At 46.7% G+C, this 58,622-nt stretch overlaps 1 long non-coding RNA gene and 2 pseudogenes across 2 annotated transcripts, besides 5 other annotated features; 1 reads left to right on the plus strand and 2 right to left on the minus strand.

The window, feature by feature from the left end:
- Positions 12,114 to 12,634: an enhancer, noted in NCBI's record as "H3K4me1 hESC enhancer chr2:130666529-130667049 (GRCh37/hg19 assembly coordinates)". NCBI's record gives its function as "activates a minimal SCP1, AML or CMV promoter by ChIP-STARR-seq in naive H9 embryonic stem cells {active_cell/tissue: H9 hESC(naive)}" and the evidence as "EXISTENCE:reporter gene assay evidence [ECO:0000049][PMID:30033119]".
- Positions 17,559 to 18,059: an enhancer, noted in NCBI's record as "H3K4me1 hESC enhancer chr2:130671974-130672474 (GRCh37/hg19 assembly coordinates)". NCBI's record gives its function as "activates a minimal SCP1, AML or CMV promoter by ChIP-STARR-seq in naive H9 embryonic stem cells {active_cell/tissue: H9 hESC(naive)}" and the evidence as "EXISTENCE:reporter gene assay evidence [ECO:0000049][PMID:30033119]".
- Positions 18,060 to 18,560: an enhancer, noted in NCBI's record as "H3K4me1 hESC enhancer chr2:130672475-130672975 (GRCh37/hg19 assembly coordinates)". NCBI's record gives its function as "activates a minimal SCP1, AML or CMV promoter by ChIP-STARR-seq in naive H9 embryonic stem cells {active_cell/tissue: H9 hESC(naive)}" and the evidence as "EXISTENCE:reporter gene assay evidence [ECO:0000049][PMID:30033119]".
- Positions 25,642 to 26,457: an enhancer, noted in NCBI's record as "H3K4me1 hESC enhancer chr2:130680057-130680872 (GRCh37/hg19 assembly coordinates)". NCBI's record gives its function as "activates a minimal SCP1, AML or CMV promoter by ChIP-STARR-seq in naive H9 embryonic stem cells {active_cell/tissue: H9 hESC(naive)}" and the evidence as "EXISTENCE:reporter gene assay evidence [ECO:0000049][PMID:30033119]".
- Positions 26,020 to 37,475, minus strand: PLAC9P1 (placenta associated 9 pseudogene 1; annotated as a pseudogene). The gene is made up of 3 exons (NR_026740.1): positions 37,337 to 37,475; positions 26,716 to 26,839; positions 26,020 to 26,157 (listed from the first exon to the last, which is right to left on the minus strand). The product of NR_026740.1 is annotated as a placenta associated 9 pseudogene 1 (transcript).
- Positions 26,335 to 49,861, plus strand: LINC01856 (long intergenic non-protein coding RNA 1856). The gene is made up of 4 exons (NR_110285.1): positions 26,335 to 26,439; positions 33,887 to 34,004; positions 36,547 to 36,669; positions 47,810 to 49,861. It is a non-coding gene; the product is annotated as a long intergenic non-protein coding RNA 1856 (long non-coding RNA).
- Positions 26,458 to 27,271: an enhancer, noted in NCBI's record as "H3K4me1 hESC enhancer chr2:130680873-130681686 (GRCh37/hg19 assembly coordinates)". NCBI's record gives its function as "activates a minimal SCP1, AML or CMV promoter by ChIP-STARR-seq in naive H9 embryonic stem cells {active_cell/tissue: H9 hESC(naive)}" and the evidence as "EXISTENCE:reporter gene assay evidence [ECO:0000049][PMID:30033119]".
- Positions 42,950 to 43,396, minus strand: RPL22P7 (ribosomal protein L22 pseudogene 7; annotated as a pseudogene).
- Positions 49,862 to 58,622: the final 8,761 nt, after the last annotated feature.

Genomic DNA, 58,622 nt, shown 5'->3' on the forward strand with positions numbered 1-58,622 from the left:
AAGACCTGGTTTCTCCCAGCATGACCATGACCATGACCATGACCATGACCATGCATCACCATGAGCATCGAATCCTCCCTGCCCTCCCAAGATGGCCTCTTCTCAGTGCCATAGGGAGGGGAAAGAGCTTGATGAGTTGGTTGGATTTGCAGCAACTCAGAGGCAGGGGAAATTGACATCAAAAGAGAACAGAGCTGTCAACCGCCTAAGAGATTTTCTTCCAATTCCATTAAAAATGTATTTCATAAAAACAGAGGCCACTTAAATAAATCCATGTCAGGGAATGAGAGATTTTGGAGAGACTCACCCGTGTTTCCACAGGAAAGGGCTCCATCCAAAGGCAGGTTCAACTCCCAGGAGAAGCACCTTAATGGCATTCAGGAAACATTGCATTTCAGGAAACGGAATCCCAGAAATGTCTAACTTCATGACTGCAGGAAATTGGAGGAATGAGGTCTATTTAAAAGATCAGCCTGTGAGATGGAACTCAGAGAAAAGGTGTCCTAGAAATGATGATGGAAACATGGTGTTAGAGAAGTTAAATTAAAACGGAATCACCCTCTGGGCTGTTGTCATCACCTGGGAATTCTCAGTGAATCCTCAGGAACCCTAGAATACTGCAGTGCTATAATTATGGTGTGCAATCCACTCGTATCTAGTATGAAGCCTAAATGACAAGTCTATCAAAACAATAATAGCTTAATAGCAACCATTAAGAGATGGGCAATATAAAAATAATTAAATCAAGACAACCAAAAGTAAAAACATGGATAGGAGGGAGTTAAACTGTAGAGGATTTTTTGGTTTTTTTTAATTTCCATTTTTTGTGATCTAAGATAAGTTGTCATCCCTTTAAAATAACTCTTTATATCTATAAAATGTGTTTTGTAAGCCTCATGGTAACCGCAAAGCAAAAACATGTAATAGATTACTGAAAAAAAAATGAATTAAAACATGCTACCAGAGAAAAATTACTTAGTCACAAAAGGAAGACAGGAAGAAAGGAAGAGAGAAATTACAAAACAACCAGACAACAAGCAGCAAAGTGGCAGTAGTAAATCCTTACTTATCAATGATAGCACTGAATGTAAATGGACTCAGTTCTCTAATTAAGACGCAGAGTTCACACTGGAGAGAAGCCTCCAAATATAAAATTTTTTAAAAGACACAAAATGGCTGAACAAATAAAGAAACAAGATCCAGCTATATGCTGTATAGAAGGAACCCCCCTCTGCTATAAAGACACACACAGACTGGAAGTGAAGGGATAGAAAAATGTAATCCATAAAAGTAGAAACCAGAAAAGAGCAGGAGTAGCTACATTTGTATCAGTTAAAATAGAGTACAAGTCAAAGGCTGTAAGAAGAAACAAAGAAGATCACTATATAATGGTAAAGGGGTCAATTCATCGAGATGATATAATAACTATAAATATCTATGCACCTAACACTAAAGCACCCAATTATATAAACCAAATGCTAATAGATCTAAAGGGAGAGACTGCAATACAGTAGCAGTAGGGGACTTCAGCCTCCCACTCTCAGTAATGGACAGATATCCAGACAGAAAATCAACAAAGAAACATCAGAGTTAAACTACACACTAGACCAAATAAGCCTAACTGACATTCATAGAACATTTTACCCAATTGCTGCAGAATACACATTCTTTTCATCACACATAGAACATTTTCCAGAATGGACCATATTTTAGCCCAGAAAACACATCTATACAAATTCAAAAATCTAGAAATCACATCAAGTATCTTTTTTTTTTTTCCTGAGACAGAGTCTTGCTCTATTGCCCAGGCTGGAGTGCAGTGGCATGATCTCAGCTCACTGCAACCTTCACTTCCCAGGTTCAAGCCATTCTCCTGTGTCAGCCTCCTGAGTAGCTGGGATTACAGACGTGTGCCATCACACCCCAGCCATAGCAAGTATCTTTTTCACCACAGTGGAATAAAACTGGAAATCCATGACCAGAGGAACCTCGGAAAAGACACAAACACATAAAAATAAAAAACATGCTCCTGAATGGCCAATGGGTCAGCAAGGAAATCAAGAGGGAAAGTAAAAAATTTCCGAGGGCCAGGTGCGGTGGCTCATGCCTGTAATCCCAGCACTTTGGGAGGCTGAGGAGGGCGGATCACCTGAGGTCCGGAGTTGGACAAGCCTGGCCAACATGGTGAAACCCCGTTTCTACTAAAAATAGAAAAATTAGCTGGGCATGGTGGCAGGCACCTGTAATCCCAGCTACTCAGGAGGCTGAGGCAGGAGAATCACTTGAACATGGGAGGTGGAGGTTGCAGTGAGCTGAGATTGTGCCATTGCACTCCAGCCTGGGGGACAAGAGCGAGACTTCGTCTCAAAAAAAAAAAAAAAAGAAAAATTTCCAAAAAACAAATCACAATGGAAATACACCAAAATCTGTGGGAGACAGCAAAGCTGTACAAAGAGGGAAATGTATAGCAATAAACACCTACATCAAAAATGTAAACAAGCATCAAATAAGCAACCCAATGATGCACCTCAAGAAACTAGAATCACAAAAACAAACCAAACCCAAAATTAGTAGAAGGAAAGAAATAATAAAGATCAGAGCAGAAATAACTGGAAGTGAAACTTTAAAAATTATAAAAGATCAATGTAATAATGTGAAATATCTATGCAAGAAAAACTATAAAACACTGCTTAAAGAAATTGAATAGGACACAAAAAAGTGGAAAGATATTCCATGATCATGGATTGAAAGAATTAATATTGTTAAAACAACAATATTACCCAAAACAATTTACAGATTCAATGCAATGTCTATCAAAATACCAATGGCATTCTTCACAGAAATATAGAAAGCAATCCTATATTGATAATCCTAAAATCTATATGGAACCACAAAAGACCCTGAATAGCCACAGCAATCCTGAGGGGAAAAAAAAAAAAAAAAAAGCTGGAGGCATCACATTACCTGACTTCAAATTATACTACAAAGCTATAGTAACCAAATCAGCATGGTAGTGGCATTAAAACAGACACAGAAATCAATGGAACAGAATAGAGAACCACTATATAAATCCACACATTTACAGCCAATTCATTTTTTGAAAAAGGCCCTAAGAACATACAGTGAGAAAAGAGCAGTCTCTTCAATAAATGGTGCTGGGAAAACTGGATATCCATATGCAGAAGAATGAAACTAGACTCCTATCTCTCACTACATACAAAAATCAAATCAAAATGGATTAAAGGCTTACATCTGAGACCTGAAACTATGAAACTACTAAAAGAAAATTTTGTAGAAATGCTCCAGGACATTGATCTGGAGCTCAAAAACACAGGCAACAAAAGCAAAAATGGACGAATGGGATTATATCAAGTTAAAAAGCCTCTGTACATCAAAAGAAACAATTAACAAAGTGAAGAGACAACCTACAGAATGGGAGAAAATATTTGCAAACTATCCATCTGACAATGGATTAATAACCAGAATATATAAGTTACTCAACAACAGTAAAAAAAAAAAAAAAAGTAAAAATGGGCAAAAGATCTGAAATAGACATTTCTCAAAAAAAGACATTTGTTTAATGGCCACTACACATATGAAAAAAAAATGCTTGATGTCAGTAATCATCAGAGAAATGCAAACCAAAACCACAATGAGACATCATCTCACCCCAGTTAGAATGGCTTATTATCAAAAAGACAAAAAATAGCATGCTGGCAAGGTTGTGGAGAAAGGAGAACCCTCGTATGCTGTTGTGGGAATGTAAATTAGTACAGCCACTGTGGTAAACAGTATGGCTATTTCTCAAAAAATTAAAAATAGAACTACCATATGATCCAGCAATTCCACTACTGTGTATACATCCAAAAGAAAGGAAATCAATATCTGCACTCCCATGTTTGTTGCAGCACAACTCACAATAGCCAAAACATGTAATCAACCTAAATGTCCATCAATAGGTGAATATGTAAAGAAAATGTGATATATAAACACAATGGAATATTATTCAGTCATTAAAAATAATGAAACCCTGTCATTTGCAGCAACATAGATGGAACTGGAGGTCAGTATGTTAAGTGAACTAAGTCAGGCACAGAAAGACAAATATCACATGTTCTCACCCATATGTGGGAGCTAAAAAAAATAAACAGGGAGGGTCTCATGAAGATGAAGTATATTGGTAGTTATCAGAGGCCAGGAATGGTAGAGGGCAGCAGGGATTAAGTGAGGTTGATTAATGGCTGCAAATATATATTTAGATAAATGAAGTGAGACCTGGTGTTCAATAGATCAGTAAGATGACTATACTTAACACTAATCAATTATACATTTCAAAATAACCAGAAGATAATTTGAATGTTCTTAACATTAAAAAAAGATAAATATTTAAGATGATGAATAGCCCAATTACCCTTATCTGGTTATAGAAATGAATCAAACTATCACATGCACCCCAAAAATATGTACATCTGATGTATCAATAAAAATAAAAGACAGTGTCAGGCAGAGAGGGAGAGAATTCTCCCTTACTCCACACTTTCGTTCTATCTGGAACCTCAAATGATTAGACAAGATCCACCCACATAGGGGAGGCCATCTGCTTTATTCAGTCTATGAATTCAAATTAATCTCATCCAGAATCACCCTCCCAGAATAATGTTTGAGCAAATATCTGGGCACCCCATGGCCTAGTCAAGTTGACATATAAAATTAATCACAGAGACTAAACTGTATTTTCCAACTCTAGACCCCAGAATCATGACTTATAGATCCAGAAATTCTCCAGAATGTCTAGCTCCTCATACACAAGTATAATTAGAGGGATCTTAAACTTGGAATTGTATGAAGACCACACAGGGATTTGCTGGACCATCTGAGCCCACATTCTGGAATAAAAACTATGTATCGCATCATGAGTGAAGCAAACTTAAATCAATTCCGCTGTAAAGATACCCAGTGCAGACCTGGGGCTGTCTCGGTGAGGGTAGAGTGACTTCAGCAGAGAGCCACAGCACAGCAAAGTCCAACCTCACCACTAACAGCAAGGGTGAGGGCATTGGTAAGCTCCTATAACCAGGCCTCCATGGCTGGCTGGAGCACAGCCCTCCTCCTACACCTCTTCCTACTCCCACTGTCACCCCTCATGTGCTCTTGGCTGTGCCCACTGCTGAGTGTGGCATTGTCAGGTAGGAGCTGGCCACATCTAGACATGGAAATACCCTGAGGCAGAGAGGCTGCCCTCTTCCTTGAGACCCTTGCTCAGAGCTAAGTTCTCTTGCTCAAAGCCCCAGCAGCCACCCCAGGTCTCCTTGGCCAGAGTTGATTGCAGGCTGGACCCTAACCCAGCCAGATGCAAGAGGCACTGACCAAGCCACCCAGAGTGGGGCTGGGGCTGGGGATGGGGCAAGACCTGCACAGCATGGAGCTAGGTGAGGAAGTGCAGCCCAGCATCGGTGGTACAAACTAATGCCTGAGTTTCTGCTCACACAGTGAGGACAGCAGAGGGGAGGAGAGGCCACAGGACAGGTGCCCAATGCTGCCAGCAAGAATTGGCTCTGACCAGCTAGGATCAGGCTGTGGCTTGGGCTCACAAGTCTTCTCCTTCACCAGGAAGACGAGCATTTGTGGTATCAACTGAGATACTTCAGGGAAACTGCTGGTTCATGGTAAGCATCCGTGGAGCATGGTTTCAAGATCCTTACTTATGCTGCAGTTTTGAAATGACCAAGAAGGCCTCATTCAAAAAGTGTATGCTGTTGCCCTCATCCCTCCATCATTCCCCTACTTGCTGGCTGAGTCCTGGAAACCCTTTACCAAGAGACAAGGTTTTCCCTAATCTAATAAAGCACGAGGCTGGAAATAGAAATCCCTGCAGTGAGAGCCTGCCGTGGCCACACGCACCCAGAGTAAACCAAGCCGATGACAATATGGCCAGAGCCAGCCCTCAAGGGCCCAGCCTTCCCCACTAACAGGCCTGCTCATGTCCCAGACATGGTGACATCAGACCCTGGCCTGGACACGGATTTGTAACTGGGGGTTAGGGTGGGGCCTAACCGGACACAGGCACAGGAGCACTCCCGGAATCCTAAGGAGGAAGGACAATGTCAGGGGGACTGAGGACCCCCCCTGCCCAGCCCTAGGCAGCTGTTTGTGCACTAGGCAACATGGTGGGCCTTGTCCCTGCCCTGAGCCCTCCCTCCCTGAGGCTGAACTTGGTGTGTCCTTGCCCTAGTGCACCAGTGTCTGCTCCTATCTGTCCTCGCCCCTTCCCTCTGGGACCCACCAGACACATGCGATGTGGCTACAGTCGCCCCCTCCTCCCCATCCCCTCATTCTCTCCCCAGAGCCTGCCTATCACCTGCCCCAGCACCAGGGCCTTGTCTCTGGAAAGGTCTCTGCTGGTTCCTGTGGAAGGGCCAGTCCCGGGCCACGGTCCACGCAATGAGCACTGGACACAGGAGTCTGGGACCAAACCCACCTGCTCCCTGGCAACCCGAATCCTGGGCCTCTCACTCCCACCTAAATCCTCTAAGCCTTGGCTTCTGCTTATGTAAAATGGAGAGTCACAGTCTCTTCCCCCAGGCTCTCGCGTGAAGCTTTCTGAAATAGCAATGGCGATGTGCTTTGTTGGTGCTGGGCACTGCACAGCGCTTGCCACACAGCGGCCCTGGGCTGCTCCCTGACTCACTCACATCCTCCCATTGCCATTGCGGCCTCCGCCTGGAGAGCTGGGCTTCCCGGTCAGTCTCTCTGGACCCTGGGCCCTAATTCTTCTGCATCCTGGTGACCTGTGGGACCTGCTTCCAGCAGAAAACCACCCACAAAGCCCAGGTGCCACAAGCTGGGACTCCCATCACAGCAGCTGCAGGCCACAGTCGGGGGGAGGGGTGGGCAGTGCCCTCTGCAGGCCTGTTCCTCAGGAGAAAGCTGGAGTTGTCATCAGCCCGGTGGGGCGAAGCCAACTTTTCCCCAGGGCTTTGCAGCCAGCGCCTCCTCGTGTCCATTCAGCCATGCCAGCCATGTGCTTCCCCCGGCCCCAGGCACTGCCTCCTCGTTGGTTGAACGAATAAACAAGCAAAGATGGTTCTGGCGTTGGCCTGTGGAGTCAAAGCATCAGGGGCACACTCCCTCCACGGCCTTCCCAGGGCAGCGAGGGTGCCTGGATGCCAAGGCAGGGGCTTGGGTGGATCAGAACCCCTCAGGACCTACTCCTCATCCTCCCCCAGAGGCCTAGGGTTGCGGGGTGAGCCCACCCTCTCCTTTCCATGGGAATCAGAGCAGAAACTTGGGACCTTCCAGAGCAAAGAAGTGTAAGGTGCAGGAGGACGCCAGGTGTCTGCAGCTGGGCCTGCCCCACCGATGACTAACTTAGTTCCTCCAGGCTGCCACAGGGCTCCCTAATCAGCCCAACACAAAAATCAATACACACTCACCAGATCCATTACAGAGACGTGAGGGGGGGACGTGCTTTCACGCCTGCTTTTTGTAAATCAGCATATAATCTTCTGTCATTTTTCTGATTATAAATCTGTATTCATTGCAGAAAATTAGCAAATAGAGGAAAGGATGAAAAAGAAAGAAAAGCTCTCCATAATTTTCCTACCCAGAAAACCACGGTGAGCAACTCAGTACATTTCTTTATTTTTTAAGTGAAATTATATGGAATATTCAGTTTTGTAACCTGATTTTTCAGTTAGTCGTTTATAATACCATATTCCTACTTCCTTAAAAATTCTCAAAACCCAGGAAGCTTTCTTCCAGTCGTTCGCTGCTAGATGTGACGTCGTTTCCCAAGTTGCACCATCATAAACAGCAACACAATGGCAATTCCTACCCCACATCTCTAAAGCGGCCACTGCGGTCATCCCTCCCCACGTACTCCTCCTGGGCATGCAGCCAGGCTGTGTCCCAGCCTCCCTGCAGGTGAGAGTGAGTGACTGAGCTTGGACAGGCCCTGGAAGCCTCCCGCACACTCTTCCCCTTGGAAGCCAATGCTCATAGTGCCAGAGCCTTCATCATCATGGGTCCCTGAACGACCCCATGGAAAAGAGCGGCCCTACAGATCAGGTCCGCAGCCCAGGAGAGCCAGGTGACCAAGAAATGAACTTCTGTTTTATTAAGGCACCACCTGTTTGGGTCTACCTATGACTATGCCACTCTCACCAATCCAGGTACATTCCCAGAACATCTTACCAAACTTTGAGTGTGGCCCATGACCCCCAGCCCCTGAGTGTTAAGAGGCCACTGTAACGACCCTCGTAGGAGGTGCACAATGGGAGTCTGCAGGGAGAATGCTAACTCAGGGCAAAGACAGCGTGGGCCAGTGCCACGTGAGCTCACCTTGATGCTGGGAAGCAGTCCTCAAAGAAAGGCACCCTCCTACCTTCCAGCCGCCTTTGGGCTAGGTCATCAGCGCTCTCACCATCTGCAAGAGAAGACAGACGTGGAGCAAGTGCACAAAGGCAGGACTTGGGTTTCAAGAGGGAAGCACCCCGCATGGGAACACCTGGCAGGGGAAAAATCTACCCCCAGGAAGGGCAAAGCTGGAGGGTCTCCCTGAGGAATTGACCTCCACACTGAAATCTGAAGGATGAGATGACAGAATTAACCTGGTAAAGGGGAGAGAGACTCAGAAGAACTTCCCAGGCAAAAGACAGAATGGCTGAAAATTTCCCCCCAAATAATGGTCTTCTTCCACATTCCCCACCTTAGCAAATGGCCCCATCAGGCAACCAGCACCTCCAAACAAAGAGGCAGGAGCAATTCCACACACTCTCCCACCCCTCCGAGGCCAAAGTCCATCTCTGCGGCCCACCCCCTCCCTGGGTGCCTTCACCCATGGCCCCCAGCCCAGACTCCACCCTCAGCGGAGGGTCCTTTCATGACCACTCTGGTCACAGCATCCCAGCTTCAATCCCTGCATCCAGTCCCCACTCTTCTGAGGGCAAGACCAAAGCCACCACCTCCATGCGACCTCCTGCTTTCTCCACTATGGAAGGTGTATCCAACCCTCCTTGCTCCAGGGACCAGGTCCAGCTAGGGGAGCTGAGATGCTGAGGCTGCCTGCTTGTCTAGCAGAAAGACAGGTCTGTGCTATTTGGTGTACAAGTGCTCAAGATAGAAGCAAGCCCAGGGTCCATGACACCCAGAGGAGAGTTACCTCCTGGGCTCAGGCTGGAATCAGGGATGGCTTCCTGGAGGAGGTGGTACCTTTCCCAAGTCTCAAGTAGCAAGTGGGAGTTACCTGGAAAGAGGAGGAGGAGAATCGGGAAGACGTGAATGGTAGTCCTGAGGCCCCGGCTTTTTCAGAGAAGGCTAACAGGCCCCTGAGGGTGGGAGTCAGGGAAACACTCTAGCTTTCAAAACCACAACCCCCTGAGTCCCTCAGAGGACCATCCAGGCCAGATGTTGCTTCAAAGCTGTCAGAAACTTTGGGTCACCTCAGTTTACACCAGGGTCCCCATGTGAGGGCAATGCTTGCACTGTTTGCCGCTCTCCTGTGCTGTTTGCTGCTAGGCTCAGGGGTCGGCCTTGCTGGGTGTCCTGCGCTCTGGCCCCTGCCTGGATACATGGGTCTTCCTCAGTTTCCCAGGGAATTCTCATTTCACATGAACTCAGTCACTTGCAGGCTGCCCATTCCACGGGAGCCTTGCGTTGAGCTGGCCAGGGCGCTGGGCTGCAGAGGAAACAACTCCTCTCCTGCTGTCATTGCCCTGCCAAGTCCTGTTCACCCTTCCTGACAACAGTGATATTTTTACATTTGCATTCCCGGCCACTGGCCCTGTGTTGTCTGTGAGCATGTATTGAATAAATAAATGAGACCCTAGTGTCACACCAGGAGGCCCCAGCCGGCAGGAGAGCCTGGCATTGCAGGGCTTTGCCACGCTGTGCTTCCCTCCCCCGTGCCTGCCCGAGGGGAAGAGCTTGGGCAGGTTCTGCATCTCCCTAAGCATCATCCTCACTCCTGAGACACCAGAGTGGGCCCATAGTTACTGTGGTTACCCAGGCTGGTGAGCGCCCCCGCCTCCACATGCATCTGTCTTCCCAGGGCCATCCCCAGGGTGGAGGTTCCTGCAACGCCTCAGGACCAAAGTCCCACACTGAGATGGGCCGGTCCAGAGCCTCCTGAATCCCCTGGACTCCCTGTCTCTGCCCTTCTCCTGTCTGTGCCTGGCGTAGGTCCGAGGGATGCAACAGTGGGCAGAGCCCGCAGGAGGGGCCCGCAGGCTGGAAAGACAGTTGGTAAACAAGGAAGTATATCATCTCCTGTCTGGTGGTGATAAACGAGCAGGGTGGAGAGAGACGGAGGCATCTGTAGATCGGTGCTCTCTGACAAGGTGACATTGAGCCAAGATCGGAGCAGAGAGTATGAGAGAATGCAGGGGTGGGAAGTGTTGGTGGACACAGAGCAAGGACAAAGGCCTGGGGGACAGCAGGCGTGTGCCCCCGCATGAGTGACTGAGAAGGGACCACAGTGGCTGGAGATGAGAGGGGCACACTGGGGCAGGAGGCAAAGTGGGGAGGCAGATTTTGGGGGAGGCAGATCCAGGGGGCCAGGGCAGACCTGACCCAAGGGCTTACCCCCACAGACTCTTGGGGCAGAGCGGGAGGCAGAGGAGAGGGTGGACCAGGGGATGCTGGGGGGCAGCTGAGCAGCCAGGGTACAAAATCCATTTGGAAGACAACGGCCTTTGCCTCTAGGAAAGGGGGCTCCCTCAAACGGGGTGAGCCAGAGAGAGGAGCCACCATCTGCACGAGGGCATGAGCCACTCCTTGAAGTGGCCAGTGGACACTCAGCTTCTCCCCCGCATGTGAGAGAGCCTCCCACAAAATCATCACTACCCTTGGTTGCTTGACAAACAAGGCCCAGGTTAACACAAACATGTCTGTTCATCACGTGTGTGCTTTTCCCTGAGCACAGGACATGAATCCACCCCGCCTCCCCGGACAGAGATGGACAGCCGCAAGGATGTTAGCAGGTTAATAATGACAGTCACTTTCCTTCCTCCTAATCACCAGAGCTCATTGCCTCCAGGCAAGTGTGAGAGATGGCAGGACCTGGCCTCTTCGAGACCCCAAAAATGAGTCTTTATCCCCCAAAGAGAAGTGCAAAGCACCACGCTGTGCTTATTATGTGCCCTAAAGTGTGTCTTTCATTTCAGACCCAACAAGCCAGATGGTCACTGGTAATGCTACTTTAACACACATGGAATGCAACCTCAATTTATATCAATTTAAAAAGGTCCTAACTCCTACCGTGTGCAAGAGAGGCAGTTATACAATGCGGTATAATGCAACACAACAGCACAGTACAATGTAGTGCAACACAACAGCACAGTACAACGTAGTACAACACAACACAGTGTAACATAATATAATACAGTGCAGTGCAACATAGCACAACACAGCGAGTACAACATGGTCCAGTGCAACACAGTGCAATGTAATAGCATACAGTGCAGTACTGGAAAACACTACGTAAGCAGGAAGCACACTACAGCACGGCACAGGACAATATACAAGTAATGCGATGCAATCATTATACAGCCTGGAGGGAAAAGGGACATGCATTCAAATTCTGTGACTTTGGGCAAGCACCTTCCTCTCTCTCATCCTCAATTTATTCATGTGGAAAATGAGAAAACAGTCCCCTTCACAGGTTTGTGGCAGAAATGGGATGAAATCACTGGTAAAGCTCCAGCCCCCAGCACATTCACCACCATGCCCCACCCCAGGTAAGCATGCACAGAGAGCAGTGTGGGCGCCTGAAGAGGGTCAGGGTCAGAGGAGTCCAAGTCAGACCACGAAGGACACCTGGGAGGCCAGGGAGGAGGCCAGAGGGGCGCAGCAGGACCACCCAGCTGCAGCAGCAGCTGCAGGTGTTCAGGTGAGCGGCTCCTACTCCCTCGGTGTCAAGTGGCTGGAACCGCCTCCTTGAGCTCTCCAGCAACCCTAGAAGGAACACACAGGTGATCAAGCTGCGACAGCTCAGAGCAGTGGCTCAGCGCCTTGGCCTCATGGCCCCAAGTGAAGCCTGAGTGCAGCCCGGTGCCTTGAGGAAACCTGCCGTGCCCAGCAGCAGCCTCCTCTCTGCTCCTCGGGGAGGGCCAGCTGCGGGCAGCACTCACACCCAGAGCCATCTGGCTCTGCTGAACTCCCAGCTGCTCTCACATGGGGTCACCCGGCCTGATACCCAGCCACCTCCAGCCCCTGCCTCACCTCTGTGAGATGAAGATGGTGAAGGCCCGGTGCCCACTGAGGAGTGCCAGAGGTGCCCTGGGGGAGCCTCGCAGCAGCCAGATGAAGCTTGACCACCCATCTCCAGAGCTCAGCCTGGCCCTCCGCAACCCCCACCAGGCTCAGCGAGCCCCTCCCCACGGCTAGCCTTGGCCCCTCGGCCTGCTCACGCTCCACCCTGGCTGTCTGTACTTGTCCAGGGCAGGACCATTTGCCACAGTGGAAAGGATTTTCAGAGGCAAGCCGCCATCCTTCAACAATATTTATGAGGTTGTCACAAGGTGATACAGAAATATTCACAAATATAAAAAGCCCTGCCTCCTGATACCTATATTTTACAGTAAGCTCTGGATGCAGACGGTTTTGGTTACACAGAAAAATGATTCTGATATGATTATTAAACTCATTAAACAACTTTTTCCACATTTTTCCACAGATGGGGCCTCAAAGTTCCTCCAAAGAAGGGTTCTCTACAATGTTCAAATCCCCTCCCCACTGTCCACCCCCACCCCATGAGGGTCCTCCCAAAGCCCACTCCACTGTGGGGTTGCAGGACAGGAAGGGTGAGAGATGGCGGAGAAGCGGGAACTCCAGCCTGGGCCAGCCAGAGCCCGAGATGCTGAGCTTCAGATTCTTGCCCTCAGGGCAACGTGGCCCAGGAGGCACATGGAGTGTGGCCAGGAGAAGGGACACCATGCCAAAAAGCAGGCTACAGCCTTCCCGGGGTCCACAGTGTTCCCAGGTGCTTTTAGCTGTGGACTCCTTTTCCAAATGAAGTCTGAAAAGGAAACACCCCATATCAAACAGGTGAAAGCAGCACGGGCCTGGATGACGTGGGCGTGGAAGGCTCAGAGCCCTGACTGCCCTCCTGCCAGTCTGGGGACCCCTAAGGCACAGCCTGCAAGTTCCGCACAGAGAATCCTTCTCCGGCTCCTGAGACCAGGCCCACAGGCATTGTCTGACGCTCTGTGAATTGTGCAGCAGGGTAAGGCCTTTCCAGGAGTGACAGGCGAGACCCCTGAGGGGTGTTGTAGGTGGCACAGTCCACAGGGCCCCACCAGACCAACTGCTCAGCTCCTCAGCTTTCACTCCTTGGATACCATAGCAGGTCTGGACCCACGGGGCCTTGGGACCCCCCATGGGGGTGACGTCTTTCCAGCTCAGAGGCACCCCAAGCCCACCTGTGCCACTGAGGCCCACCAGCACCACAGGGACAAACTGGGAGTCCTATGCCTTGACCAAAGGGGTATGATCTAAGGATTACAAAGGCAAAAATCCCCTCTCCCATCACCATGTCATAATCTCTGGATCCAGCGTAGCTTCTTTCTGTCTCTAATGCTCATCATCACAACTCATCGCATGGTGGGCAGGGACAGGTGGCCAGGGACAGAGGAGGCAGTGCTGCCGTGGGATGGAGAGGTCTCAGTCTCAGGGGCTCCTGGCCCCAGGTGACACAGGCACTGCTCAGGAAGGGGGCCTCTCCTGCCCCCTGAAGTCCTCCCTCAGGTGTGATCTCAGTCTCAGTTATCACAGCCAAACACATGCAAACAAACCTCATGCAAAGATGAAGAGAAACAAGAAACCTGGGGAGGCAGGAGCCTGTGGCCTTGCCAGGGCCTGTTTAATGTGCCTCAGGCAAGCAATGGGAAGCCATGGCTGTCCCAGGCCTGGCCCTGTGGAGATGCCCACTGGAGACGCCCCGTCCTGATGCCACCGCTGAGGCAGGCCCCCTCAATTGCCCGGGAATCCCAGACCACATATACCCTCCTTCCTTTGGTTGGAAGGAAACTCCAACTCCACAGGGCAGGTCCTGGGCTGTGCATGGCATGTGCGGCCCCACCCCTGCACTGACGCTGGGGTCACCTTATGTTCCCTTTGCCCGCATGTGGTGTCTGTCTGTCCATTGAGTGAGAAGCACCCCCCTACAGGGTGCCTTGGATCCAAGGCATGAGGTCAGTCAGGACCCTGTAGCTGAGCACTGGGAGGAAGTGTGGCATGGGCTGGAGCCCTGGCTGGGGCCCTGTACTCACAGGTCCTGAGAGGACTGGGAAGGAAGCCCCGAAGGCCCCACTTGTTGTGCTGGGCTGGGTTCTGCCCCCAGGAAGATCTGAAGGGCCAGGAAAGAAGGGACTGGGCTTGCTCTGTGGCAGGACCAATCCTAACAAGTAAGGCGGTGGGAGAATCCCTGCAGGAGATGGACCAGTATCCCCAGGAGCAGAGGGAGTCCCACTGGAAGTGTTCAAGCAGAGGGGTCTCCCACAGTGGGATCTGTCTTCCCTCTGCCAGCGAGGCAACTGGAATCCGAACAGGGTGCCCCTTGTCCAACCTTGCAGTAAGTCGTGGCAACTGGAATCAGAACAGGGTGTCACTTGTCCACACCTTGCAGCAAGTTGTGGTCTCTGGCCATCACCCAGCCCTCCCCTGGACAGCACGCGGCATGGCTGGGGTCTGCGGTGGACAGACCTGGCCTCCATGGTACTGCCTGGGCAGTCACCAGCTTCTCATAGCCTCCTGCCCCATCCAGAAAAAGCATAGGGGCCAGTGTGAGGATAACTCGGGGATGTCTGTCATGCCCCATTGCTGTGCCTGGAATACAGGGGAAGCTGAGAAGACCTCAATCTTCTTTTCTGACCCCCACCGCAGCCGGGTCATTGAGGATCACTCCCCTTCCCAGGCCCCAGCCTCCCTGCCGGAGCTCCCACTCTCTGGGCACACCCAGCATTCAGCGTCCCCACAGGAAACAGAATTCATCCTGGTTGGCTCAAGTGAAAGGCTGACACTGAGGCATGAGTGGACCCTGGGGGGCCAGCCACAGTGGGGGCCTCTTACCACCCTCTTACCACGTTACCTTACCACCCGGGGAGGGTCCGGGCAAGTAGCACCAAGAAACGGAGCCCAGCAGGAAGCGGGCAGGGAAGGAATGCCCATCCTCAACCCCTGCCTGTGCCTCCCACCGGCCAGACCTAGCAGGAAGCCAATGGGCAAGGGAGCCCCAGGGCGTGTGCAGAGGGTCTCTCCCTAGGGCAGGGCAGGGCAAGGGAGGAGAGAAGCAGGGCAAAGGGGACAGCCCAGCATCCCACAAAGAGCAGCATGGAGGAGGCAGGGACCTCGGCCCTGCAACCAAGACTGCAGGGCAACCTGAATGAGCTTCAAAGCATATTCATCCCCAGAGCCTGCAGACGCAAACTCAGGCAGCACCCTGATTTCAGCCTGGCGAGACTGAGCAGAGAGCGCAGATGCATTACATCATCATCCCTCTCACCTATGGAGCGGCGCACTGACAGGCCGCACTGTCCCAGCCTCTACGTTTGTGGTCAAAGAGCAGCACCTTCCTGAGGCCTGAGGCCTAGCGGGCACGTGAGGTTCGCCACATCATTGTTTCAGGTCAGTCCCGCTGATGGAGGGTCACTAACTCCTTCTTACAGGAAGTTAAACTGAAGCAGAGTGGGACAACGACCTACCCCGGGCTCAGTCACCCCAGCCAGGCCAGTCCTGTCTGCAGGAAAGGGACAGCACCACAGACAGCAGGGCGCCTTCTCCAAAGGGCACAGTACAGCCCAGGACACATGTAGGGCGGGCCCAGGGTGAGGGCACAGAGGAGGGGCTGAGGGATGCGCAGGCTGTGCTGGTGGGAAGGGGGCACAGCTGGGCAGGATGCAGCAGGAGTCCGGAGAGCTGGGCGGCAAGAGCAGGAGCGGAGGCCCCGACACCGCAGAGGAGACTTGGCGAGGCAGCACCTGGGGTCTCTCCCAAACAAGGCCGAGTCCACTTGTGTGCCCAGAGTTCAGTGGAGTTTTGTTCAGTTGCTCATCAAATAAAGTGTGATCTATTTCCACGGGGAAGGAATCAAGTACCGGATAAAGGTCGTTTCCATGCAGTGCCCCTGTTGCCACACGTCCATGTGGCTGTGTGGGTGTCTGGGTGTGTGCCATGCAGGAAATCTGAGCATGGGTTTGATCATAGGGGTATATGTGTCTCCGTGTGGGCATGTGTGCACATGGATTCATACATGTGTGTTGTCCATTTCTTCGAGCTCTCCAGCTCACTCTGTGGGCATTTACCCCCCTCTGTGCCAAGGGCAGGCTGCAGCAGGGGACGAGCTGGCCCATGGCTCTGTTCCTGCAGCCAGACCTCCGTTCCCCATGGTGCCAAGGCCAGCTGAGGCTACGGCCCCAAACTACCAGAGGCCAGTCACAGGACAGCAGGGCGCATGTGGAGGCTGCACAGGGACACTGGTCATGGGGTGCAAGGCAGAGAGTAAGGTGGGCTCCCTGGTTTTCTTACAGCCATGGTGGGTGGTGCGAGGTGACCCAGGCAGACTAGGGTAGCAGAATCTCAGGCTCCAGCACAAGAGATCAAGTGATGTGAAAACTCTGGAAGCCACAAGCTCTCTGGGAATCACCAAAGACAGTGGAAGTGCAGCAGGCAGGCCCCATACAGAAGCCGCTTGGGGCAGGGGCCTGACACGCCAGGCCTATACCTCTCACTGTGAGAGCCGGAACACGTGGCCTCATGTCTGAGCCCCAGCTGTAAACACAGTCAGGACCAAGGGAGAGGGCACCGGAAGAGCACCCAGCCCAGAGCAGACCCCCGACAGAGGCCACTCCTTCCATTTCCCCTGCCGTCCGGCGAAGGCCTTGACTACCTGTCAGTCCAGACTCCAAGTGGCCTGGAGGCCTCTGGAGGCAGCCCAGGGGTGGGTTCAGGATCTCTCTCCCTTATACTCAACCCAACAAGATTGCATAGTAACTTAGAGGAGTCTGGACAGACGGGAATGGCTGCTTTGGGAGTCAAAACCTGGCGTTACATCTGCCATTGGAAGCCACATAACTTTGAGGAAATTATCCAATGCCCTGTGCCTCGCTTTCCACGGTGTAAAATGTGGTGCAACAAGCAGGATTTTCCTAAACTGACCCTGGGATTCCCTCCAGTTTGCCTGGACAATGAGCCACATGGGACCAGGCACCCCCTGATCCCAGTGGGAGTGGGTTAGCCAAGCTCAGCTTCTTCCCAGACCACACAGTCTCCAGGGGAGGGGCAGCTGAAGCTCCCAGACAGCTCCTACAAACATTGGGCACCCCAAACCAGACCATGCCGGACGTGTCTGCTTGAGCCCACTGAGAAGACTGCTCTCACACTTGCCCTGAAGGAGGGAAGTCAGCAGAGCAGGGCCACACACAGCGACACAGCAGTTCTCTGGCCTCAGAGTGGGAGCAGACATGGCAAGACAGGCACAATGACAGACTGAACAACCAGGCACAGTTACAGACACACAGGGCAACCAGGTACAGTGACAGACAGCAGGGCAACCAGGCACAGTGACAGACAGCAGGGCAACCAGGCACAGTGACAGACAGGGCAACGAGGCACAGTGACAGACACACAGGGCAACCAGGCACAGTGACAGACAGCAGTGAAACCAGGCACAGTGACAGACAGGGCAACCAGGCACAGTGGCAGACACACAGGGCAACTAGGCACAGTGACAGACAGACAGGGCAACCAGGTATAGTGACAGACACACAGGGCAACCAGGCACAGTGACAGACAGACAGGGCAACCAGGTACAGTGACAGACACACAGGGCAACCGGGCACAGTGACAGACACACAGGGCAACCGGGCACAGTGACAGACAGACAGGGCAACCGGGCACAGTGACAGACAGACAGGGCAACCGGGCACAGTGACAGACACACACGGCAACCGGGCACAGTGACAGACACACACGGCAGCTGGGCACAGTGACAGACACACACGGCAGCCGGGCACAGTGACAGACACACAGGGCAACCAGGCACAGTGACAGACACACAGGGCAACCAGGTACAGTGACAGACAGAACAACCAGGCACAGTGACAGACAGGGCAGGCAGACACAGTGGCAGACAGACGGGGCAACCAGGTACAGTGACAGACAGGGCAGGCAGACACAGTGGCAGACAGACAGGACAACCAGACACAGTGACAGACAGACAGGGCAACCAGGCACAGTGACAGACAGGGCAGGCAGACACAGTGGCAGACAGACAGGACAACCAGACACAGTGACAGATACACAGGGCAGCCAGGCACAGTGACAAACAGGGCTACCAGGCACAGTGACAGACACACAGGGCAGCCAGGCACAGTGACAGACACACACGGCAGCCAGGCACAGTGACAGACAGGGCAGCCAGGCACAGTGACAGATACACAGGGCAGCCAGGCACAGTGACAGAACAATCAGGAACAGTGACAGACAGAACAACCAGACACAGTGACAGAGCAACCAGGTACAGTGACAGACAGAACAAGCAGGCACAATGACACACACACAGGGCAGCCAGGCACAGTAACAGATGGCAGGTCTCACCAGCCTGAAACAGAGCTTAGTCATTCTATCAACAAATGCTCATGGAGCATCTACCTGTGGCACATTATTCTAGGGCGGTTGGCAGAGCAGGGTATGAAGCAGACAAAAGCTTGTCCCTCACAGAGCTTACATTCTACTAACAGGAGACAGATAATAGATTAATTAGCAGACTAGCATATTAGAGCATCTTAAGTTTTGGGTGGAAAATGCAGAGGGGACATTGGCACAGGGAGAGGTGCATATGTAAACCCCCATCTACCACCAGGCCTCTCTGTGGACTCACGCACTGAAATAACACCTCTGGGAGCCCTGCTATTACCTGGCCTGCACATCCCACTGTCCAGAGCACAGTCCCCCATCGTTTCAGAACAAGAAAACTGAGAAGGGTAGGACCTCACCAGATTCTACATTCAGACAAGTGCCAAAGAACACTCTTTCTCATAGGACTCCTCTAATTTGGTAGCACATGGAAGCACTCCGATTTCTCAGCCATTCCCCTTCCTATTTATAAATCAGCATCCTAAATGGTGCTGCCTCAGTGAGCTGGTGACAAATGCGCTTGAAATGCATTCTCCTGCACACCCATAAAGTTGATTTAATATTTCAATTAATCTTCCCTCTTCCTCTTCCACAATTTATGTGGCTGCTTTTTAAGCAAGTCTTTCTTGGAGCTTAAATGAGCACAAGCGTAAACATCAGTTAATTTATCTGTTTCACTAGACATAATTTCATATCCCTGAAGCACCTCTCCATCCCCTTTATGGGCTGGCAGAAGGGCTCCCCTGGCCAGCACATGGAGTGACAGTCTCTAATTGCATTGCCAGTGAGGGCATCTATCGTGTTGTGTCTTGCCCACTTTGAGAGGCCATAAATTCAGATGCCCAAGTAAATGAGGAGCAGGTATTCCCCCCACAGAAGAAGACACTGAGCAAGGCAGCCATGGCATGGAGGCTGGAAGAGACCAAGAGAGTCTTCTGGCAGGAGCAGAGGCAGGCAGCCAACAGCTCTCTCTCTGATGCCATCACCACCCAGCCGGTCTAAAAGGTTCATGTCAGCCTTTAGCACTGAACTAAGCTCAGCTCAGAGACTTGTTTTGTGTTCTGCAGGGAAAGCATCCAAAATCCGCACCTTAACCACTTTCTAGTATCCTGGTGGATACCTTGAGGCAAGGTGTTCATGTAGGTTAATGAGGAGAATTGCATTGCTTATTTCTGGCTTGGTAGGGAAGCATAGGAGGGCAATGCTGGCAGGATAGGGACCTCGATCATCCTGACAGGCCCACTATATTAGGCGATATGAGCTCTTATTCAAACTCTGTAACTGAAGTGCTAGTTAGTCTTGGCCAAGCCATTTTCCCGCTATGGCCTAAGTTTCCTCACATGAATAGAATAAACTGATTTCCAGGTCCTATAAGATGGTGGACTTAGCCATGTGCAGTGGCTCATACCTATAATCCCAGCACTTTAGGAGGCCAAGGTGGGAGGAACACTTGAGGTCAGGAGTTCAAGACCAGCCTGGCCAACATAGTAAAATCCCATTTCTACTAAAAACACAAAAAATTAGCCAGGCTTGGTGGCATGTGCCTGTAATCCTAGATACTCAGGAGGATGAGGCAGGAGAATTGCTTGAACCCAGGAGACAGAGGTTGCAGTGAGCCGAGATCACACCACTACACTCCAGCCTGGGCGACAGACTGAGACTCCATCTCAAAAAACAACAACAAAAAAAGATGGTGGACTAAAATGACCCCAAACCTCTTCAAATAGAGACACCAAGAAATACTGGGGTAAGTACAACAAATATTACATGCATAGCTAAGCTCATAAGAAATTTTTTAAAATCTTTGGACAGAAACAAAGAAAAAACTAAATTCTACACTCTGAAGTATATAAGCTGCTGCCATGATGCCAATAGTAGAGTGGGAAGGTATTAGTACCAGTTAATTAGAGGGCTAAGTGTTAACATTTACATAGGACCAGGCAACAAGAATTCAAGAACATAAAGATGGCACAATTTTATAAAAGTACATGCTGTTTTGAAATATATTCAAATATAACTTTCTGAAATTAAAAACATAGTTTTTGGATTAATAATCCAAAAAGATGGGTTTAATAGCAAATTATATATGTTTGAAGAAAGAAACAGTAAACAGGAAGACCTGAAAAACTCAATGAGAATAGAGATCAAGAGATGAAAAATATAAGAGAAAGTTTAAGAAATGTAAGGTAGTGATGTCAATAATATGGTGAAATAGGAGGTCCCAGTCCTCATCCTCCCATACAAGCATCAACTTAACAATGATATACAAAGCAAAGTACCTTTATGACAAGTCCATAATTTGAAAGAGAGAGCAGCCACATTGAAATGGGTGACAAGAGCAATTTTATCTAACTAGCATAGCTCAGGGCCTGCAGAAAGTATCTCAGTCCATGACTTCTCCATCAGTGAGAAACGAAAAGTGAGTGGAGTATATATTTATTGTTCCCAGTATTTTGGGGTGCTGCCCAAGGAATCACTTTCTATCCCACCTCACCCAGAGCTCTGGAAGAACTGGCATAATTTAAACACGTGATTGAAGCTAAAAGCAAATTAATGGAGTGGGTAGCTAATTGCAACTAGCATGGCTTTGTAAGACTGGGAGAAAGTGCACAATCCAGAGACTTCTCTACCAGGAAGGAAGGAGAGGAGTGGAGCATACACATTCTTACACAAGGTTTGAGAAGTTCCTGGAATCTGTAGCCAGGCTGATTGGCAGAGTTCTTTCCCTCTCAAAGCCAGTCCACAAAGATTGGGAAAGGTGTCTGTGTCTTCAAATGCACAAAACCAAGGCAAAACTACAAGGAACATGAAGAATCAGGGAAATATGACACAACCAAAAGGAAAAAATTAATATCCAGTAACCAACCCTGAAGAAATGGAGATCTATGAATTGTCTAACAAAGAATTCAAAATAATCACCATACAGAATGTCAATGAATTAAGCAAAATCAAGAAAATAATACATGCGCAGATAGCCTGTTCTCTGCTGTGCTGCCTGTTGCACCCTTGCAAGTGAAAGAAAGGAAAGAAAGAAAAAAGAGAAAAGAGGAAGGAAGGAAGGAAGGAAGGAAGGCAGGAAGGAAGGAAGGAAAGAAGGAAGGAAAGAAGGGAGGGAGGAAAGGAAAGGAAAGAAAGAAAAGAAAGAAAGAAAGAAGAAAAGAAAAAAAAGAAAAGAGGGAGGGAAGGAGGGAGGGGAGGAAGGAAGGAAGGAAGGAAGGAAGGGAAAACAATGTATGAACAAAATGAAAATTTCCACAAAGAGACAGAGCCATAAAAAAGAACCAAACAGAAATTCTGGAGCTGAAGAATACATTAACTAAACTGAAAATTCAAGAGAATGTTTCAACATCAGACTTGATCACAGACGAATAAAGAGAAAAAGAATGAAAAAGTTAAGAAAGCCTAAGGAAATTAAGGGACACCTTCAAGTGAACTAATGTATACATTACAGAAGTCCCAGAAGTGGAGAGAGAGAGACCCAGAAGTGGAGAGAGAGAAATGGGCAGAAAACTTGTTTAAAGAAATAATGGCTGACAGCCAGGCACAGTGGCTCATGCCTGTAATCCCAGCACTTTGGGAGGCCAAGGCCGGTGGATCACTTAAGGTCAATAATTCAAGACCAGCCTGGCCAACATGGTGAAACTCCATCTGTACTAAAAATACAAAAATTAGCTGGGCATGGTGGCAGGCTCCTGGAATCCCAGCTACTCGGGAGGCTGAGGTAAGAAAATGGCTTGAATGTGGGAGGCGGAGGCTGCAATAAGCCAAGATCACACCACTGCACTCTAGCCTGGGCAACAGAGTGAGACTCCATCAAAAAAAAAAGAAAAGAGAGATGAAAGAAAAGAAAGAAAGAAAGAAAGAAAGAAAGAGAGAGAGAGAGAGAGAGAAAGAAAAAAAGAAAGAAAGAAAGAAAGAAAGAAAGAAAGAAAGAAAGAAAGAAAGGAAGGAAGGAAAGAAAGAAAGAGAGAGAAAGAAAGGAAAGAAAGAGAAAGGTTGAAAACTCCTCAAAAGAGAAATGGACCTCCAGATTCATGAATCCCAAAGGATCCGAAATAGGAAGAACCCAAAGAAATCTGAGATAAATTTATAATCAAATTTTCAAAATTCAAAGACAAAGAGAATTTTGAAAGCAGTAAGGAAAAAGCAACTCATCATATACAAGGGAACCTTTAGGAGACCATCAGTGGGTCTCTCAGCAGAAACCTAGCAGGTCAGAAAGAAGTAAGGTAATATATTTAAAACATTGAAAGAAAAATGGTGCCCACTGAAAATATTATATCCAGAAAACTTATCTTTCAAAAATGAACAGGAGATACTCACTGGCAAACAAAAGCTGAAGGAATCCATCACCACTAGATCTGCCTTACAAGAAATGCTTAAAGAATCTCTTCAAGTTGAAAAAAAAAGAATGCTAAACAGCAACATAAAGCAAATAAATGCATAAAACTCACTGGAAAAAGCAAATACATAGACAAATACAGAATGTTGTAATACTATAAAGGTGGTATAAAAATCACACTTAATTTCAGTACAAAAATTAGACAAAACTATTAGGAATAACTATAACTACAAAAAGTGTGAGTAGAGACAATATAAATGTATAAATTTCGACATCAAAAACAAAGTATGGGGTGGGGAGAAGTAAACATACAGGGTTTTTAATGCAAGCAAAATTGAGTTGTTATCAGCTTAAAATAGACTGTTATAACTATGTTTTATACAAGCCTCATGATAATCATAAAAGAAATACCTATCGAAGATACACAATAGAAAAGAGAAAGGAATCAAAACATATCACTACAAAAAAACCAATGAAACACAAAGGCAACAACAGAGAAAAAAAGAAACAAAAGAACCACACAGACTAAAAAATGTTTAACAAAATGTCAATAGTAAGTCCTTCCCTAGGATAATTATTTTAAATATAAGTGCAGTAAATATAAGTGCATACAAATACTAAATAAAACAGGGTGGGGATGGACATACTTATAGCAGACAAAATACACTCTAAGCCTAAAACTATCACAAGAGACAAAGAAAGACATTTTAAAATGATAAAAGGATAAATTCATCAGGAAGATATAACAATCATAAATATACGCACCCAACATCAGCACATTTAAATATGTAAAGCAAACATTGACAGAAATGAAAAGAAAAATAAACATAAATACAATGATGGTAGAAAAACTTTAATATTCCCCTGTCAATAATGGATAGAAGACATCCAGACAGAAAATCAATAAGTAAACAGTGCACCTGAACAAAGCTATAGACTTAGAGAACCTAACAAACATTTACAGAATATTCCACTCAACAGCTGCAGAGTACATGTTCTTCTCAAGCACACATGGAACATTCTCCAATATTCATAATAGCCAAAAAGTCCAAACGACCCAAATGTCCATCAATTGACGAATAAATGAATAAAATGTGGGCCAGGTGTGGTGGCTCACGCCTGTAATTCCAGCACTTTGGGAGGACGAGGCAGGTGGATCAAGAAGCCAGGAGTTCGAGATCAGCCTGACCAACATGGTGAAACCCTGTCTCTACCAAAAATACAACATTTAGCCAGGCGTGGTGGTGCGCACCTATAATTCTAGCTACTCGGGAGGCTGAGGCAGGATAATCGCCTGAACCCAGGAGGCAGAGGTTGCAATGAGCCAAGATCATGCCACTGCACTCCAGCATGGGTGACAGAGTGAGATTCTGTCTAAAAAAAAAAATAGAATGTGGTATATTCATACTATGAAACATTATTCATCCATAAGAAGGAATGAAGTACTGATACATGCTAGAATACAGATGGCCCTTGAAAACATTATGCTCTGAGGAAAAAGCCAGATACAGCTAGGCTACATATTGTATGATTCTATTTACTGTGGTACCTCCTTACCTTCAGGAGATAGATTTCAACACCACTAGTGGATGCCTGAAACTACAATAGTATCTACTTCTATGATACTATGTTTTTTCCTATGCATGCATACCTATGAAGTTTAATTTATAAATTAGTCACCATAAGAGATTAGTAACAATAGCTAAGAATAAAATAGAAAAACTAGAACAATATGCCAGCTTCTGTGAAGGGAGAGTTACGTGAAAAACAACCACGTATGCCAGCAACACTGCTCTTGAACTTTGGGTCTTGATTAAGTGAATGAAGTGTTGCTGGAACACAAGCACTGTGATACTGTGGCCGTTAACCTGGTAACGGAGAAGGCTCCTAAGTGACTAACAGGCTGGAAGTGTAGACAGCGTGGACCATGCTGGACAAAGGGAGCGTTCATGTCCCGGGTGGGACAAAGTGGGATGGCGAGGGATTTCATCACGCCACTTAGAATGATGTGCAATTGAAAACTCATATATTGTTTATTTCTGGAGTTTAATCTTTTAGGACTGTGGTTGACTTCAGGTAACTGAAACCATGGAAGGTGAAACCACAGATAAAGCAGGACTACTGTATTTAAAATGTCCAGAGGAGGCAAGTTCATGGAGACAGAGATCAGTGGTTTCCAGGGGGGGTGGGGGGCAGCAGGAATGGGATGTGACTGCTTGATAGATACAGAGTTTCTTTCTAGAGTGAGAACAATGTTCTGGAACTGGCGGTGATGACTGCACAACTTCTGAATGTACTGGACGCCACTGCATTTGTACAATTTATTTATTTTATTATCATTATTTTTTTGAGACAAGGTCTCACTCTGTCACCCAGGCTGGAGTGCAGTGGCACAATCATGGCTCACCGCAGCCTTGGTCTCCAGGGCTCAGGTGATCCTCCTACCCCAGCCTCCTGAGTAGCTGGGATTACAGGCATGCACCACCATGCCACCATGCCAGGCTAATTTTTGTATTTTTTGTAGGGATGGGGTTTCACCATGTTGTCCAGGCTGGTCTCAAACTCCTGGGCTCAAGTGATCCTCCTACCTTGGCCTCCCAAAATGCTAGGATTATAGGCGTAAGCCACTGCCCCCAGCCTTACACAATTTAAAATGGTTAGAATGATGAATTTTACATTGAATTCCACTTCATAGGAAATTTTTTTTAAAACAACAACAAACCTCTTTAATGGACACATAAATTCCCTGGGGGTCTGATTGCAATGCAGATTTGGATTAAGGAGTCCGGGTGGGTCCTGAGACCGTGCTCCCCTTGCTTCTCACCTATGGCCACATTTTGAGACGCAAGGCCACTCGAAGGGCCCCCACCTCTGTGAATCAACCCCTGCTCCATCTGCCCCTATAAATAAGGGAATGCTAAAGCACAGATGGCGGGAGTGGGCGTGTCCCCAGGTCTGAGCCTGGAGGGGGTGGCCGGCCTCCCCCAGGCATGGAAGTGGAGGGAGAGGGGGCTGTAAACGGGTTACTCTGTCAGCAGACACAGAGGAGACCAAAAACAGTAGCTTTTATTTCACACGAAGCTGAGGAAGGAAGGCGAGAGGACAGCGCTGGCTATCAGAGGGTGCTGCCTGGCAGGTGCACCACCTCCAGCTGCTGGGCTCCAGCTCCGGGGCTCAGAAGCCATCTGAAAGAAAGCAGCGGCCTCCACTGAGCAAGCTGGGGTGCTGCAGGGTACCCGCCCCCGTGGTGCTCAGCAGTGCCTTCCCTCCCCTCCCCAGCCCCCGGGAACTCCTCCTGCGCCAGGGACACAGGGATCAAGGAGAGAACAGAGTGCAACCCCATCCCTGCCTGATCAGTGGGGGTGCCCGTCTTCCCTGCGACGGTTTTGGGGTGGAACAGGAGTGGCTCCTCAGGGGGAAATGAAAGGAACTGAGGAGCTCCAGTCGTGAGAAGGCCAATGAAGCAGGTAGCTTCTCTGCGCCGGGGTTGTGCTGAGATGTCATCTAGGGCCGGCTCTTCCAGAACCTCATTTGACGCTGGGAGGCAGCGACCGGGTGTGGGGGCGGGGTGGTAGGGGAGGGGAGCAGGGATGATGCGGTCCCGATTCCGTCCCCAGGGGGCGCTGGGACCCTCCCTGCTATCCAGGCTACACCTGTGCGGCGTAGCAGCCGTCCCCGTCTCGCCTGCACAGCGCCAGATGACAGCAGCCCAGAGGCTGTCCTCTGCCACCTGCACTGCTCACCTTTTCCGAGGAGGTCGGGGACGGGGCTGAAGGGTCCCCCGGGCAGGTTCCAGGCCAGGTCCTCTAGCAGGCCCAGCAGGCCTTTCACCTGTGTCCCCAGGTGATCCACGGTCTTCTCTACCATCTAGAGTGAGAAGGTGGGTAACGTCCAGGACAGGAGTGGTGCCACGTTCTGCTTCATTAGCCAGGTCCTAAGAAGCAGCTGGCGGTCCAGTGGGGTGCAGTGGAAAAGGACTGGGAGCTGCGGGACCTGGGTTTTCCTCACTCAGGCTCTGCGCCTACCTGCCTCAATCTCCCCAGATGACAATATCCTATGGGGCTCGCTCTCTAAGGCTCCTTCCTTTTTGGCACTCAGTCACAGGTTTGGATAAAGCGCGTGTAGATTACCTTCTCCCTTTTGGACTTTGCAGCCTGGAGCTCACATTCTTTTTGTTATTCTGCTCCCTGGTGGTGTCTCTGCCAAATGACAGGTCTGGGATTTTGAAATTTACTCAGGGTTCTTAATGGTTTTTCCCTGTGTATGCCATGGACCCCATTGGCAGTGTGGTGAAGCCTACAGACCTCTTCTCAGAATAATGCCTTAAATGCAAAAAATAAAACATATAGAATTACCAAGAGCACCAATTGCTTTAAAATATTATTCAAGTATTAGGCCAGGCGTGATGGCTCACACCTATAATCCCAACACTTTGGGAGGCCGAGGTGGACGGATCACCAGAGGTCAGGAGTTCGAGATCAGCCTGGCCAATGTGGGAAAACTGTCTCTACTAAAAATACAAAAAGAAAACGGGCACGGTGATGCATATCTGTAGTCCCAGCTACTCGGGAGGCCAAAGCAAGAGAATCGCTTGAACCGGGAGATGGAGGTTGCAGTGAGCCGAGATCATGCCGTTGCACTCCAGCCTGGGCGACAGAGAGAGACTCTGCCAAAAAAAAAAAAAAAAAAAAAAAAATTCAAATATTTAAAATTAAACTTTTTGGCCCAGCACGATGGCTCACGTCTGTAATCCCAGCACTTTAGGAGGCCGAAATGGGCAAATCCCTTGAGATCAGGAGTTTGAGACAAGCCTGGCCATATGGTGAAACCCCATCTCTACCAAAAATACAAAAAATTAGCGGGGCATGGTGGTGCATGCCTGTAGTCCCAGCTACTCAGGAGGTTGAGGCATGAGAATCACTGGAACCTGGGAGGTGGAGATGGCAGTGAGCCGAGATTGTACCATGCACTTTAGCCTGGGTGACAGAGCAAGACTCCATCAAAAACAAAATTTAAAAATTTGGATATATGTATTGGCCGGGCACAGTGGCTCATACCTGTAATCCCAGCACTTTGGGAGGCTGAGGTGTGTGGATGGCTTGAGCTTAGGAGTTCGAGACCAGCCTGGGCAATATAGCAAAACCTTGCCTCTACAAAAAAATACAAAAATTAGCCAGGCATGGTGGCACATGTGCCTGTAGTCCCAGCTACTTGGGAGGCTGAGGTGGAAGGATTGCTTGAGCCTGGGAGGTGGAAGTTGCAGTGAACCGAGACTGCACCACTGCACTCCAGCCTTGTCGGCAGACAGAGACCCTGCCTCAAAAAAAAAAAAATGTATTTATTAACTCACTAACTCACATGATCTAACATCAGGCCTAACAACAACTGAAATTTTGACATAATGAATGATATAAATGTTCTTCTATTCATAACTAGAAGAAGATGAAATTATCTGGATTTCTATTGGTGACAAAGTTATAGTACTATTAACACCACGGCTTGCTGTCTGTAATTTATGATGAATGGGAATGCTCAATTTCAGTTAAAGGCTTGTGACAATAAAGATGTAAACTTTTCCCCACACAAGTTAGGAATCGTGGCTATATAACAAAACAGTGACTGGATTTCCACCTTCCCATCCAGTAATGATGCTGAAATGTCCTGGTGGGGGTAAGTAAGGCCTTAGGGGAGGCAGGGTCCATTGGGGGCTCGCCAGCCTGGCAGCCTAGATGGGAGGGTGATGTTGGACAAGGTGGCCCCAGGGCAGGATTGGCCTGATGTCCTGACATTCCAAAGCAAGCTTGCATCTGCCCATAAAAACATCATCCTAGAAGGTGGTCCTGAAACCACATGTCCTTCCAAAGCACCCTGTTACCTCCTCTATGACATCTAGATGGCATTGCATAGCCATGTGTCTGTCACATGCTGTGCTCTGAGCTGAGTCTCCTCAGGGAGCGATGAAGGGTTCTGCAGCTGTGGGAAAACAAGTCTTGTCACTGTGGGACCCTTAGTTTTCCACAATGCCAGAGACTTCTGTAAATACTGGGCTCAAGTGAGGTCAGTCCTCAAAGCAAACTCAAGAGCAAGAAGAGGATGGCCCAGGTGGGGGTCAGTGTGCGACTGTCAGTTATCTCAATCCCACCAATCTCTACAGTGGCAGTCACCTACAGACCCAGATGGACTTCCTCAAGGAGGTGAAGCCCAGGGAGGAAGGGAAGGCGGGCTTCAGCCAGGAAGAATGGCACCTGCAATGATGGAGAGGCCTGAAAGAGCATGGCTCACTGTGCAAACCCTGCAGGGAGCCTGCAGTGGCTGGAGATACAGGGTGGGTGGGAGAGAGACTGGAGAGGGAAGTCCTGGAAATGAAGCCAAGGGGACAGAGCTTTAACCAAGAGGCTTTCATAAACCAGTTCTGATGTTTGTTTTTGTTGTTGTTGTTTTGTTTTGTTTTGTTTTTGATGGAGTCTAGCTCTGTTGCCCAGGCTGGAGTGTGATGGTGCAATCTCAGCTCACTCCAACCTCTGCCTCCCCGGTTCAAGCGATTCTCCTGCCTCAGCCTCCCGAGTAGCTGTAGGAATAGTGAGAAAGAAAATGAGAGGAGGTATTTCAGTAGCAGCATTGACACTGGGAACCCATTAGTAACAGCTGTCATGTGATGAGTGCTTACCATGCACCATGTAGGGTGATCACTTAACCTCTCCAACAGCCTGTTCTTATGCCCAATCTACATGTAGGAAAACTGATGCACAGAAGGGTGAAAGGATGTGTCCAGAGTCACTACTCATAAGCAGAGGATCTGCCATTCAACCCGCTCAACTCCTGATTGAGCACTGTTCTCCTTGAGTTAGCTCTTCCAGGCACCATCAACCTTCACAACAGAAGTCTGAGATCCCTGATTCCAAGCTCGGATTTCAGAGTTGGTAACCCTGAGATGCCTGTGGGGCATCAGGGTTGGCTGGAACCTTGGAGAACACTGACACTCAGGAAGGAGAGTGCTGCCCCAGCAGTCAAGAGAAGCCAAGAGCTTTACGGATTCTACAGGGGATGAAAAGTGTTGGCATAGCCGAAAGCAGCAGGGAGGTCTAGCAAAATAAGGACTGGAAACACAGCATGGGAAAGGCCCTGCTAAATTTCACCCCAGCACTTTTAGGAGTGGAGGAAAAGCAGAGTTTGGATTACCATGACATGAGAAGGGAAGGTGAGGTTGGGAGTGGAAACTTGGATTCTGGAAAATTTCATGAAGCTTGGCTGTGAAGGAAGGGAGATTGGATCGCAAGGTCTAGAGAAGTATTTATGGTTGTCATTTGTTTTTGTTTTTGTTTTAAACACTGGAAAACACAACCATGCTTACAGCCTGAGGGACAGGAGGAAGACAAGAGAACCCAAGGAATGCACTTCCTGAATTGATGGGAGGCCCTGGATCCAGAGCGGGTGGGAACACATCTGGAAGGAAGACAGAGGGAATGAAGCAAAAATGGGCAAAGGTAAACCATCTAACTAGAGGGCCAAAAAGTGGAGTGAGCTCCCACCTGATAGCCTCTATTTACTCGGTGCAGTAAGATGGAGATCACGTAGGGAGGAGAGCTAGATGTTAAAATTTCAAGAATTCTATGAGTAGGTTGCTAAAAACAGACATTAAAATAGTGACCATGGTGTCTGGAAATGGTAGCTCATGCCTGCAATCTTAGGACTTTGGGAGGCCGAGTGGGAGGATCACTTGAGGCCAGGACTTAGAGACCAGGCTGATCAACATAGTTAGACCCCTATCTCTAAAAAGAAAAATTTTTTAAGTAAAAAAAGAAAAAAAAATTGTGGCCATGATGAGAACATTTACATCACAGAAATCAACACCCCCCCCGTCCTTTTTTTTTTTTTTTTTTTTTTTTTTTGAGAGCCAGTCCATCAGTGTACCACTAGGTAAGGGACTTGAATAAAAAGAGGGCTTCAAAAGGGGATGTGCAGAATGAGGGATGCAGTGGAGGAGGACCATGAAGAATGAGCTGGCATCAACAAGGAATCCTGGAAGCACAAGTCCTCCCCCAGCAGTGCTCCACAGTCTGGGTGCAAAGACAGATGGCCGGATGGAGCTGAAACCTAGGAGTCTGCAGGATGGATGTGGTGGAAGCAAGGGGCCAAGGAACTGAGATTTGGCCAGCCAGGGGTTTAGGAGAGGAGCCCTGGAATCCAGCTGGGATAAGGAAAGAAATGAGGCCAAGAAGAGGGCCAATAAATTGGGAGAAATGGGGGCTGAAGAGACTGGAGGTCTTAGGAATCACAGGAGGAACAAGAGGTAAAGAATATTGCAATTTTAGCTTTTAGAGTTAGGGCAGCTTCAGATAGTGACAATATTAAGGCTGTGGCCATGGATGTGGGCATCCAAAGCTCAGCTGGGGGAGAGAGTTATGGAACGGATCTCTGTACATGCAGTGTCTGTAGCTGTAAGGCCTTGGTGTTGGATGGGTTGGCCAAGGGGTCATCTGCAGTTGTCTAGAAGTGGGGCAGGTCTTGAGATAGGATGGAGCTGGTGATGGATGTGTAACTCTGAGAGGCCGAGTGATTTGTCTAAGGTCACACCATCTGCAAATGCCTGGAACTCAGGCACCCTCACCTCCAGGCCTCATCTCAGCAAGATGGGGCCCCCTGCCCTGTGATTTTCTGATTTCAACTCTATCTAGCTCTCAGCTCTTCCACTCAGGGATGAGAACAAGACCAGGAACAAAACGTCCTTCCACTCTGAGCATCTTTTGTGGAGAACAATCTGTTTTTCAAATTCTCCTTTTCATTATTTCCCTCCACTGAACTTAGAAAAGATTCTGCAAAAGATCATGGTGTTATTGCTGAATCTGGGGAGGGAGGAGGACATTATAATGGTGCTTTGGTTATTTTTTTATGGTGAGTCCTTTAAAGACCTATACTGAAATATTTACAGATGAAATGCTATACTGTCTGGGATTTACTTCCAAATAATCCAGGCCTGGGTGGGGATGGGGGAGAGGCATGCGTGGATATTTAGAGCAAAGAGGATGGGCTGACAGTTGCTAATTGCTGAAGCTGGGTGATGAGCACACGGGGGTGCATTCAGCAATTCTCTCTACTTTTGTGTGCATGGTTTGAAATGTTCCATAACAAAAGCTGGCTGTCTGGCGGGGTTGTCAGCAGAAAGCAGCAGCCATGGTGGGCTGCAGGCATCCATGTAAAATATTCAGAGAGAGAGAGGCCACTGGGGGCTATGCTCCATCCTGGCCCCACATTCTGAGAAGGCCCTTGAGAGGCAGGAGCAGGTCTAGAGAAGGCTATGGGAAGGGACTCCTTTTTTTTTTTTTTACAGGGTCTCACTCTGTCACCCAGGCTGAAGTGCAGTGGCACGATCATGGCTCACTGCAACCTCTGCTTCCCAGGTTCAAGTAATTCTCCCACCTCAGCCTCCAGAATAGCTGAAACTATAGGCACACATTACTGAGCCTGGCTAAGTTTTGTATTTTTTGTAGAGATGGGGTTTCACTATGTTGCCCAGGCTAAGCTCGAATTCCTGGGCTCAAGTGATCCGCCCGCCTCAGCCTCCCAAACTGCTGGGATTATAGGCATGAGCCACCGCACCCAGTCTGGGACTCCAAATTTTAACTCAATTGTCTCAGCTGAAACTGGGCTGCTCGGCTTGGAGAGGAAAAGCTCTGAGGAGGCCCGAAGAGCTGTTCTCACCCACAGAGTGGCCGACCTGGGAGAGGGCCTGTCATCATGAGTCTGTGGATACACACACCCCCTGCTGGCTCTGTCCAGAGGCCTTTGGCCAAGCCTTTCCCCGGAGGCTCACCTGCCCTCTCCCAGACCCTAGCCACTCTCCCCTCACACACCTCCCCCAAGCTCAGACCAGGAGGACGCAGTGTGACCCTGCCAGCCAAGTGGGAGTCTGGCTGCTTTGGAAGTCAGGAGCAACCAGAGCCTGCTCCTCTCCACTGGCCTAAAACACCCTGTTCTCTACGTGTCTGTGACAAGGTCTAACTTGGCTCCAAAACCCCTCCAGGGAAAAGGCTGGGCTGAGGTCACTCCCCACATGGCTCAGCACTAATCCTTCACATCTGGACACAATTGTGCTCTGTGCACCCTGGAGCAACTGTCCATGAGGTCATCAAGGCCTCCACGGAGTGCATCTGAGAGAACAAGCTTGGAGCAGGGCCTAACATTGTACTGCCTGCTCCCTCTGCACCAGAGTCCTCACCATGGCGCTGACTTGAACGCATCATGGCAGAAAACATGCTGGAGACCCCTGTTCTCAGCCTGGTTCAGCCACTAATGATTGTGGGATTGTGAGACAGTTCCTTCTCCTCCCTGAGCCTCTGCTGCCTCCTCCATAAAATGGGGGTAGGGTAGGCTTGAGGCCCTGAATCCCCCATGTAGCTCATCCTTAATTCTTCTCTGTCTTTCAGAAGCTGCAGAGAGGCCTCAAAAATTAGCTACAGGGGCTGGGCTCAGTAGTTCACATCTGTAATCCCAGAGCTTTAGGAGGCTGAGGCAGGAGGATCGCTTGAAAAGAAGTTTGAGGACACCCTGGGCAACATAGTGAGACTCTGTTTCTACAAAAAAAAAAAATTAAAAAATTAGCCAGGATTGGTGGCTTATGCTTATAATCTCAGGTATTTGGAAAGCTGAGGTGGGAGAATCGCTTGAGCTCAGGAGTTTGAGACTACAGTCAGCTACGATTGCACCACTGCACTCCAGCCTGGGCAACAGAGAAAAACCCTGTCTTGTATTAAAAAAAAAAAAAAAAAATTAGTAGACACGCACATGCACCCACGGGGCTGTCAGTGGCTCAGACAAGGGGAGTGGAAAGGCTGAAGGATTATGATGATTAACCCTGAGCAGCCAAGGCTGTGGCTCCACAGGGCTCCCTTCCTTCTTTTCTTCCCGCTCTCCCAGGCACCGCCAGTTGGGAAATGGACCTCCTTGGATGCTGCATTGTTTTCTCTGGCCCAGCTCCTGCTTGGGGCCTGATGTACACCCTGGATGGTGGCTACAGGTGGGGCACCCTGTGCTGGTGAGTACAGGCTGCTGTGGAGCCCAGAAGCCCCAGGGGACGGCTGGGCTGGGCTGGCTGCCCCAGTTAAAGAGACGTGGCCCCTGGGTCCCATCCTTTGAGGCAGAAGTACCGCTCCATCTACTTCCAGGCCTTATGGGGAGACCTTTTGTATCTGGACCCAAACAGTAAGAAAGTGCCACAACGCAGATGATTTCTGCGTGCTCGGTGATGAGAAATGTTTTCTCAGTGGCATCTGTGAAAGGTGCTGCTGTATCTTCCGAATTGTCAAAATCACACTCTGCTTTGAAAAACAACCCTGACCACCTGGGGGTTAATTATATTTGACCACATTCAATACAATACAATAATAAATTTACCACATCCAATATTTGTATTAAAATGTATGATTCATTCAAAATGATCCATGGGTTTTGATTATTTTTGAAAGCAGCAGAACACTATTCTTCAAGTGTTTCTATAAAAAACTCCAAAATGCGGGCCGGGTGTGGTGGCTCATGGTCTAAAAAGCCATCAGGGATAAAGGTTTCTCTGAGTGCTGCTAAAAGAAACCAAGACTGGGGCCCAGTGTGGTGGCTCATGCCTGTAATCTCAGCACTTTGGGAGGCCAAGGCAGGCTGATCACTTGATGTCAGGAGTTCAAGACAAGCCTGGCCAACATGGAGAAACCCCCCTGCCCCCGTGTCTACTAAAAAATGCAAAAATTAGCCAGGTGTGGTGGTGCACACCTGTAATCCCAGCACACTGGGAGGCCGAGGCAGGTGGATCACTTGAACCCAGGAGTTCGAGACCAGCCCGGCCAACATGGTGAAACCCTGTCTCTACTAAACACACCAAAATTAGTCAGGTGTGGTGGCATGTGTCTGTAGTCCTAGCTGCTCGGGAGGCTGAGGCAGAAGAATCACTTGAACCCGGGAGGCAGAGTCTGCAGTGAGGCGAGATTGCACCACTGCATTCTAGCATGGGTGACAGAATGAGAGCCTGTCTGAAAAAAAAAAAAAAGAAAACATACAATGCCTGGATTTCCTTTAAAATAATCCAGGGAAGGGAGAAAGGGTGGAGACTATAGATAAGAAAAAACTGCCCATGAACTGATACTTGTTGAAGCAGAGTTAATAGTACATTATATCATTCTTTCATATACTATTATTTTGTATTTTTTGTATCCAAAAGTTTTCATAATAAAGAGTTAAGATATATCATCTAAAATCTGAAAGAATATGCACAAAAATGTAGGAAGTCAATGTGAAATTACACTAACACATGAATACTTTCCTCCTTTTCTTCTTCATTTTTTTTTTTTAGACGGAGTCTTGCTTTGTCACCCAGGCTGGAGTGTGGTGGCTTGATCTCGGCTCACTGCAAGCTCCGCCTCCCAGGTTCAAGTGATTCTCCTGCCTCAGCCTCCCAAGTATCTGGGACTACAGGCTTGTGCCACCAGGTCTGGCTAATTTTTTGTATTTTTAGTAGAGACAGGGTTTCACTGTGTTAGCCAGGCTGATCTCCATCTCCTGACCTTGTGATCTGCCCGCCTCGGCCTCCCAAACTCCTTTTCTTCTTTATCTGTAGCAATGAGCATGCATAATCAGAAAGAAAAATAACGTTTAAAAGTGGGTTTAAAGTCTCTGTACAAGTTGTGGCTAAAAGGGGCACCAAAAGTAGCCACTTGTGGGCAGGCTGCTCCCTCCTCCCTCCGGGAGAAACACAGGTGCTGCTTTGTGCCCTTAGCTCCTGGAGCCTGGGGCTGAGCTGGGAGGGAGTAAAGGGGAGGGGGGTGGCAGGGTGTGTACTGGGGCCTGTATTCTATGCTGAGCAGAGTCCCAGCCACTCCTCGTGCAGCTTGTGAGGAAGCCATTGGTGGTCATCTTTAACAGGTGGGTAAACTGAGGCTCAGAGAGATCAGTGGAGTCATCTGAGAGAATGTATGTTGATGCATGTTCCCTGCTGGGCACTTCCTCTCTTATCTAATCTCTGAGGCCAGCCCTGTGGGGTGGGTATCATTCTCCCCAATTTATAGAGGAAGAAACAGCACCAGAGAGGGGAAGGGACTCACCCAAAGCAGGGGATCCCGAGGGCTGGTCTGGATCCTTTCCCCAAGTGCTTAATCCCACAGTTCACCGGGCCCTGAAAGGCACTAGGGGCTTCTATCTTAGTACAGGACACTTCTGCCAAGGTCGGGGCAACGACTTGTGGGGGCAGGAGGCCTGGATGCTTTGTGAGGGCTCTGCGTTGGCACCATCATGAGATCTGAGCTTTCCCCTCACCTGGGCAACTGGAATGAGCAATAGCCATCCCTGGCTAAGTGGGATTGTGGCTTGTAAACTGTAAAGTCCTGTGCAATGTGCAGGGTGGTGGAATGAGCATCTGTGTACCGCCCCAGACTGCAGTCTAGTAAGTCACTTGACATGAGTCACCCTGTCTGAGCCTCACCTGTGAAGGGGCAACATTAAGCTGAGGGGGGAGGTGGGGGGAAGAAAGGGGACAGCGAAAGGCAAGGAACCCAGCTAATGGAGTACCGAGACAGCCTCTCCCTCCCACACAGCTCTGCATCTCCATCCAGTCCCCCATCTCCACCCAAAACAGCTCAGTTCCCCAGAGAAGCTCCCTGGAAACCGGGAGGCTGACTTCTTCACCAACTGCAGAACCACCTGAGGCCACCTGGCAGGTGAGTCGGTGGCCTTTCTCCTGGGCTCGCCTGCCTGGCTCCTTAAGGCTGTGCTGGGCTGGCCTGGGTCACTCACCCTTTGGAGTCTGGCTTCTTAAGCAATGTCCTATAAAGCCAGGCCTGAGCCTCCGCAGGCCCTCTGAGATGGAGCTGGCCTCCGGGGCTGCCCCACCCAGCAGCTGTGACCTCCCACCCCGGATCCTGGCTCCTTCTCTCTTGCAAGCTCTACTCCGGGCATCGAGCTTCCCTCTCTCTCTCCTTTTTGGTATCTCTCAAATCTTTCTCTTTTCTTATCCTCTCTCCCTCCACCCCTTGCCATTTTAGTCACTCTTTCTCTTTCCTTCTTCTCTTTTGTCTCTCAAACTCTTTTTTATTTCTATCTTGGTTCATATCTGTTCAGGGAAAGCCTCTTTCTGTCTCGGCCTCTCCTTTTTTCCTGTTCACTGTTTATTCTTCCCTCTCTCCTTTATCTCTCCGTTGCTCTACTTCTCTGCCTTTTTCTGAGTCTGTTTCCTCTCACCATCTCTCTCTCCATCCCTCCCTCCCTGTATCTGCCTCTCTCTCCATCTCGCTGCTGTGTCCAGCTCTGTCTCTTGCTCATTCCTTCCTCACCATCTGCGGATCTCCCCGGCTCCGTGTCCCCTGCCATGCCCCGCGCCCCACTCACCGGCCAAAGCGCCCACGGCACAGAGCAGGGCCAGCCCGGCCAGCGCGCAAAGCAGGGGCCGCATGGTGCCAGCCTGGCTGAAAGCAGCGCGGCTTGCGACCGCAGCCGCCCTTCCCGGATCGCGCCCGGCCGGCCCAGAAGGAAATGCTCTCAGTCCGAGCCAAACTTCCTGGGCGACTCCGGGCTTTCTGGCTGGAGAGAACCCGCCCCCTCCAGAGGCTCCTGCGCACCCCATGGGCAGCGCAGAACCCAGAAACCCCCGGGACCTGAGGCACTGACGTGCCACCCGGGAGCCTCCGGAGGAAAGGGGGCCGCCCCCCCCCCCGAGTCCCCGCGCCTCCTGGGGGCACGGGAGGAAGGAGAGGGGTTGGGTGAGGTCATGGGCTCAAGGCGACTGAGCCTGGGATCAGGAGTTTGTTATAAGCCCATTTCACAGGCAGGCAGACTGAGACTAGAGAGAAGTGTCTTCCTCAGCATCACTCTCAGCCATGGCACAAGATCTGAACTCTCGTCTCCTGGGAGTGTGGAAGGTTTTCTCTGTCTACCGAGAACAAGAAATTAATTCTAATCACATGGAACAGTGTCTGCCCCTAAGAGGGAGACCCAGACACTCACTGCTCTGGTAAGGGAGTGATAGCAATGTGAAAAGGTACTTTTCAAAAAAAAAGGTAAAATCATGACTCTTGTAAAGATATGAAATTAGCATATACTAAAGGTTTTATTTAATTCATTATTAATGAGGGGACAAGTAAGATGGTACAAGCAGTCCAAAGTTTAGAACACAGTAGTGGAAACTTCCCCTATGGGACATGCCCATCCAACAAGTGCAACAAGAAATTAAGTTTTAGTGAAAACACCAAGGAAAAAAGCTACAGCTCCAACTTCTCTGCTGCAGAGCCCTGAGTGCCTTGCCTGGCTGTAAGAGGAATACTTTCATCACCAAGCCTAGGAGAATGCCTTTGTCCATTGAGGGTCCCCATTGGGGTTAACTGGAGCCCTTGCAGATCAAGGCTGCCTCTGCCTTCTGTGTTCCTGGCTGTGGCTGTGCAGTTGTCCATAACAGTCACCACCCTAACCAGTGATCCAGTTCTCACTCCCTCCTCCAGAGCAAGATAATAGCCTCAAATGAAGAAATTCAGATTCTGAGCCCGAGAATCTGAGACAGACTCAGATCTAAATCTTTTTAAAGTCTTCAAGGAGTTTATGATGCCCAGTGAGCTGGCTCAGAAGAATTTATTTCAGGAATGCCAAGAATTTCTCATGCTTGTTGGTAGGACATTCCTTGATAATTTAGCCAGGTGGGAAGTTGTCAAAGAACTGCCAAACCCATAAGGATTCTTGTAGCTCACAGCCAGGGGACGACCTTATATTTTGAATTTAAGATTAAGGGAAAAAAAGAAACACAAAAAACATATACAGTACATTCTTGTTGTGGTAGAGCACAAAGTAATTAAGTATACAGAGAAAAACATGAAAGTCTTTTCTGTTACAAATTCCCTCTGTCCAACGATTCAGGTCCAGTTCCCTTGGCTTGGTAGGCTCTGCCTGTTCCACATCTATGCATTCCCCGTCTATCTAATGTGTATTCAGAGACAAATGTATATACATGAGATCAAATCATAAATATTTTGAAGATTTGCTTTCATTCATGTTTACCTCAGTCATAACATTAAATCTTGGCTGGGTGCAGTGGCTCACACCTGTAATCCCAGCACTTTGGTAGGCCAAGGTGGGTGGATCACCTGAGGTCAGGAGTTTGAGACCAGCCTGGCCAACGTGGTGAAACCCTGTCTCTACTAAAAATACAAAAATTAACTGGGTGTGGTTGTGGGTGCCTGTAGTCCCAGGTTCTTGGGAGGCTGAGGCAGGAGAATAGCTTGAAACCAGGAGGCTAAGGTTGCAGTGAGCCAAGATTGCACCACTGCACTCCAGCCTGCGCAACAGAGCAAGACTTCGTATTAAAAAAAAAAAAAAACTTGGAGATCAATCTATGTGAGTACAGATAAATCTAAAATATCTCATGAATAGATGCAAGCAGCATTATTTATCCAAACAGTCCCCTATTGACGGACATCTAGATTGCTTCCTTTTTCTCTCCAATATAAAATAAACTTTAATAAATATACCTTTGCATATATTTTTATGTACATAGTACATATTCATGTATTTCTGAAAGGCTGGAAGAGGAATTATTGGGTCAAAGGGTCTTTTACATTTTGCCAGATAGGCCAAAAACTGTTCCCCAAATTGTCACTAAACCCACAGAAGGGACAGGAGGGACAGGGGTCTTCCAGCGCGGTTCCAAGGTGCACTGGAGTACATGTTTGGTCTACGTAAGAATTGGGCTGCAGGGGGCGCCATTTACATAAAATACTTCGGGATTGGAGCTACCTGAAGTGTAAACCTAGCGGTCACCTACATTCTCCAACATTGGATATTTATCATTTAAAATTTTGACAGCTCGATGATGGAAAATGTTACCTTGTTGTTATTTTTACTTACATGCTATTTATTATGAGTGAGGTTAAGCTTTATTTGCCTCGATTACTTTTTTCTATTTTCCTCCTTTTCCTTTATATACTCTGATTATTAATGCAATGCCTGTTATATATGTTGGCAATGTCTTCTTCCAGCCTTCCATTATCTTTACGTTTCTTGGTGGTGTCTTTCATTATTCAGGAGTTTTAAATATTAGGTAGCCAAATCTAATATTTTCTTTTCTGGCTTATAGTGTTTACAACTTGCTTATGATTCCTTGAATCAAGGCTGTAAAGATATTTTTCTATGTTTTCTTCAAATTGTTTTAAGGTTTTCTCAAGGTCTAATGTCTAATCCATCTAAAATTTTTATGTGGTTGCAAGGAAGGAATCAAACTTAAAATTTTCCCTAAATGGATATCTAAATGTCCTAATTCTCTGTATTGCGTGGTCCAAACTTTGCCACTACTTTGAACATAAAGTAGTTTGCTAGCTACTCATTTCCAAGGGGAGTTCTGGGAAAATCTCTGTACATCACATCTGTCACAAGGTCAAGGAAACAAAAATGCAAAATAAACATAATTTCAATAAATACTGAAACCATATTTGATGAAATTAAACAACCCTCCCTAACTTAAAAACAGTAATAGCAACAAACTTACGATAAAAATAAAAGAAATAATGGGACATTTCCTTAACAAGATAACTACTTTTTAATTTTTACACTTATAATTTTTCAAATTAAAAAAAAATAGAGATGAGGGGCTTGCTGTGTTGCCCAGGCTGGTCTTGAGCACCTGGGCTCAAGTGATCCTCCTGCCTCGGCTTCCCAAAGTGCTGGGATTACAGGAATGAGCCACCGTGCCCGGCCAACTACTTTTATCTTAAATAGTTCACATGTACATACAAGAAAAAGGAGAAATGTATTCTTTATTAAATCAGGAATGAGGTAAAGATGCCATATTGACCAGGCATTGTGGCTCATGCCTGTAATCTCAGCACTTTGAGAGGCCAAGGTGGGAGGATCACTTGAGCCCAGGAGTTCGAAACCAGCCTTGGCAACACAGCATGACCCCATCTCTACTAAAAATTAAAAAAAAATAATAAACATTAGCCGGGCTTTGTGGCATGTGCCTATTACTGGGGAGGCTGAAGCAAGAAGATCGCTTAAGCCTAGGAGTTTGAGGCTGCAGTGAGCTATGATCATACCACTGCACCCCAGCCTGGGTAACAGAGTGAGACACTGTTCTAAAAAATAAATAAATAATTAAAAAATTAAAAATTAAAAAAATTTTAAAAGATGCCACTATCAACAAGTGTTTGGCTGGGTGCAGTGGTTCATGCCTATAATCCCAGCACTTTGGGAGGCAGAGGCGGGTGGATCAGTTGAGGTCAGGAGTTCAAGACCAGCCTGGCCAACATGGGGAAACCCTGTCTCCACTAAAAATACAGAAATTAGCCGGGCGTGGTAGCACACGCCTGTAATCCCAGCTACTAGGGAGGCTGAGGCAGGAGAATCACTTGAACCCAGAGGGCAGAGGTTTCAGTGAGCCAAGATCGGGAAACTCCTGGGCAAAATGATAGTATGGAGCCAGTGGACCCAGTTAACAAACCTCCTCCTTCCAATATTCTCTAAAGTGACCAGTGAAATTAAAGATAGGGGAGACTGGCATCAGTGGCAGGAACTAGAGAAATATGCCAACCATATGCCAAGCCTCAAAGCAAGGGGGTAGCCAGCTGGATCTAATAATACCTCTTATTATTTATTATTCTATTATTTGCTAAACTTCTCTGAACCCGGTATTGTGCTGGGGCTGTATATGCATTATCCTATTTAATCCTTGCGTCAGTAAGCCTATCAAGTAGATATCCTTATCCCCATTTTAAAAAATAAGATCTATTAAATATATTTGATTCAAGGGTGGAGGGTGGCAGATCCCAGTTTGGAAGCTAGGTAGATCTGGTTCCAAAATTCATGGTCCTCAGCATGATCAGGCCCCTTGACTCTCAAGTCCCAAGAAGGGCACTAAATAGAGAATCTGGAAAAGAGTGGAGGTGAGAAAGGGACAAATGGGATATAGGGGGCACAGAGGGGCAAGACCTGTGCAGTTAGGGGAAAACGCTCATAACCACCTGCATGAATGAAGTGTCCTAATGTGCAGACGTTCCTCTTTCACTTAATGCTCCCATGACCCTGGCAGGTAGCCTCATAATCCATGCAGATTGTGACAGTACCTGCCATGGTCATGGGAGCATGTAGAATGTGAGGCTTGGAGAAGTTAGGAGGTGGCCCAGGGCACACAGGTACTATTTAGGAATTTGGGGATTTGCCTCCCAGGCGCCTGTGTTGCCTCCACAGGCAATGCTACAGGATGTGCACAGGTCCTCCCAGCCTGGCTGGGCCGGGGCACAAGTGGTGGGGAATCTGGCAGGGGCTTGCTCTCCCAACTCATACCCAAAGGCAAAGGGCAAAGGAAACAGGAAATAGGGGCTGGTCATCTCTCTGGGGAGAGAAGTACGCTGAGAGGACAGCCCAATTAAAAGAGCCTCAGTGGTTGGGAGGGTCTGAGCTGTACAAAGCCTCCTTGTCTTCTCCCTCTGGCACAAGAGAGGATTTCCAGAGATACCAGGAAGACCCACAATGGGAGAGTTCTCAGTGAGCACTGGGCAAGGCTAGCCCGCTCTCTGCACAGATGGACAGGGGCTACTAACCCAAGGCACAGAAGTTATAGCCGGAGAAAGTGAGCCAGTGAAGTGTGAATGTGGATGTCTCTGTTGAGGGAAGGAAAAGGAGGGGGCGACACGACAGGTTGAGATTTAAGTTTTTTTGAGGTTGGATGCAGTGGCTCACTCCTGTAATCCTAGCACTTTAGGAAGCTGAGGTGGGAAGGTGGCTTGAGTTCAGGAGTTCAAGACCAGCCTGGACAACATAGTAATACCCTCTCTCTACAAAAAAATTTAAAAATTAGCCGGGTGTAGTGGCACACACCTGTAGGCCCAGCTACTCAAGAGGCTGAGGTGGAAGGATGACAAGCTCGAGGCTGCAGCAAACTATGATTACGGCACTGCATGCCAGCCTAGGTGACAGAGTGAGACTCGTCTCAAAAAAAGAAAAAGAAGGTTTTTTGTTTGTTTCTTTGGTTCGCAAGTTTTATTCAAGAACTCATACAAAATATTCCAGATAAATGAAATTTAATCCTCATCTTCCTCCTCTTCCTCATCCTGGTTAATTTGGAAGTAACATAACTCTGCTGTTAGCAGCTACACAAACCAATCACATAGATTATTCTTCTTCAAAATTTTTTGGTGTGATATTTCAAATATCTTTTGGAAAAAGGCACCTCAGATGTCATGGTGATCTTGCTCTTGCTCCTTTCGATGGTCACCACCCCTCCACCAGGTTTCCCAGCTTTTCAGTTCACTTTGATCCTCTCTCGGAAAGGCTGTTCAAAATTGGCAGCGTCCATGATTCCGTCTTCCACGGGGTGGCTGCAATCTAGAGTGAACTTCAGAACCTGCTTCTTTTTTTTCCATTCACCACAAGCTTTTTCCCAGGCGCCATGGCGGCAGTGGAGGCAGAAAGAGAGCTGTTTCTTTTTAAATTGTTATTAATTTTGTAAAGTTTCAGTAGCTTTGGGGGTACAAGTTATATTTGGTTACATGAATGAATTGTAAAACGGTGAATTCTGAGATTTTAGTGCACGCACCACCCAAGTAGTGTTCATTGTACCCAATATGTAGCTTTTTATCCCACACTCCCCGCCCATCCTCCCCCTTCTGAGTTTCCAGGGTCTATTATATCACTCTGTATGTCTCTGTGTCCTCATAGCTCAGCTCTCACTTAAGTAAGAACATATGGTATTTGGTTTTCCATTCCTAAGTTACTTCACTTAGAATAATGGTCTCCAACTCCATCCCAGTTGCTTCAAAAGACATTATTTCGTTCCTTTGTATGGCTGAGTATTAGTCCATGGTGTACATATACCACATTTTATCCACTCATTGGTCAGTGGGCACTTAAGGTGGTTCTGTGCCTCGGGAATTATGAACTGTGCTGCAATAAGCCCCCTTTCTTTTTTTTTTTTTTTCTTTTTTTAGACGGAGTCTCGCTCTGTCACCCAGGCTGGAGTGCAGTGGCGCAATCTCAGCTCGCTGCAAGCTCCACCTCCCGGGTTCATGCCATTCTCCTGCCTCAGCCTCCCAAGTAGCTGGGACTACAGGCGCCCGCCACCACGCCTGGCTAATTTTTTGTATTTTTATTAGAGACGGGGTTTCACCGTGTTAGCTAGGATGTTCTCGATCTCCTGACCTCATGATCCGCCCGCCTCAGCCTCCCAAAGTGCTAGGATTACAGGCGTGAGACACCCCGCCCGGCTCTGCCCCCTTTCTTAAATGTGGCCCTGAATCCTCCCAGGTAGGATAAGCTGTAGGAAGATGGGGAGGTCTGCTTGGTACAGGGAGAAGCCAAGTGTAGCGTGAGGGTAGAGGTTTAATACTAAGAGTTATGGCTGGGCGTGGTGGCTCACACCTGTAATCCTGGCACTTCAGGAGGCCAAGGTGGGCAGATCACCTGAAATCAGGAGTTTGAGACCAGCCTGGCCAACATGGTGAAACCGCATCTCTACTGAAAATAATAATAATAATACAAAAAAATACAAAAATTAGCCATGTGTGGTGGCACACACCTGTAATCCCAGCTACTCAGGAGGCTGAGGCATGAGAATTGCTTAAACCCAGGAAGCGGAGGTTGCAGTGAGCTGAGATTGCACCACTGCACTCCAGCCTGGGTGACAGAGCAAGACTGTCTCAAAATAAATAAATAATAATAATAATATTGGCCGGGCGCCATGGCTCATCTTGTAATCCCAGCACTTTGGGAGGCCAAAGTGGGTGGATCACTTCAGGTCAGGAGTTCAAGACCAGCCTGGCCAACATGGTGAAATGCTGTCTCTACCAAAAATATTTTTTAAAGTTAGCCAGATGTGGTAGCACGCACCTGTAATCCCAGCTACTCAGAAGGCTGAGGCAGGACAATTGCTTGAACCCGGGAGGTGGAGATTGCAGTGAGCCGAGATAGTGCCACTGCACTCCAGTCTGGGTGACAGAGCCAGACTCCATCTCAAAAATAATAATAATAATAATAATATTAACAGTTATAATACCAATAGTTAAAACAGCCAACATTAATGATTTTGACTTCATGTCCAACCTGGTGTGTAGCACTATATAGTCTGTTTTTTTTTAATTTGTAAAAATTATATTATAGATTTATTTTTTCTGATTAAAATGTGTTTAATTTTTAATTTTTATGGGTATATAGTAGATATATCTATTTATGGGGCACAAGCGATGTTTTGATGCGGCATACAATGTGTAATAATTACATCAGGGTAAATGGGGTATCTGTCACCTCAAGCATTTACCATTTCTTTGTGCTACAGATATTCCAGCTGTACTATTTTAGCTACTTTTAAATGTACATAGAAAAGGTACAGTAAAAAGAAAAAGAAAAAAACATAAAATGTGCAATAAATTATTGTTGACTGTAATTACCCTGTTTTGCCATCAAATAATAGATCTTATTCATTTTAACTATATGTATTTCAATAGTTTTTGGAACAGGTGGTTTTTGGTTACATAGATAAGTTCTTTTACATATATATATATATTTCAATAGTTTTTGGAACAGGTGGTTTTTGGTTACATAGATAAGTTCTTTTTTTTAAATTATACTTTAAGTTCTGGGATACATGTGCAGAATGTACTGGTTTGTTACATAGGTATACACGTGCCATGTTGGTTTGCTGCCCCCATCAACCTGTCATCTATATTAGGTATTTCTCCTAATGCTGTCCCTCCCCCAGCACCTCACCCCCTGACAGGCCCCAGTGTGTGATGTTCCCCTCCACGTGTCCCTGTGTTCTCATTATTCAACTCCCATTTATGAGTGAGAATATGCAGTGTTTGGTTGTCTGTTCTTGTGTTAGTTTGCTGAGAATTATGGTTTCCAGCTTCATCCATGTCCCTGCAAAGGATATGAAGTTGTTTTCTTTTCTTTCCTTCTTTTTTTTTTTTTTTTGAGACAGGGTCTCACTCTGTCGCCCAGACTGGAGTGCAGTGGCACAATCTTGGCTCACCACAACCTCCACCTCCCAGGCTCAAGTGATTCTCCTGCTTCAGCCTCCTGAGTAGCTGAGATTACAGGCATGCGCTACTACCCCCCAGCTAACTTTTGTATTTTTTGTAGAGAGAGTTTCACCATGTTGACCAGGCTGGTCTTGAACTCCTGATCTCGAATGATCCACCCACCTTGGCCTCCCAAAGTGCTGGGATTACAGGTGTGAGCCACCGCACCCAGCCAACATGCATGAGCTATTTAGTGGCAATTTCTGAGATTTTGGTGCGCCCGTCACCTGAGCAGTGTACACTGTATTCAGTGTGTTGTATTCTATCCCTCACCCCCTCCCACACTCCCTTTCCCCAGTCCCCAAGTCCATTATATCATTCCTATGCATTACATCCTCATAGCTTAGCCCCCAATTATAAGTGAGAACATACGATCTTCGGTTTTTCATTCCTGGTTACTTCACTTAGAATAATGTTCTCCACCTCCATCCAGGCTGCTGCTAATGCCATTATTTTATTCCTTTTTATGGCTGAGTAGTATTCAATGGCTACATAGTCTATTTTTCAGTTAATCTTGGCTGCTACCCTATGCAATGGGTTCTGTGATTCTCCCAGAGCTTAGCAATAGCAGTTTTCCAACCAGTGTCTTTTGAATTGATAAATCCACATTTAGAAGGGGAGGAAACTGGCCTAAATTGAGGGCCCAGCAAAAGAACTCAGCCACCCGCAGTGCCTGGTGTCCATGTAGTCGGTTTTGAGATGTTTTAGCTGCAGATTCACATTGCTAAGTGTCAATTCAGTTCACTGTGAAATCCGTCGCTATTTCCTGAAAGTGCATCAAGCTATGAATTCCCTGTGGCTTCGGCGGGTAGAAGTGGGTTGGCATTTCCCTCCAGCTCTTTGAGAATTTTCTCTGCAGTGCTCTCTAGGGAGATGATCTTATTTTGGCTCCCTGAGGTGAGAGTCAGAGTAAAATATAAACTGTCTGAAGACATTGCTTGGCTGACTGTTCAGAGCATTTCCGAGTTAGTATCTCTTAGTAAGGGAGGCAAAGGAATTGAGTTCAAATCGTGACTTTGTTCTTGCTAGTGGTGTAGCTTCAGGCAGTTCACCTCCTCTCTCTGAGCCTCACCAACAAAGAGGGAGTAATAATAACACCGATGATCACAGAAGAATGTGAATTCTCTTGCTCCCTGCCTCTAACCTGCTTTCCTGGGCCTGTCACTATGTTTTCTTTGCTGGGTGTACTTGCAGGTTATAAGTCTCCTGAGGGCAGAGAGGGTTGTGAGTAATGCCAGCTAGGCCTGCAGAGGCCCCGGAAGAGGATCAAGGTTTCCAGGAGAGATGACTGTTGACCAAGGAAGAGCTGGCAGCTAACTCTGCTTCCTGAAGGTGTAAAGTAAAGGCCCCCCGAAAGGGTCTTTAAACATGAGTAGGAGTTTCTAAGCAGTGCATCCTTCATGCCATGGAGATTGATGGAGGTGTGTGGGCGGCAGGAGAATGGGCAGTAAATCTGGGGGAAATTTTGGTCAGATTATGGGGGGCCTTGAATGCCACTCTCAAAAGAGTAACCCTTCATGCTGTAGGCAGAGGTGCCAGCAGAGTTTTTGGCTGAAGAATTACACAAACCCATCCAATTCCCTCTTTCTTTTTCTTTTTAAGTATTTTTCCTTGGAAATAATTTTGAGTTTACAAAAAGAGTACAGCAAATTCTTGTACAACCTTCACCAGCCTCCCCAAATATTAACATCTCACATAGCTACAGAATTATCAAAGCCAGGAAATGAACATTAATGCAATCCTGTCTGTGAATCTACAGACTTCATTCAGTGTTGCCAGTAGCCCCACTAACGTGCTTTTTCTCCTCCAGAATGCGATCCAGGACTGCACGTGGCATTCCGCTGCCGTGTCTCAGTGGGATCCTTCCATCCAGAACGGCTCCTCCGTCTTTCTCCTCCTCTCATAATTTTGACAGTTTTAAAGCATCCAGGCTATTTTTGTCTTTCATAACCTTGACACTCTTGAAGAGTACTGGCCAATTATTTTGTAGAATGTCCTCCAACTTGAGTTTGTCTAGTGCTTTCTCACAATGAGAATGAGGTTTTGTGTTTTTGGTGAGAACACCACAGAAGCAGGTTATACCCTTCCCCATGCATTATATCAGGAGGCACATGTGATATTGCTGCATCCCATTACTGGAGACGTTAACTTTGAGAGATGATGTAGCAAAGATTTCTCCATTGTAAAATCCTATTTTTCCTTCTGAACTTAATGAGTATCTTACAAGGAGCTGTCTTGGAGACTATGTAAATATCTTGTTTATCATCATACTTTCACCAACCAATTTTGGCATTCATTGGTGATTCTTGTCTGCAATATTAATTACCACTGTGTTTTCCAACAGATGATTTTTCTACTTTCATAATTCCTTCTCCATTTATTAATTGTAATTCAGTGGTAAGGAAGAGCTGTCCCTTCTCTCCCAATTACTTATGCAATTATTTCAGTATAGACTCATGGATATTTAGTTTATTCTACCAGTGATAATCCATGACCAACATCATTTGTATCATTGTTCCAACTGTCCCAGGTATGGCCAATGTAAGCATCTTCAAGTCACCCCTTGTGTTTGTTTGAAATGCCCTTATTCTATTTTGAGCACTTCCTTTCTGACATAAGATGTTCCAGGATTATTTTATAATTTCACTGACCCCACCCTGTACTTAATCATTTCTCCAAAGAACTCTGCTTCCTTTATTGAGGGAATGTATTTAGAATCTAAGATCTGGGTGCTGGATGTCCTCATTGTTACTGAGGTGTCACTGTGTCTAGGGCCTCTCAGCAGACAGAGCTAGGGAATATGGGTTACCAACTCTGAAACTATTTTATGGGTATTCTGAGATTGAGCAAATAAGTAAATACATTGTATTTAGTGGGAGGGAGGCATCTCACTGTCAAAGAGAGAACTACAAATAAAAAGGGAAGGGCAAAGTGAACCCTATTGTGTTAGATTAGAATCAGAGGCATCAGCATGAGCTCCTGATTTTTAGTGTATGTACAGATTGACAGATATAGAAATAAATATGACCTGGCAATTCCATTCCTAGGCATATACCTAGCAGAAATCCATGGTCATAAAAAAAAACATGGACAAGAATGATCATGCTGGGAGTGGTGGCTCACGCCTGTAATCCCAACACTTTGGGAGGCTGAGGCAAGCAGATTGCTTGAGTCCAGGAGTTTGAGACCAGCCTGGGCAACATGGCGAAACCCTGTCTCCACTAAAAATACAAAAATTAGCTGGGTGTGGTGGTGCATGCCTGTAGTTCCAGCTACTTGAGAGGCTGAGGTAGGAGGATGGCTTGAGCCTGGGAGTCAGAGACTGAAGGGAGCCAAGATTGTACCACTGCACTCCAACCTGGGGAACAGAGTGAGACCCTGAAGAAAGAAAGAGAGAAAGAGAGAAAGAGAAAAGAAAGAAGAAAGAAAGGAAGAAAGAAAGAAAGAAAGAAAGAGAAAGAAAGAAAAAAAGAGAGAAAGAGGAAGAAAAAAAAAGAATGATCATAGGATCATAGCTGCACTATTATCATAGTCCTAAGCTGTAAACCACGCAAATTCCCGTTGACACCAGACTAAAGAATGAATGACCGACCACTACATGCAACATTATGGATGAAAATACAATTGCGGAAAGACATTTTCTCAAAAAATGCTGTGTGATACCATTTATATAAAGCACAAACCAGGCAAATTAATCCATGTCACAAGAACTCAGTATCAATTTTCTGCAAGAGAAACGAGGGGGTTTCTGAGCTGCTGGTAGTGTTCTGTCATTTGGTCTGGGTGCTGGTTGCATTGGTGTGTCTAATTCTTAAAATGTATATACATTATTCATCAGTAAAAAGTTTTTTAAAATATTCATCTCCTGGCTCTAAGCTTCATTTTATCTTCATTTCAACTCAGCTGCTGCAGGGACCCCATAAAATGAATAGAGTAGGACTAACTTCTAAACCTGCTCTGCTTCTATTCCCTTCCAGACTAGGATTGATATTTTCCCTCCAGGATTGAGACTCCTGTTAAATTTTCTTTTATTTCCCCTTCTTTTCTTTCTTTCTTTTCTTTCTTTCTTTCTTTTTTTCTTTTTCTTTTTTTTTTTTTTTTGACGGAGTCTCACTCTGTTGCCCAGGCTGGAGTGTAATGGTGATCTCGGCTCACTGCAGCCTTCATCTCCTGGGTTCAAGCGATTCTCCTGCTTCACCCTCCCAAGTAGTTGGGACCACAGGTGTGTGCCACCATGCTCAGCTAATTTTTGTATTTTTAGTAGAGACGGGGGTTTCACCATGTTGGCCAGGCTGGTCTCGAACTCCTGACCTAAAATGATCTACCCGCCCTGGTCTCCCAAAGTGCTCATGATTAAAGGCATGAGCCACCGTGCCTGGCTTCCCCCTTTTCACAAGTTCGATTTTTTTCTTTTTCCTGTTCTTTTTGTTTTGTTTCGTTTTTCTTTTCTTTTCTTTTTTCTTCTTTCTTTCTTTTTCTTTTTTCCTTCTTTCTTTCTTTCTTTTTTTTTTTTTCAGGCCTAGGACTCTTGATCCAGTCCCACCTGCTGGTGTAGGTCAGGAAGAGATTATTTTAGCCCCACCCAACTAGGAAGCTGCGTAGATGTAGGGGAGGAAAGCAACTTGCCAGGGGCTACCCTAGGTAGGAGATGTGGCTATATTCCAGAGTTGTTGAAGGTTAATACCAGCTAATGTTCTTTCAGTTACTGCCTTCCAGGTATTCACAACAAGGATTAAGGAAGAGAATTAAACTCTAATGCAATAGGCTTCCATCATTTGTAATGAATTAACTTCCATTGTCCTCATTGTTAAAAGATACATTTATTAAAATGGATAAAAATCATCAGCCTGGAGTGGCTGCTCATGACTATAATAGCAGCATTTTGGGAGACTGAGGTGGGAAGATCGCTTAAGGCCAGGGGTTCAAGACCAGCTTGGGCAATATAGTGCAACCCCCCTCTACAAAATAATAATAATAATAATAACAATTAGCCAGGCATGGTGGCTCAAGTGTGTAGTTCTAGCTACTCAGGAGGCTGAGTCAGAGAACCACTTGAGCCCAGGAGGTCAAGGCTGCAGTGAGCCAAGCTTGCATCACTGCACTCAAGCCTGGGTAATAGAGCAAGACCCTGTCTCAAAAAAAATAAATAAATAAAATAAAATCATGACTCTCAAACAGCAGATTATAACTGACTCAAAGGAGAAGTCAAAAAAGCTACATTTGTATGGAGCAAAGGAATGTTGAAACAAACGCACCAACAGAGCTCAAGCCAGCTTCTTCCAGGGTGGCAAAGGGAATTCCACTGAACCTCTACTGGCAGGACTAAATGTACAGGTCTAGAGCCAAGAATTATTTTTCATTTCTATCAGTTATCTACATTTTACAAGCTGTAAAATAACTCCCATGGAGTCAAAAGCAGATAATGTGAAAGGGTGGACTATAGGCAATATTTAATTTTCCATTGAAAGGAAATTTTTCCTACACTTTCCCTCTGTTTTGATAAAAAATAACCTCATCTATTCCCGGGTAATTCAACAATAGTAACATATCAAATATACCTGTTTATTTCTGGCACCTCTCTTTTCATACGGAGAAGTAACAAATCTTTTGCGATTTTCAATGGTATTTCTGGGAAAGCTCAGCTATCATTCCTTTTATTTTATTTTATTTCACATTTAGGAATTTTGGGAATACAAAATCCAAAATGGTCAGGAGATTTGAACACTTAATGTAGGATCATAGGTGTCTGAGAAATAATATTTGCCTACCCATTTGTAAGGGACAATACAACATTTAAAAATAGGCCGGGCAGCCCAGTGCTGTGGCTCACACCTGTAATCCCAGCAGTCTTGGGGGCCGAGGCCGGTAGATCATGAGGTCAGGAGTTCAAGACCATCCTGGCCAATATGGTGGAACCCCGTCTCTACTAAAAGTACAAAAATTAGCCAGGCGTGGCACGCCTATAGTCCCAGCTACTCAGGAGGCTGAGACAGAAGAATTGCTTGAATCCGGGAGGCAGAGGTTGCAGTGAACCGAGATCATGCCACTGCACTCCAGCCTGGGCAACAGAGGGAGACTCCATCTCAAAAAATAAATAAATTAATTAAATTAAATTAAATAGGTGGGGCACAGTGGCTCACTCTTGTAATCCCAGCACTTTGGGAGGCCGAGGCAGGTGGATCACCTGAGGTCAGGAGTTCAAGACCAGCCTGGCCAACATGGTGAAACCCCGCCGTCTCTACTAAAAATACAAAAAATTAGCTGGGCGTGGTGGCGGGCACCTATAATCCCAGCTACTCCGGAGGCTGAGGCAGGAGAATCGCTTGAATCCAGGAGGCTGAGGTTGCAGTGAGCAGAGATCGTGTCACTGCACTCCAGCCTGAGCAACAAGAGTGAAACTCTGTCTCAAAAAAAAAAAAAAAGAAGAAGAAAAAGAAACCAAACTAAATAAAAATAGATAGAAAATAACATGATTGTAAAGAACTTTAGCCCTCTCCTAAATAACAAATGTTGTTTCTTTAAATAGTCAAGGGCATAATAAAATCAACATGAAAATCAAAAAATTATTCTGGTAAAACACTGAATCTTTGCTATCTAGGTAGATTTACATAGAAAAGAAGAATAACCCTTCATAATATAGGTGAAGACGGCAAACAGTAAACCAGGGAAACAAGGCCATGAATATTAAACAAAATTTTTAAAGAATTTTAGTAAATTTAATAGTGTTAAAATGCATATGATGTATTTTATATGCATTATATATTATAAAATATTATATATTATATATGTTTTATATGATAAAGTGTATGTTGTTATAAAAGCAAACTTTTATAAGACCTTAAGCAAATTTCATAGTGTTTAACATATTTCAGACTAAAATATTTTATATATATATAAATACCAGTCTGGCCACCATGGTGAATCCTCATCTCTACTAAAAATACAAAAATTAGCTGGATATGGTGGTGCATGCCGGTAATCCCAGCTACTCAGGGGGCTGAGGCAGGAGAATTGTTTGAACAGGAGAAGTGGAGGTTGCAATGAGCCGAGATCGTGCCACTGCACTCCAGCCTGGGCAAGAGAGCTAGACTCCATCTCAAAAAAAAAAAAAAAAAAAAAAATTCATGTCGGCATGCTCTTTTGCATTCTACAATAAACTCACCCTTGACTTTAGGACCAAGCTCAAGGGGCCCATGAGGTCAGAACTAATTTCACAATGCTGCTGAGGTGTATTTATTGTACTTCATTCATTGTTGCTATTTTTAAATGAACCATTAAATAAGCTTTCTTAAAAGTTATGTTTTATAGCGTCCAGGCGTGGTGGCTCATGCCTGTAATCCCAGCACTTTGGGAGGCCCACATGGGTGGATCACTTGAGGTCAGGAGTTCAAGATCAGCCTGGCCAACATGGTGAAACCCCGTCTCTAATAAAAATACAAAAATTAGGCGGGTGTGGTGGCAGGTGCCTGTAGTCCCAGCTACTTGGGAGGCTGAGGCACGAGAAAAGCTTGGACAGGGGAGATCTCTAGTTCAGTGAGCTGAGATCGCACCACTGGACTCCAGCCTCAGTGACAGAGAGAGATGCCGTCTCAAAAAAAAAAAAATTATGTTTTATAGGTATGTGCTGAGAGGAATGAAAAAATATTTTTTAGAAATTTATGTTTAAATGTTTAACTGTAAATACTAATAGCTATAATACACAAAAAAAAGCTCTTTGGTGTCCTCATTATGTTGGAGGTGTGTAAAGAGGTTTCACCAAACAAACCAACTAAAAACAAACTCCCAAACCCATTGCCCCAAACCTAATCTGAGTACTGCAGCTTTAAGACAAAACCACAGTACTTTATTTTCCTTAGAAAACAGAAGTATACCCAGGGGCAGTGGCTCACGCCTGTATTCCCAACACTTTGGGAGTCCAAGGCGGGTGCATCACCTGAGATCAGAAGTACTGGACCAGCCTGGCCAACATGGTGAAACCCCATCTTTACTAAAAATTAGCCCTGTGTGGTGGTGGGCACCTCTCAGCTACTAGGAAGGCTGAGAGAGGAGAATCGCTTGAACCCACAAGGCAGAGGTTTCAGTGAGCTGAGATGGCGTCACTGCACTCCAGCCTTAGAGACAGAGTGAGACTCTGTCTCAAAAAAACAAAACAAAACAGAAACACATACACAGTTGTATTTCTCTGAAACTATTGCTCCAAAGCATAGTGTCAATCACTCACATTAATGATAACTTTTAAGTAAAGCAAATTCCATTTCACAGAGAACACGGGAAGTTGGACACTTTTAACTGTGACTGTCACTTAACATATAGCAGACAAGCAAAGCTCATGAATGCACATGACACAACTCTCTGCAGCCATATGAATCCCTTATGGTATAACTTCTCCAAGTGGCAAAAAGAAACACGTTCATTAACAGATCCAAAGATGTAAGCTCTTCGTAGCATATAAAAAAAGAAGCAAGGGCCGGGCCGGTGGCTCATGCCTGTAATCCCAGCACTTTGGGAGGCCGAGGCGGGTGGATCACTTGAGGTCAGGAGTTGGAGACCAGCCAGGGCAACATGGCAAAACCCTGTCTCTATTAAAAATACAAAAATTAGCCAGGTGTGATGGCACATGCCTGTAATCCCAGCTACTCGGGAGGCTGAGGCAGGAGAATCGCTTGAACCCAGGAGGTGGAGATTGGAGTGAGCTGAGATTGCTCCACTGCACTCTAGCCTGGGCAACAGAGCAAGACTCTGTCTCAAAAAATAAAAACAGGCCAGGTGCTATGGCTTACGCCTGTAATCCCAGCACCTTTGGAGGCTGAGGCAAGTGGATCATCTAAGGTCAGGAGTTCAAGACGAGCCTGGTCAACATGGCAAAACCCTGTCTCTACTAAAAATACAAAATTAGTCTGGCATGGTGGCAGGCACCTATAATCTCAGCTACTCTAGAGGCTGGGGCAGGAGAATCACTTAAACCCAGGAGGTGGAGGTTGCAGTGAGCCGAGATCCTGCCACTGCACTCCAGCCTGGCCAACCAAGAGTGAAACTCCGTCTCAAAAAATAATAATAATAATAAGGCTGGGCAAGGTGGCTCATGCCTGTAATCCCAGCTCTTAGGGAGGCAGAGGTGGGAGGATAGCTTCAGCCCAGGAGTTCAAGACCTGACTGGACAATATAGCAAGACTCTGATCTCCACAAAAAGGAAAGAAAAAAGTATAAAAAATAAAATAAAAATAATAAAGAAATAAAAATAAGCAAAAGTTTATACACTTAAATTATGCTTCATAATGCATATTTTAGCCTTTCATTTTTCCTAGAAATTATTTATGTAACTAGCAAATATCCATCAATTAAATGAGTAGAAGGTTTTAAGTTACCTAAAGATCTTTGAAATCTAAAGTGGACATACCATGAAAGATAACTTTTTTTTTTTTTGAGATGGAGTTTCGCTCTGTTGCCCAGGCTTGGAGTGCAGTGGCACAATCTCGGCTCACTGCAACCTCTGCCTCCCGGGTTCAAGCGATTATCCTGTCTCAGCCTCCAAAGTAGCTGGGACTACAGGCCCACACCATCACATCCGGCAAATTTTCATGTTTTTAGCAAAGATGGAATTTCATTATATTGGTCATGCTGGTCTCGAACTCCTGACCTCAGGTGACCCACCCACCTCACCCTCCCACAGTGCTGAGATTACAGGTGTGAGCGACCTCGCCCAGCCAAAAGATAACTTTTGAAATAAAATTCATCAGTGCAATATATCAATTTTGTTAAACACAGATTGACATTTACATATTTAAACATTATGTAAAAGCAATGCTAGCTTATTTTATCAGTAAATATGTATAAGTTCAGGAAAAAACATATATAAGCAGAATAAAAATGCATGCTTGCATTATACAATAATATGGGTGTACATTTCCAGAGTTCTCGTATTCATACACTGTATAAGAAGATGACAAACAATTTTGCAATGAAAAATCTTGTCCATACGTTTTTGGCATGCATCAGAATATATCTGTATTCCTGAGTCAAAGGGTTTGTGCATTTGTGATTTTGATTGATAATGCCAAATTGCCTCACAGCAGTGACTTTAATATACACTCTCATCCTCAGTGTATAGAAATGCTTTCTTCCTCACACAGCTCTAACAAGCACGTCATAAAACTTTTTTTTTATTTTTTTATATTTTGAGATGGAGTTTCACTCTTGTTGCCCAGGCTGGAGTGCAATGGTGCAATCTCAGCTCACCTCAACCTCCGCCTCCCGGATTCAAGTGATTCTCCTGTCTCAGTCTCCCAAGTAGCTGGGATTAGAGGCACGTGCCACCACGCCTGGCTAATTTTGTATTTTAAGTAGAAATGGGGTTTCTCCATGTTGGTCAGGCTGGTCTCAAACTCCCAAACTCAGATGATCCACCTGCCTTGGCCTCCCAAAGTGCTGGGATTACAGGTGTGAGCCACCACATCCAGCCATAAAACTCTTAAATATGTTCCTCAACATGATAGGTGGAAAATTGTTCTCTTAGTACAATATTTTTTTTTTTGTTTTTTGTTTGCTCATTAGTTTTTGCTTGTTGTTGTTGTTTTGTTTTGTTTTGTTTTAGACGGAATCTCACTCTGTCACCAGGCGGTAGTGCAGTGGTGCGATCTCGGCTCACTGCAACGTCCAGCTCCAGGTTCAAGCGATTGTCCTGCCTCGGCCTCCCAAGTAACTGAGATTATAGGCACCCGCAACCATGCCCAGCTAATTTTTGTGTTTTTAGTAGAAACGAGGTTCCACAATATTGGCCAGGATGGTCTCGATCTCTTGACCTCGTGATCCGCCTGCCTCAGCCTCCCAAAGTACTGGGATTACAGGCGTGAGCCGTTGTGCCTGGCAATTTTTTTAATTAAAAAAAATAAAATAAAATGTCCAGAACTGTTTGTATTTCCTTTTCTGTGACTAAATGTTTATATCCTTTACTTCTGTTTATTCTTTTTGTGTTGGTAGGCTTCTTCCTATTGAATAGTAGAAGCTCTTTATGTATTAGGGAAGTTCACCTCTGCCTGTGATATGATTGCGCATAATTTCTTCTTGCAGGTATTTCTCCCAGTTTCATGATTGTTTTCTCAGTTTGCTTACAATAGTTTTAACACAGAACTTTTTTATATTTCTATATTGTAAGATTTGCCAGTATTTCCATTAATATCCCTTTATGACTTTTGTGGAGAACAGAGCTTTGGGCCCCAGCTGAGTGGCAAAGGGCACAGTCCCTCAGTGTGGAAGACCCACTGCAGGTGACCTTGATGCCAACAGGCGGCGGGCCAGGGGGATGATGTTGATGACAATCTTCAACTACACTTGCCGATGAAGTGAGACATGGGGTCTGACTTCCACAGGGTAAGAATGGATTGGCCCAGAAACCACTCGTTTCTCCTTTCAGCAAACATTCTTTGTGAGGTTGCCACAGTCTTTGCCTATGTTTTACAAATGTGATTGAGAACAGATGAAAGATCTGCCCAAGGTCACACTGGATTCTAAAACCTGTTTCTAACTGTGTCATCCTCCAGAAAGTGAATGTGCATCTTGGAGGATGATCCCCAACCAACATGTGATCTGAAAGTACATATTGCCCATAAAAAAAAAAAAAAAAAAAAAAAAGGCCAGGTGCAGTGGTTCATGCCTGTAATCCCGACACTTTGGGAAGCCAAGGTGGGTGGATCACTTCAGGTCAGGAGTTCGAGACCAGCCTGGCCAACATGGTGAAACCCTGTCTCTACTAAAAAATACAAAAATTAGCCGGGCATGGTGGCGGGCCCCTGTAATCCCAGCTACTCGGGAGGCTGAAGCAGGAGAATCACTTGAACCTGGGAGGCAGAGGTTGAAGTGAGTCAAGATGGCACTACTACACTCCAGCCTGGGTAACAGAGTGAAACTCCATGTCCAAAAAATAATAATAATAATAGCTTATGTGGGGAATGGGGTTGCTTGTTTCTGACTGAGGTATAAGTTCATTTGTAATGCAGTGTTGAAATGATTGCTTCTCCTAAAAGCAGATCTTGAGAAAAAAAAGAAGAAGAAGAAGAAAGAAACAGTTGTTCAATTCTCAGTGCTGTCCGATCGTGAGTTCCCAGCAGGCCAGATAAGCAGAGAGGACTGCGGAGGGAATTCTGCTGGGTGACAGCTGGGGCAAAGGTTAATATGTAATTGGGGGTCAATGTTAGTGAGGAAACTTGCCTCAAAGGAGCAGAAGTGTGGATTCAGGACCAACAAGAGATGAGTTTCTTGTGACACAGGGGTGAGGTTAGATTAGAATTTTTAGAATATCATAGGCAGAGAGTTTCGTTTTGAATAATTGCCACTCTTGGGAATCTCCAATTTGCTGTAGTTGATGCATAGGCCTTGATTAAAAAATACATATATTCAGAACAGAAAACTGAGGGACTGTCACATGTAAGCGACTGCAGTAATGTGATTTAGTTAAAAACAAAACAGAAGTCCGAGGCGGGTGAATCACGAGGTCAGGAGATCGAGACCACGGTGAAACCCTGTCTCTACTAAAAATACAAAAAATTATCCGGGCGCGGTGGCGGGCGCCTGTAGTCCCAGCTACTCAGGAGGCTGAGGCAGGAGAATGGCGTGAACCCGGGAGGTGG

This window comes from Homo sapiens, chromosome 2, assembly GCF_000001405.40.
Source record: "Homo sapiens chromosome 2, GRCh38.p14 Primary Assembly".
Lineage (NCBI taxonomy): Eukaryota > Metazoa > Chordata > Mammalia > Primates > Hominidae > Homo > Homo sapiens.